The 72,089-nt window shown below is 38.7% G+C and overlaps 2 protein-coding genes across 2 annotated transcripts; one reads left to right on the forward strand and one right to left on the reverse strand.

Annotated features, from left to right (window-relative positions):
- Positions 1 to 9,968: 9,968 nt before the first annotated feature.
- On the forward strand, positions 9,969 to 28,944 carry si:dkey-183c6.7 (urea transporter 2). The gene is made up of 8 exons (XM_063469025.1): positions 9,969 to 10,095; positions 10,504 to 10,693; positions 11,189 to 11,317; positions 12,350 to 12,539; positions 18,167 to 18,314; positions 26,451 to 26,582; positions 28,309 to 28,358; positions 28,762 to 28,944. The coding sequence occupies exons 1-8, from the start codon at positions 9,969 to 9,971 to the stop codon at positions 28,942 to 28,944; spliced, it is 1,149 nt and encodes a 382-aa protein (XP_063325095.1).
- A 414-nt stretch (positions 28,945 to 29,358) lies between these two features.
- si:dkey-183c6.8 (protein O-GlcNAcase) lies at positions 29,359 to 49,801 on the reverse strand. Its single transcript, XM_063470181.1, has 17 exons — positions 49,635 to 49,801; positions 46,743 to 46,794; positions 43,097 to 43,194; positions 42,486 to 42,616; positions 42,234 to 42,405; positions 42,015 to 42,113; positions 40,525 to 40,794; positions 39,540 to 39,626; positions 38,949 to 39,424; positions 38,665 to 38,839; positions 37,226 to 37,282; positions 36,805 to 36,890; positions 36,561 to 36,665; positions 36,202 to 36,293; positions 35,911 to 36,100; positions 34,126 to 34,285; positions 29,359 to 33,723 (listed from the first exon to the last, which is right to left on the reverse strand). Exons 1-17 carry the CDS (start codon positions 49,672 to 49,674, stop codon positions 33,587 to 33,589), a joined length of 2,427 nt encoding a protein of 808 aa, XP_063326251.1. The 5' UTR covers positions 49,675 to 49,801; the 3' UTR covers positions 29,359 to 33,586.
- Positions 49,802 to 72,089: the final 22,288 nt, after the last annotated feature.

Consider the following 72,089-nt stretch of genomic DNA (forward strand, 5'->3'; position numbering starts at 1 on the left):
GCCACGTTATATTGTAGGGTAAAGACCCTACAATAACAACTGGTTAAATAAAGATTGGTTGATAGATATAACAATAACTTTAAAAAAAGAATTCTGTTTGACATTAAAGTTTTGAAGGGAAAGAGTGGAGTGAAATCAGACATATTTTTCTTTAGCCGGCTAAAAGAATATGAAATATTTCAGAATGTGTGCCATCAACCAAATCCCTTGCAAATAGACAGAAAATAGGTTTAATATTTGGGGCAAGCTGATCCCGCAGAGAAACAGTTTCTAATTATTGTATGACTCAGTTATATTATTCTTAATATTAATGATTAAATCCCCGATTTAAATCCCCCATTCTGTGTATTCTATTGATGCTCATGAATTAAATAATTTGACTAAATTGTGCCTAGCCTTTAAGATTAAGAAACAGACATTGCTATTTTTGTATAATGCAACTTATTAAACAACCCAATGTGTCAATTAAATGCTCAGAGAAGTGTTAAATGGGATCACAACCTGGTAGAGTTGTGGTTTTCACCAATCATCAAGCACCAGTTGGGTTTTTCCTGCTCTTTAACATCAGGGAGCTATAATGAACTCAGTTTGATTCTGTGCAACTCAATGAGGCAAACATATTTGTAGATGCAACACAAATAGTGAGATTGGAGTTGTTCAGTAGTGTTTTCAGACAATATTTGACAGTTTTGCCATAGAACAGACTTTGGTTTTGTTGGTGTGGGTTGGATCTTAATGCTGCAAGAGTTTTTGTGCTTTTCAGCATCGCTTTGGCTCTGGGTTGAAAAGTGATTGTGGTCTGACATCCCTTCTTCCACTGGCAGAACATTTCAGTCATGAAAATATCTCCAGCTTTTGTTTATTTCCCAGATGGATTTTGGAAGAAATAAAAGAAGCAGTTTTCAAGTCAGGAGCATTCAACTCAGTTCACCTCTCAGGATTTGATATGCTTGCAAGATGAACAAAGAGGTTTAAGATGAGGAATATGTGAAGTCAAAAACAGAATTAGACTTGATAGTTTACTCTCCATCCAGGCTTCAAAATATTTATGTATTTCCATTCATCTTTATTTGCAGCAGTAGCTCTGAGAAAAGAAGATAAAATGCTGATCTAACACGTGGCCTTTGGGAAAAGGCATCCCAAAAGCCCCTGTCAAGCTTTCACTGAAAGCTGCTGTTTTCACAGCCAGAGATCAAAAAGCTGACGCAAACTCAATACAAACTATTTTAAGATCAAGGACTTTATATGAAGGCTTTGAGTTTTAACAGGGTAACTAAAATTGCTTAATATTTTAACAGAGCATGGCCAGTTTACACTGAGCAAAAATCTAACAGCTCACAGAACACATTTTAAATAAACACTTAAATTAAAATTGCATTCATCTCACAAACTAGTACTTTTATGAGACATAAAAGTGAAAGAAAATATCTGCATTACCACCAGTCAAAACAACAGTATGACTATCGGATTATCCCCAAGTTGACCTGCCTGCAGAAGCAGAATTGAATAAGTAATCTAAGACAGAGGTTTTAAAAGCTGAGGTCTCTTACTGCTGTACCAACAAATGAAATGATCTAGTCAATTCTACAGAGCATTGAACATTCATGACTTTCAAAGGGGAGGTCAGAGTTCCTTTCATTGGTTTTGTGTTCAAGGGCATGTTATGTGAGATGGAAACTGAATCCACCATTGGGATTCCAAAATAAAAGACCACAGTAAGAACCACCAGGAAATGCTACTTACTGACCTTTAAATGCCAGTATGTCTCTGTTAGCCAGTTTGGAGTGCAAACTTCAGACTATCTCATTGAAATTATTGTTGAAGCTTTTGAGGCGAGTCTGGTTTATTTTAGTTGCTTTATTTTAATCTTATGATGTGTACTGGATCAGAATTTTTCTGTATACACTGAATTTTACTGCTGGGTAAAACCCAAGAAGGTTCGATTTCTTTTAAGGACAACAGTAGTTTTGTGTTTGGCACGATTCTCTAATGAAACTAAAGCACTTAAACCTTGCAGTGTTAACCTTGTAAACATCAAGTGTATCATATTTGATGCATATGGTTTGGGGAGTTTTTGAGATTTCTGCATTATCAGTGTGAAAAACCAAAATATATTGCACAAAACATATTTTTAAAAGAAAGAAAAGGAAAATTTTGATGTAGAATATATATATAGATACAAATTAAAACTTAAATATGCAAATTACAATAGATTTTTTTGGTTTTTCAGTTATCAGAAGGTTCAATAAAGACCAATTTCAGGCCTTATCGCTGTTGGTTTGTATTTCATGTTTATTGTGGTGGCACATTTCTTTTCTGATGTATTAATCACATATTTTAATCCTATCACATTAGTAGTAGTAATATCACTTTCTCACTTTAGTATAGCAAGATCACTCTTGTCACCAGCTGTATGTATGAATGTAGAATGTTTTCATAAATGGGCTCCAAGTTTTATTGCACCTTCACAGTGGACTCATTCACCAGACATCTCCAGACATCCTGCTCAAGGAAGGTGACGGGTGGTCGTAACTTTCCTTAGAGTGGGAGGGGGTCAAGGATGAGCTGGACAGAAGCAATAGGGATAAGTGATGTGCTGTGGAATGTTCTTTGTTTGAGAGTGTTTGTGTGTGTATAAAGATGAGCAACCCCACTCAAATTTCAGATATGATCCTAGTGTTTGGCTGGGATGTTTCTCTCCACATTGCAATTTATTTATTAAACCCACTTCAAATCAAACTCACCGGGTGTGTTGCAAGTTACTGTTAAAATTTTCATAACATTACCTGTGCAAACCTCCTTTTTCTGTTTTTTCTTTCTACTTTTCATCATTTGTTTTGTTAATCTTTTTCTGTTTCTAGTCTAGTTTTATGCTGTATGATCCTCTGGAAAGTTCCCTGGGATTTGGCCTTCATCTGTCTCTCATCTGAGCTGCTTATCTAGCTACTCATCTAATCTAGCTACCCTCCAAGCTGTAAATTAAAGATTTGGGTTTTGCATTGTCTTCTAATGTTGTGTATTTATTTCCTGTGAAGTCACTACATAAATGACAAATCCTAAAAATGTGACTTAATTCCATCATCCATGAAGACGCTGGGTTAACCTTTTTGCTGGATGTCGGGCAGTTCTCCGGACGCCTACAGACCTGGGCCACTGTTGGCTCATGCTGGGAAGGCAGGCCTCTTGAGCTCTTGCTCTTCGGCTGTGGATGCTCTGTCTGGGGCTCTTTCTTCCTTCTACTGGAGTGGGAACGTGGTTGTCATTGGAACATTTGGGTCTTCAGTACTCTTGAGGGGCTCTTGGAGGATAGCTCAAGTCTCTTGGAGTGTTCTCTGCCTAGTTAATTTGGTTTTTGTCATTCTCCTGTAGCTCAGGAGGTAGAGCAAGTCATTTATTAATCAAACATTCATACTTAGCAACCCCAAGTTGCCAAGTATGAATGTGTGTGAATGTTAGATAGCAACCACATAAGCATGGAAAACGTGCAAATAGGCGAATGAGACATGTTGTACAAAGAGCTTTGAGTGCTCTGGGAGAATAGAAAAGCGCTACATAAGAATCAGTCCATTTACCTCTGGCATTGTCACACAATATACATATTAATGTGAACAATAAAAGAAAATAAATAAAAGTAAATACATTGACTAGCAAGAAGAACCTTGAAAGAAAATGTTTTGGCACCACAGGGCAGTCACATCATGATTCTGCTTGCTAAAACTACTGGAAAAGATACGTTAATAAATAAAGGAGAAATAAAAAAAAAAAATTATGTTCATGTGGACATAAATCGCCCAGCCAGTCCATGCAGTCATTTGGATAACACACAGCCGGTGTACTTCATTCTGCTGAGGAACTCGTAGTTTTAAGGCAGTGAGTCAGAAAAACTCAGCAGTCACTCTTCGCCCGCATGATCTCTTTTGTTTGTGTATTTATTTGATTGGATTTATTTTAGCTGTCCTCATTCCTGTGGGAGCCGAGCAAAGTAGCAGGCATGACGATAGGAACACAAAGAGAAGGCTATATTTAAAATCCTACTCATAGCTTCCAAACTGGAGTATATTTAGAGCAGCTGCACAATCAGTGACCATTTACCAGCCTGTTTCTGCGCTTACACACATCAACTGCACCCAGCCAAAGGGTTATGCATTAATTAGGGTTAGCATTTATTTTGAGAATGAAATGTATGTGTATTTTAAGTATATAAACAAAGACAGTAACCACAGGTCTTAGTTTACTGGCTTCCAGCTCTTAGGTGTTACATATGAACATTTTCCTAATGTTATTATGTTTGTCCAAACAGGCTGCAAATGATTTCTTCTTTCCAAAATGCAGCACATTTTGTTCACATACATTGCACAAATAACTTCTGTTAAACCAGCTATGATAAAAATACAAGTAAGAAAAAAGGCATCAGAGTTATGACATTACCGACAATTGTTCTGTGAATCCAATCTCTGAATCCAACTATGTAGCAGCTGCTCAGCACCAAGATTAAAATGTGAGAGCATAGTGGAGAGCATACGCTTTAGCCAATCACCTTCATCACAAGTAATATTAAGATCCACTTAGAAAAGGGAAAGAAAAAAGGAGCTCCACTCATCATCGAGGACTCTCTACTGGATCGGTCCATCATTCATTCACCAACCTTTTCCAATGTTTTACTCTTCAGTGCTTTTCTTAATAGAATGCAAGGAGGACGAGTATATTGCAATGATACTCAAGCCCGAGAAGTCAGTGTAATTAAAATGCTGATGTGCATGTGTACTCTGATAAAGCTAAATAGGAAAAACCTTCACCTGATTGATTCAATTCAATTTTATTTTATTTACATAGCGCCAAATCACAACAACAGTCGCCTCAAGGTGCTTTATATTGTACAGTAGATCCTACAATAATAGCTACTTTAGGGTGATAAGCAAAGAAAATACCATTAGTACATTCTCAGATCTGCTTATTTGTAGTGTCAGGATTATAAGCCTGGAGTTTAGGGCAGTGTGTGACAGTGCAAGCACTGTAAAGAGCTGGCCTGGTTTTCACGCTGTTACAATATAAAATATGTATTTGTTTTTGAAATAAGTATAAGGTGACAATTGGATTTCAGATCAATAAAATCTGATCAGCTAAATTTTAACTGTTTTGTATTTTTAAATTTGTAGACTTAATCATTAGTTCCACCAACAAGCAGCAATGTTTCCTTTGTTGTGGCTTTAAAGATACAGTTAAATCTTTAAAGCCACATTTAAAACCTTCAAATACATTGGATTTAAAGTTTGAAACATTATATTATATTATAGTTTTAGTATAGTATAGTTTCTAGAGTGCACTATTGCAATAATATTTTTAGTAGTGTAAGACTTTGAGTGCTGAATTCATAAACAGGAACAGTGTTTATCTGATGAGTAAGGGGACACATGTAAGCCATAAATGTTCACTTCCTGATTCATGGCATGCTTCTCTCTGCAGGGCTTGTATTGGAGCCATCTTCACTTTGCACTTGAATCTTTGCCTTTTTTAGTCTTTAGAGAATGAGGCTGAGTTAGAGTTGGATGTCTCGAGACCGGCTTCTTGAGACCACTTTTACGTGGTCTTGATCTTGTCTTGGTCTCGATGGACTTTGGTCTTGTCTTGGTCTCGCTGTCTCGGTCTTGCTGTCTCAGATCGACATAGTGATCGGGAGATTTGGAGTCAACAGTATCCTGACACACAACGTAACGTTCGATAATGTGTCATGCGCAAAAGCATCAGCTCTAAGAGCCGTGCTTAGAGAGTGCTTTGTAGTGAATCAGAAGAATCGACTCCCATTGAGCGAGAGCCGGCTCCTCACTTAATTTCCTTTCGCTGCCCAGCTCTCACACAGTGGCTCAGCTATGCTCCAATCCCTCCATATTGTGGCCAATCACATGCGAGGATATAGGATAATATCATTATGTGAAAAACAGAGAGGGTGAGAGACGCGACAGTTAAGTGGAGCGTGCGTCTGTCCTCTTAGTAAGTGAATGAGACAGTAGACAGCGGTGAGGAGGGCTGTGCGAGTGCATCGCAAAAACACATAAATATGCCTGACACCGGTAAATGAAGCAGCATCTGGCTGCAGTTAAAATACTTTTTTGTCTTGGTCTCGGTCTTGGTCTCGTCTCGACTTTGTCTTGGTCTTGACTCAGTCTGTCTTGGTCTTGGTCTCGATACCCTCTGGTCTTGGTATTGTCTTGGTCTTGGTTTAGGCCGTCTCGACTGCAAGTCTAGGCTGAGTGAGTGAATAGTCAGCATGTTCACCTTCCTTCTATACAACCATAATTTAAATGTTCTGCCTTTCATTCAAAATGAATTGTGAAATTGTTTTTAGGTCCCCATGGTGGCTCACACAGTGGTTTTATAGTCCAGTCTTTGCCATTTCAGTGTTTTACAGTCAAGTCAGGATGTTTTTCAGCGGCTCACCTTGACTCTGATGCATTCTGGGAAGTCGATTAAATTATCTAGAATCAGTTTAAGCTAAAGTGGCAAAACAAAGTCTGTGTATGTCAGTGTGAGTTTCACACGCATCCAAGAACATCGAAAGAGAAGATGATAAAGAACGATGAGGGAAAAAGACAATCACCATGGTAACAAGGAGAAAAAAAAACGTCCATTTTCCTCTGCTCTCCTCTCTAATCTTCCAGATAACACAATCGCCCCATGTCCTTCCTTTTATCAGTGTGTTTCATGTGTGTCCTTCCCTCACACCCCAACTGTCTTATGTGGACATTTAGTAATTCATTGTTTACACACCTAGGAAATGTTAGACTATTCTAAGACAATTAGCCCTTCAGTGAGAGCTTCTGGGAAAACTTTGAGGCTAAGCACCATGATGAACAGTATGAACGCTGCATCTTGAAGTCCAGATGGGCTGTTATTTCTGCACCTCATTTGTGATGTTATCAGGGCCTCATGCTCCATTTGCTTTGAAGATTGGATTCTTTCAGCCACTTCAGTAATTAGATACTTTAGTGGCTGTAGGGCATTTCTGGAAACTGATTCAAACACTTTAGTTCTGATTGGTAGCTTTCTTTATCTGAAACCTCAGATTAATACCCTAATACTTGCAAAACATAATGTGTCCATTCGATGTGTATAGCAGTTGCTGGTACTTCTGTTTTGCTCTGTTCTTGGTGGATGTTGACGTGACATTAATGGTGTGTAGTTGAAAAAATGTACTGAGACCATCCAGTTTATCACTTTTGGTCTAAGACATTAAACTGTGGAGATGTATTGGGTTAGCCCATATGTTGTTATGAGTGAGGACACTGCTGAAGATAGCTCTCATTAACTGTAAATAAAAGATGGGCAATAGTTTGTAGCCTCAGTTTTAGCTTTTTGATTTAGTAATATGTTGATGTTGTTTGTTTGTTTGTGTGTTTGTTCTTATCTAGAAATGATCATAACTAGTGTAGTGCAATTATCTACTCACCATGGCTACATTACAACAATAAGGAAGTTATTAAAGTCAGCTATGTATAACTACCATGAAAGGTGAAATTAGCTCTGGACCAAAACTGTTGTTTTTTTTTTTGTCCAAAGCTAAAAAATTCTTTATTTCTACTGTAAAAGTATGCATTTTAACAGAGAAGTGTATGGGGGCTGAATACTCCTGTAGTCAAGGAACTACAGTTTTTAACACTTTTTTCTCTCCTTCTCAATCATAAAAAATGGTAGTGCAAATCCAGCTGTATTCATGTAGAATGTAGGGCACAGACTCTGGGATAGATATTACGGATTATGGTGAGAATATTTTTATAATTTTGTATTTTAAACTGTTACATTTCAGTATACTCAAATAGAGTCCGGCAGGATACGTACTTACTGACAGCCAGAATAGCTACAAAAAACCCATACAATACAAACCCAAGACACAAAATAATACAAAGAAGTAAGCAGAGTACAAAGAACCTCAGGAACATAGGAGGAGGATAAGAAACAGAGTAACAGGAGGGTGAACAGATGATCTGAAAGAAGACAGAAGGACATGAGAATAGCTAACTGGTAAAAAAGTTAGTTGGAGACCTAGGTGGAAACAATTAAGGAAAACGGAATAAAAACAAAGGCAGGAAGTAAATATAACAGTAAGGCACATGAGAAACGTAAGCGTCAAAGTCAAACCTGAAGTAACCAAACTATAAAACTAACTAACACAAGAAAACATGCAGGGTGGCAGGGAAAGTAAAACCACAGAAACACAAAGGAGTACAACAAAACCGACACAATATTGTTATGTGCAGATTTTCTGTCTGTCACACACATTGTACAGTGTATTTCTACAGACTTCACACACTTCTCTGTGTCACTGTACAAGTTACTTAACAAAACCATTCTGGTGGAACTGTCTGTTTCTTCAGAGCAAAGGTCTTTTGGTTGACTCCTCCCACATTTGATCAATTTTCTGTTACTAGACAACACACAAGTAACACATTAATGCAGATAAGTCCATACTTCATACTTCACTGTAAGGCTCCACCCTCTGAGTGTGATGTGTTTATGCTCTCAGTGACCTTCAGCCTCTGTTAAATTGAGTCTGTAGTAAAGTAAACACAAAAACCCAACTAGAAGAATAAGAATATGCATATCAGTGCACGAGTGGCTTGTCCTCATGTGCTGTAGACCTGTGGCTACGTGTGTCTTTATAAAACCACCACATTTGCAGGTCCAGCATTTTCCTTCCTCTTATTACAGTCCACTCGGCTGTGTATCCATCTGTAGCTCTCTTCCATCGTCTGTGATTGATGAAATGAGCCAAGGAGCAGCGACAAGCAGAGGGAAGTGGATGTATTTATTGAAGCAAATAAAAGATGGATAGAGCGTGGGAGATAGAGGAAGCAAGAAAGAGAGAGAGAGAGAGATGAGCTGTCAGGGGTTCTTGAATGGCACAGAAATTCCCACCTGCAAACACACGGCTTTTGAATCCCTGCTTTTCTGCTTCAGATGAAGTGAAAAGATTCACTTTTGGAGATGATGTGTGCCATTCTGCTATTGCTTTCACCTGCTCCACTTTGGGCCTGCTAATGGATGTGCAACAACTGCCGTGCATGCACACACACAAGCGCACAACTTGTTATGCAGTCTCCACAGAGTCGCGTTCTTTTGTTTCTCAAGCTTAGATGTCAAATCAAAGCATTTTTCTGATATTTAGGTCATTCTGTGAGTTGTAAGCCACTACAAACCTGGAAGATTTACAGGTATACACACACTTAAAACAGCAATACACACCTTTCTCTTAACTCAGAGTGCTCTAAAATTGGAGTGGGGGGAAAAGACTTTTCAAGGCAGCAGTAGTGTCTTGTTATGGCTCTGGTATGGATCTTCTTTAAAATGACGTCAACAGGAAGTCAAAAGCAAAGCAAGTGCTGCTCAGAACTTCCAGAACTTGGTGTCAACAACATTTCCTCTCCTATATCTTTCTCAGAGAGGACACAGCAGCACAGAGATCTGGATTATATGTTACACCTTTTGGAAAAGCATCAGATAACATGAGGTCCACAAATGGCTTTACAAATAAGGAAAGGCAAACATTCACACACATGCTGCAATAAAAAGTGGATGAGTAGCTTAAATGAACAAACAATAGGTAATGAGATGTCAGAGTGGGGCTGGCTGAAGAGAGGAGAAAGAGAGGACAATGGAGCAAGAGACGGACCAGTCTTCTTCCTCTGATTTTGTTGGACTTTGTTCGTCTCTGGCACTGTGCTCGAAAGCTGTGTGAATACGTTACCCCCCGGTTTATAAGTTACCCCCTTAAACCGCACTGGAAAGGGAAGGGGGAGAGCAAGGGAGGCGAAGGAGAGTGGAGATGAACCAGAGGGAGCGGAAGGAAAGAACCAACAGAGGAACAAACACAGATGAGAACAGAACAAAAAGAGTCGCAAATAAGAAGAAGTATTGCAGCATAATTATTATCCATTTGCCACGTTTTGTATTGGTGTGGCCCAGCAGCTGCAGGGATGTGGATAGAAACCAAAACAGAGATGGAGGAGGCCAGCAGGACCCGTGCCAGCTTCAGTCGGCGTGTGTTGAATGGCCTGCTATTGTGCAGTGGAGACATGGAGCACTTGGATAAGTACATGAAGGGTAGGAAAACACTCACAATACATGTCATCCGGAAGCCTTTTCTTTTAATACTAATCTTAATGTAATTAATCGCAAAACTTTGCCTCTAGAGGAAGTGCTAAATTACCATAATTATGACTAAATGATTCAGAAATGCTTACATCACCATTAAAACACGCAGATGTAATCATCATGCGACTCCCACAGAGAATACTGTCACACTTTTTCTCCAACTTGGAACAAAATTATCATTAAAATCCTATTTTGATTCTGCTATAAAACCCTGACTTAGCAACAAGAAATCCAACTGCGGTTGAAATTTTGTGAAAGCTGCACTCGCCTCTTTCAGTCCACTTTTACATCTGCAAGCATCTTGCTGTGAAGTGCTGTTTATTTATAGGGACCTTTTTTTTCCTCATGTGTCCTCAGACAAGTCATTTGTGCTACAGCTGGTAGTCTGTGGCCTGAGAGGGGTGACCAGGGTAATTCTGGCCAACAACCCGCTGAGTGGTGGTCTCATCCTGGCTGCCCTGTACTGGGATTCCCTCTGGCAGGGCCTGCTGGGAACTCTGGGAGTATTGGCCTCCACGCTAACAGCTGTCATCACAGGACAAGACAGGTGGGATGATATAGAAATGCACAAACACAAGCAGCACTACAGAAGCTGAAAGCAGTGCACATTTATGTGTCCATATTTAATGCTTTGGTCATTCTAAAAGCACATAAATAAAACATATCCTCTTTAACCTTTGACCTTGTAATCTACTCAGGTTCGCTATTGATCGGGGCTTCTACTTAAAATTCATGAGAATAGTTCAGCTCCACAACTATAAGCCCTGCATACACACCACCTCGCATTTATTTTTATTTTTAACTTTGACATGCAAAGAAAATTTAATGTCACCCATGGACCTCAGCTCATTAACTGAACTGAACATTTTATTTTTCTTGAGAACCCATTAAAATCTATTTAAAGCTTTGTTAATTTGTATTGCTTTACAGAAAAACAGTACAGATTTATTACCTTTCAGGTTTTTAAATTTTTTTTTAATTTTCCACATGCAAAATGTAATCGTCATATGTGAATATTCCTGTTCTGTGTCTGCGTGTATAGTGTTGAGGTGGCGGGAGGTCATCATGGTTTTAATGGCATGTTGGTGTCTCTGCTGATGGGAGTGTTTAGCTCAGCTGGAGACTGGTACTGGTGGCTCCTGCTGCCTGTCTTCCTGGGGTCAGCAACATGGTAAGAAACACATACACGGACTCATTGTTTCATATTGCCTTCTTGTGTGTCCATTTTTAGCATAGTATAGTATAGTAGTAGTATTTCCTCAGAGTGCTTTCTCAACTCTCAAAGTTTCTCAAGGTTAATGGTTCAGGTAAGGGAATGGCTGTCATTCATGATGTCCTTTCAGTCAGATTCTCCAAATTCAAAAGAAGATTTTTCCTTCTGTCTGCAGTCGTTCATATCTTTTATATCTGACTCTGTTTGCGAACTTCCCCATCTTTCTATATGTACTGTACATGTGAAAATCGCGGTCAACAAATATGACACTGATTAATCCAAATATAGCATGAAAGGAGGAGCTGACGTGGAGATGGGTTGCAAAGCAGCCTGCACATGCAAAGCAACTGTAGGCAAGCTAAAGCATATTGGCTAAATAGCATGCTGTAAATGTGAGGTGCCGGTTGAATGAATAAAAAGTGTATCAGCTGAGCCAGCAGTGATGCAGGCTGGCACTTAGATCAGCTGATCTACAGAGATTATATATTCTTTAAAAGACATCTTGTTATTTATTGATACATTAGCTAGTTGATTCTTTTTAGGGAGTAATTTTCACATACCCACCACCTCAGGCATTTTCCAGACTTTAACAAATGTTAAGGTTGGTGTCATTCAGAAAAAAGTAGTTCATCATTATCATTATCATTATTTTCTTATCAAAAATGAACAAAGATGAAGTAGTTAAATTTCTCAGTGCAGTAATGCATATTTTAAACAAAGCACATTGGATTAAAGCTTCCCCATCATGAGTTGTCTGTGCTGAGATCTAGAGTAGTCAGTCAACAGGATATTCAAGAAAAAGAAGTGACTGCATCAGTGACAAAATGTGTCTCCCACTGAAAAGTCCAGATGAACATAATAAACTTTCTGGGTTTTTCTTACCTGGATGATAGAGCATACATCAATAAGTTACCAGTGTAATTTTGTCTATTTCAATAAGAAATTATTTCTATTTCTAATTATTTCTTCCTTTCTCTTTTCCTTTTTCAGTGTTTTTCTGTTTAGCGGACTCTCATCGTTTTTAGACCGCTGGGACTTGCCTGCTGCCGTGTTTCCCTTCAACATTATTATCATCCTCTACCTCCTGTGTACTGGCCCAGAACACCCCTATTTTCCACACCACTCAGTAAAACCACCAGGGGCCCTGGAGCCCAATGCTACAGAGCTCATAGCATTACAGGTAAAGAATATGTAAAACCTCTGAACTGGTATTCTGTCTGATAGAAGTAATTACGTGAAGGCACAGAGATGCAACTATCAGTCTGGAATTGACCACTAAAACCTTGAGATATGGAATAAGAATTACCAAAATATTGAAGGCTACACTGTAACACATTTTTATACCTGTCACCCTTTTGATGTTTGAGTTACTTTCATACTGGGACAGAAAGTCTGGCACAATTCATGAAAATGAATTATTCATTTGCTCGCTGCTGTCAGTCTTATATCATCTAGCCATGTCCAGGTGCATTATTTGCCTCAGGCTTTAGATGTTTGAGTTCATGTAAGAGTTGACATCTTGGTTTTCAGTCTGACTGTGTTGACTCAGTCCCACTGGCACAATCACCCATTATACCCCATCTACTCACTCAGGTGCCATTTCCTAGAGTATGTGGTACTGTTTATTGGTATTTCATTACAAAAAGAGGCATTTGTGTTTTTCTGGCTGTTCTCACTGATATAATTAGTGCCAAATGCGACTAGTACATTTATTTCAGACTAATAAAAAAAGTATTAAGTGTCATATAAACTATGTAACAGTACATAAACAAAAAATCAAACTCTCTAACATCTACCATAACAACAACTGTCTTTCGTGCCAGCCATATTTCACTGGCGCTAGTGATACTGTTAACTTCAGTGATGATTGTCACACGGGAGAGTCAGATTTACAGTAACATTATTTTGAGAAGAGGATCATTTAATGATCCAGAACACAGGTGGGCTGTGCTCAATGCATTGGGAGAACTTTATTACAGCACTACATCTCATTGATGCCATTAGGAGTAGGATCCCACACAGATAAAGGCAAGTCACAGTTTCTTAAAATGTGGCTCTCTGCTGAGCGTTAATGGTGCTGTGAGACTAGTAGAGAGGAAACTAATATTCTTATCCAGGATGTGCCAGAGGTGTAAATATTAAATAGTGAAAATATGCTGGCAAAGACATTTTTTAAAAAGATTTGGAGTTCAGCAGTGAATGCATTCGAAGTGCACCATGGGAAAAGTTTTAATTAATTTTAGTATGATCCCATTTTCTTCTAGATAGACAAACCCACATATATGAAAAAATGATAAGTGCAATTACAGGACAAGGTTGTACAGTTTGTACAATTTTAACCCACACTTGGAAACAACATGAATGCAGGATGGAGCCATGCCTTCATTTTTTTCCCACCAAATGTTGATCTTACCATCCAAATGTTGCAGCATTAATCAAGGCTCATCAAAACAGGCAATGTTTTTCCACTTTTCTCTTGTCTTTCTACATGGTTCAGGTTTTCAGAGTTACTTTGACAGTAAAGAGTGGACACTGTTACTGTTTCCTTCCTATCAGTTTGCAGCTATGTGGCCATTTTCCCTACAGTGATCTAATAGGTAAAGTCGCTTTCTTGGACCATTCTCTGTAAACCCTAAAGGTGGTTTTCCAGGAAAATCCCAGCAGATCAGCATTTTCTGAGATCCTAAGACCAGTGTATCTGGTGCAAACAATGATGAAACATTCAAAGTCACTTAAATCAGCTTTCTTCTCTCTGATATTTCTTCTTTCTTCTCTCTCATGCCTAAATATACTGAGAGCTTTTAATGAGATTGGCTAATTAGATATTTCTTTTACTAAGCAGCAGAACAGGTGTACCTAACAAAGTAGCCAGGGAGTGCCTAATCGCTCCACTTTTAGTCCCACTGGCACATTAGCCACTTGATTGGTTTTATGAAATTCTACCTGAGAAGTATCAAAATACGTTATTGATTAACTGGATTTCTGTTACTGATGAGCTGACATCATAAGGATTTCCAGTAAAATATCTTAAAAAGGCAGCTCATCAAGTCATTTAAAAAGAAGAGGTGCTGATCATTTGCAGTCACAAAGGGAAATATTAGAAGTTGGTAGGATATATAATGAAGAAAAAAAGAGAGAAACCAAGCTTAACTAAGGCCAGGGTTATCCTAAGAGTGCGCATCATGTTGCAGCCTGGTCTCCAGAGTGAACAAGTAACTGGGAGCACTATATGCATAAGAGCAGCCAGCTATGACTCACCAGTTACTTAGCAACAGTCAGTGGTGGTGCTCCTGTTTGGAAATTATAATGAGTCAAAACTGTTTCAACTAATGATTTTTGCTGGGAGAATGTGATTGCACAGGTTAAGCTCTTTATGAACGTTAAGGTTTTAATTGTATTCTTTTCCGTTTCTATGGAGAGAAAGGGCTTGGACTTGTGATGAATGGTTTAAATATCAGGAGTGCTAATCAGGTTCCCAGTAAGTTTGGGAGTAGGTGGGTGGCCTGAGGTGGGGGTTCGTGGGGATTTGGGAACTTGGGGCTCAGCAGTCAGGGACAAAAAGACAAAACATCGAAGTGAGAACTTACTCCTGAATTTGAAGCTGAAAGTATAGTAGACTGTCTACAAGTTGCTGAACAGTGTACCTTTGTAAGGAATTTATTTCCTTTCATCTAGTGAATTCAAATGAAATGCATTTCCCTTGAGCTGCTTCTCACAAGACAGGAATCCAGACTCTTACCAGCTGCTGTACTCGGCTTTTGATCTCATTGAGCCAGCTGGCATCTCAGCACTTACACAGCGACTGAATTTAAATTTCCATTCAATCTTTGGCAGACCCAATTAAGTGACCCAAATCAGAAAAGCTTTGTGATTATGAGGATATTATAATGTCTTAACAACTAGGTTTATGCTATATTTACAATCTGGTAGTTTAAAAATATACTAAAACATGTTTTTGTATAGACTCACACAGAGAAACACCAAACACGCTGGCATGACATCAGGTCACTGACTTGGTCATGGAAGAATATCCAATTTCTTTGTGATGAGAAACTCCTGTGTTGTCATTGCAGTATGCTTTGTGCAATTATCATTGCGCTGTGAAACTCTGTCAGATTAATTTTGCAGCATTTGGCTGAAACTGAGCAGAAAGTAAAGCCCTGCACACTTCAGATCTCATCCTGTTATTTCTGTCATCATCAGTAAACACATCATTTCCACTTGCAGCCATTCATGAGGGCATTTCATGATTGTGGATTCTGACACTGATGTGACTGCTTTCTCAAGAGTGTCCTTGACTGGTGGAAGGGGGGTTTATATCAAAGGAAATAATTTACAAACATCAAGGTTGAGGGCCAAATTATCAGCTAACTTGCATTATTTTTAATTTTTACTTTTCATTTTACCAAAGCACACTCGGAGTCAGCACAGACTGCTTTCTCAATGAAACTGGCGCTCCAGATTCTTTCCTGGGCCGTTAGTACAATTAACCTCACAGCAATTCATGCTGTTTGTCAGACAACCAGCACCACAAACATGGTCAAAAGGTGCAGGTTAGTGACTCCAATTAGCTGAGGTTATGTCTAGAAGATAACCAAGAGCATAGTTTGAACCCATCTGTCAAACAAAGAGGACAAAGAGGAGTTATGCATTAACAAGCCCAATAACCCATGCATGACCTCAAGCCTTAATTCGGTTTATATGAATATTTTATTCCCTGTTGGGCAACATGCTGGCGTGGTGGCACTCTTGCCTCGCAGAAAGAAATTTCTGGAATTGAATCCACAGTCAGGCCGAGGGTCTTTCTGTGTGGAGTTTGCATCTTCTCCCCATGTCTGCATGGGTTCTCTTTGGGTACTCTGGCTTCTCCCCACAGGCCTAAGACATGTAGTTAGGTTAATTGGTGACTCTAAATTATCCATAGGTGAGTATGTGAATGCAAATGGTTGTCTGTCTCTCACCTTATGGCAAATGGGATAGGCCACCATGACCCAGATAATCAGAAGAAAAGGGATTGATTTTATCCCATGTGTTGTTGCCACAAAAGAGAAAATGACATATAGATACCAAATGCATTAGTCAGTGCAGTAGTCAGGTGAGGCGCAGCTGCAGGAGAAGCCAACGCACCGGAGCTGCATCGGCTGCATCGCCCTACGTAAATAGCACTGGGTCCTGAGTGTGTGTTGTGGTTGGTGATGTGTTTGGTGGTGATCTGGAAAGCTGCACCCGAGTATTGTTAAAACAGCAACCGTGAATAAAGTATGCTGGAAAGCATGAACGTATGGTCGGGTGTGCCGTGGATTTATTACACCAGCTTAATGCATATGCAAATTTGAGCATTTTAACATGGGAGTCAGCTGGAATTGAATAGCCTTTGGAATCAGCCTCAAGTGTCCATTTAGGGAACTTCAGTCTTTGGCTCCTGTGCTTTGACTTCAGCTTTCATCCACTGGAGCCGAGAGACATTCTTTCAGTTTTTGTGCATGACTTTGCTTCATTATTTCTTTAAGAAAATAACAATCCCCTGCTAACAAAACACTGAAGGCAGGGACATGACCTTAGAAGACCTGTAAGCAGGCTTCCTGGTATGAAGCTATCTGACAGAGACTACAGACTGAAGCTGTTTCTTCTTTTTTTTAGCACATTGCCTAAAGTGCATTTCTGTACACGACGATATGCAAAGTAACTGCAAAGTTGTATAAACTAGATTAGCCATGCTGCCTTAAAGCCTTCAGCACTGTAAGGTGTCCTGAATATGGAGTCAAGATTTACACACGATTCCATTAACAAGCATCACACCCTGTGGCACACTTTGTCCCTCACACTAAATAATTACTTTCCACAACTTTCAGCTCCATCACCTCAGATTCTTTTTTTCTGTTTTTTCCCCACATATCAAAGTTTCTCCAGCTTTCCCTCCTTCAGACATATTTCATTATTTCCTTTCTGATTCACTCCATCTGTCTGTCTTTCATCGCATAAAAAGCTGTTCTTTTAATTTAATAGATTCCCTTTTTGTTTGTTACTTATGAGATTTAAAACCTCTAAATCTTTCTTTTCATCTCTGTGCCTCTCTTCCTTCCAGTCTGTTTCCCTGCTCTGCTGTGCAAATCTCCTTCCTCCTTTCTTCCTTCTTTATCTCTCTCCTTCCCTTTAGTTTACAATGAACAAGGTCACTGTGATCCAGTCCCATTCTCATATTCCTTGCTACTTCTTCTTTCCTCTTCCTAATTTTCCCATTTTTTATCCAGTATTTATTTTCTGTTGCTCTCTGTTTTACTTTTCTTCCATCAGTCTCCAATTCCTCCTCCATGCTTTCTTTCACTCATGTTTCCTCTGGTTCTCTCCAGAGATGGTGATGACGTCGATCCTATTTATATTTGATGTCTTCGGCTTCAGTCACTCTGCTGAGGATGGTGCTCTGGCTGCACTTCACTGACAGTGTATTTAATCTTGCACAAACACACGCATACACAGGCACGCATGCAAGAGTTACAGCAATATAATGAAAGACCGTTTATGACTTGTAAATATCCGCGACAGGCAGGTGCACCAGCACATCACCATGGAAACTCTTCATTTAACTGGTTTGGATGCAGCATGGGTGTGTGTGAATGTTGGTAAAAAAAAAAAGAATGCTGATTTAAGCTGCAAGAAAGTCACTGAGGTTATTTCAACCATTGTGTTATTATGTTTTTGTGAGAGTGTTTCTGCTCTTGCAACTTATATAAATTCTGTGTAATGCTCTTCAGTATGCTAGGTAATAAAATCAAAGCAAATAATCCCCTAAGTCCTCTCTTTGTCCAGGTAATACGTGGCATCCCTCTTGGAGTGGGTCAGATCTTTGCCTGTGGGGACCTGGGACCGTCCCTTCTCATCTTGGGAGCTGTTTTCCTCTACTCCCCCTTGCTCGCCGTCCATGCTCTGCTGGGATCCGCAGTAGGAACGCTGACCGGTTGGTTTCAATCTGTGTGCTCATGTGGCTGCGTGGGAGGAGTGGGAGAGAGAAAAGTGTTATTGCATTTGTTTGTGCATCATACAAATGCACCACTCACAATAAATCCCAATTTAACACAGTCTTCAGTGATACTGGGATCAACTTGTCAGCATTTCATTGTATGATACATCACCTTAGAGCTCACCACTTACAGGGAACTCCTAAACTTCACAGGAAAATGTGAGGAGGCGAGTATTACTGTGTGAAAATAGTTGTGTAACAATGTCCTCAGTGGCTCTGGGGTACCATTTCCAAGCATGAGACAATATTTATGACAGAAAGCCAGCAGTACAAACTATAAGAAAGACATTTATGCTTACTGAGGGGAGAAGTAAACATCACAAGGTAGTTTTGATTGTGTTATGGGAGGGTAGAAGGATCCAATTTACCTTCACAAAGGACTTAAAGTCTGCCTTTTTTGAGCCTATTAGGCCTTTCTTGAAGACACTGTAAATATAAGACACAAAGCTCAAAGAGAAATAAGGCCTCAGTCAGACTGAAATTTGGAGTAGCTCATGGTTCCCTACAGAGCTGCTCTAGGTCTGTTTCATGCTCTGCTCTCTGTGATTTTACAAATTGTGAATCCATTGTTTATCCATCTGAGCCTGCCTTAGTTTACTTTAGGAAAAATGCACACATTGGACAGGTTGCAAATCAATTACAAGGCTGGAAGATACAGATTATTCATATTCTTATTCACACAATTATCCTACAGTAACTTACATGCCTTGAGATTGATACCCAGGTGGAAGCATGATTATAATCCCAACTCAGTCATTAACATTTACACATAATATACTGGAAAACTCTGTTACTCTATTGTTATATTAACAGATTTGGCCTAAAAGCTATGCTTTATCATGCTTTACTGGTTTGTGAAACAATGTGTCAAAGTTGGTGTTACGCATGTAGTCACACTTGTGCCCAAAAGCAAAATGCCTCTGCCAGGACCTGAAGACGTAAATGTCTGCATGCGAAGTGCCACATGAATGTGTGTTTTAATGAGGTCAGTTTCAGGTTAGGTTCATGCATCGCTCTGAAAATAAGACATGTCAGCAGCAGATGTATAAAAAAAAAACTGTTAGCACCAGCAGCTTGTGCGCACTAAGCTAAATAAAACACAAAGCAATTAGCCATGCAGAGCACTAATACTGCTGGCTTATATACAAACCCACAGGGCTGTGGCACTGTGTTCTTCTTATATCTGCTTCACTCTGACTCTGTTAGCACAAAAGAATGAGAAATGCTGGACGTTCAGCACTGATTCCAGCCACATGTAACTTTAGTACAGTGTCCTAAAATACTGTGTGTGTGTGTGTGTGTGTGTGTGTGTGTGTGTGTGTGTGTGTGTGTGTGTGTACATCATGTGTGTTTGTAGCTATGAGTCATACAGAATAAAAAAAGAAGAGTGGGAGTGAGCTGGTACAGCTACACACTCACACAAACTTGTGGACACATGCTAACAGTGGCAGGGACATACACACAGGCGTGCAGAAACACACACATACACACACAAACACAAACAACCACACAGACTGCTGCAATAAAAACAACTGTGTGATGGGAAAGTAATCAAAGGGATGTGACTATAATGAGATTGTGTAGGAGACAGAGCCAAGAGTAAGCAGCCTGAGGTAGCGTAGCAGCTAAACGCAGACAGACAAAATGCCAAAGTCTCTCTCACTGCTATTTGTGCATTCTCTCTTTTTTCTGTGATCCATTCTTCTTTCCTTCATTTTTTTGTCATGCGGCTTTTGCTCTTGGTGATTTTAGAATTTTAGTCATATTTTAACCATATTAAGCTATTTGAAGTATTTTGTTAACATGAAAGTCACTCACTTTTTTGGACACCTGTAGTTTAGGGCTCCATCAGAAACATTTCAGCTGCTGCAAAATCCAAAATTTAGCTGCTAGCCTAAAATATGCTCTTATCCAGCAAACAATCCTGTTCCTAATTTTAAATGCTGTTGTTACTGCAATTGGCTTACTATACATCTGCCAGGCAACACATTTCTCAAAAAGAATAAAACTAAATTTCATTTATTGTTTTTGTACTTTTTGTCTACAAAAGTCTGATGTCTCAGATTCCTCTGCGTCACAGATCTCCACAGTTGTTCTTAACTATTAAATAAATGGCATGTTGCGCTATACTGTATATACAGTCATGTGAAAAGTTCATAACATTTACTGTGTAATTATAAGCAGCAATTAACCTCTTGGTATTGTTTGGTGAACCAGAAGCTCTGAATAAATGTAAAATGAACACCCACACACCGAAAGAAAAGAAGTCACAGCGGCAACAATTGAGACAGTTAAGAGTGTGAATAAGTGCTACAAGGTTAAACTTACAACTGAATCCTGTTCAGCAGAGAATCAGAACAAGAATAGAAGAATCAGTGTCAGGAGACAAAACAAATGGAGATAGAGAACTGAGAAAGGGTATTATAAGTTTTGAAGGGAAAGTAAGGATAAGGCCTGACCTGAGTAAATGAAATAAAAAAGTGACAGGGAGAGAAACAACAAAAGATAAACATGCTTGAAAATGCAGCACAGAAGAGCAATGTGCATATCTCTCTCTCTCGCTGTGTATTGCACAATATTTTACTGGTAGGGAGTAAGTAAAGTAAAGTAGTAATTGACAACACACTTTCCTTCATTTGAGGACTGAATTATTATAATTCATGACACATGTGATAAAAAAAAGAAGAAGCTGGTATTTACTTTAAGAAGAGAACAAGCTTGTAAACTATTGGGAACCTTGGATTGACCTTGTATCTTTATTTGGACAAGATAATTAAACCGATAATCTTTTGTGATATTTCACCCACTAGCTGGTAAGATACACAATGATCAGTAAGCACTGTTTTAATTAAGTTCATTAACTAGGTGTAAACATTTTTATTTTAGATTTCCTATACAAAACCCAGACAAAACAAAACAAACAAACAAAAAACAAAACAAACAAACAAAATCAAATATAAAATTGGAATGTAAAGGTGGATTGTAAGTTTAGATTTCTGGTTAAAATAAAACAGTAAATAACAAAACAAAAACAAACTAAAAAAAAAAAAAAAGAAGAAAGTGAACAAAAACAAAGAAACTAAAACAACCAAACAAAAAACCCAAAGTGTTTTGAAAAGAAAACATTTTATTATTTTTGTTAAAATACTAAGGCTTACTACCTAAACCCTGAAATCATGTGCTTTTTAAAAAAATATACAGTATCTCACAAATGTGAGTACACCCCTCACATTTTTTGTAAATATGTTTTGTTGCCAACGTTTAGACATTAATTTTGAAGTGACAGCAAATTCACACTGTTATACAAGCTGTACACTTCTTTACATTGTATCAAACTTTCATATCTTCAGTGTTGTCCCATGAAAAGTATTTACAAAAATGTGAGAGGTGTACTCAATTTTGTGGCATACTGTATGAATGCAAGTAAAAGTATGAATTAAAAACTGTATAATTCATCTATGGACTAAATGTCACCAATTAATTTCTTTGTTTGTTTGTTTGGGTTTTGTTTTTTACTTACAAAGTATGAAATCAGTGACAAAAACATAAATAAAAACAGAAAAAAATTACTGTAGTGCTAAATGTGTGGAGATCAAAAGGCAGTCAGGTGGCAGATGTGACAGAAATGTGTATTTTATTGGCAGGCTGATGAAATCATTGAGGCTGTCTCAGCTTAACAACTTCTTCGCCTTTTAATGTCTTCAGAAGGAGGCAGAAAGATACAGAAGCATGGGTCAGACTTGGAGAGGAGAGAGTGTGAGGCCATTTTTAGAGCTGTCATTCAAAGGATTGTGCTGTAAACTAGTCCCATGAGGGATTTCAGGAGGAGGAGATCAGGGGCTCTATGTAGGCCATAGCCTGTCTACCTTCTGCTGCATTCATATTGTGTATCAGGTACAGGAGGAAAGAAAAGGTGAGGCATCAGAGAAGTCAACTAGGGTTCACTCTTAACTCTGGTTTCTTTAATAAATGTATCATCAAATGTGAAACCACACAATGGGAGCCTATTTTAGAGTAAACATCTCACATCTGCATTTGTGATTTTGCATAACGTAGAATGAGAAGAACAAAAGAAAGGAGGAAGAAGAAGGAGAAGGATGTTTATTTGTGACATGTAGTATAATTGTATTGTAATGCATAGGGATGTTTAAAATATATCAAATTAGAGTGTAACGTAAACGCCAACACCTGCTATTGTGATTTTATTTAGGCTCTTGGCAGAATTATGGTCAAACTGTACACCAGTGGTCCCAGACCTTTGGGTATTACATAAGAAGCTTAATGACATAAATGAAGTATTTTCTGTGAATGGCTGAGCTGAACAGTCTGAAATTTCTGTTTATAAAGTCAGAGCATGTTTCTATTAAAGTTCATAGTAATAATAGCATAATGGAAATTTCCAAAGGTATAATGATTTCCAGCAAATAACTATAGCAATAACCATGAATCAGACAAGCAAAAAGAAAAACTGCCCATTTCTACTATATTTCATAGTAATATTGTCTCCACATTATTATTCCATTATTACCATGTTATTACCAAGCTGTAATATAAAGTACTACTAAAGCTAAGATAAACAGTTCCATCTGAAGCTTAGACTGTTGAACCCTGGAGAGCGTTATGATTTGAGTCCACATTCAGTCAATTTATGTTCATCCCAAACAGTTTCCCCCTTAAAAACATCAAAGGATGAGTCACTAGTTGCATGAAGCCCAGAGGATCAGCGCCTCCAGAATTACTTTCATGGGTATGGCCACTAAAAATATTGGGGTGGCACACCTGAAACAGAATTTCCAGCTTTATAGCTTTATTATGCTGTTGCTGCCTCTTACCTTATGGTACCTAGGATAGCACCCATTTCCCCCCCCCCCCCCCCCCCCCCCCCCCCCCCCTTGTTAATTTCCTGCTATTAAAGTTAACAAGTTAATGTTTCAGCTTATTGTACGGTGTCTTCCTCTATCTTGTGCTCAAGTTTATTAGAATTATTACCAACATAGGACGGTCTTGTCAGGAGGGTCCACTGGGTGGGAAAGGAAATTTAGGAGGCAAATGCCAAAATACCAAGTTAGACATTATGCAAAGTTCGTATGAGTTCATTGCAATTCACTTCTCCACCATTTACTCTTTTTGCAAGTCACTGTTAATGGAGGAATGTGGAAAAGAAAAGGGAGGAGAGGAGAAAAAAGGAGAGAGGACATACTGGATTTAATATGATATGAATACTCATTCAGACTCATTCTGATAGCACAGATGACATCAGAAAGAGAGTTTCACAGCCAGAAACACACAAGAATAAAGAAGTAAAAACAGTAAAAAAAAAAATTTAGTATCCTCCAGGGACTTTCTCCATCAAAGCTATTAGTCTTTAATGGTGTAGAAAGAGACCAAGTGGGAAAAGGAGGAGTGATGAAGGAAACAATGAAGGGAACAAGAAAAGTACTGCATGTGAGAAACAAAAGAAAATGGTTGGAATAAAAGATGGAGAGTGTGAAAGGAAGCAGAGACAAGATGAGCGCAGAGGGAAGTGAAGCGTTTAATGAGCAGCTGCTGAAGGAGGTGGCCGTAAAAAGAGAAAAAGCAAACGGGAGTGGAAGCCAGTAGTCTAGCAGACACAGAGTAAGGAAGCACCACAGGGGTGTGGTCAGTCTGCTTCGGGTCCAGACTGCTAAACTGCTGCTGCCAATGCCTGGTAATAAGGAAATCAATCACAGCACTGCCTGAGGGTCATTAATCTACAGATGAGCCACCAAAATTGATAGTTCCATGGAAAATACAGTCTGTGAAACCAGCATCAGAGCGACCACGCACAGTCACCATGCATTTACACTGTGTATTATCTTTAATTTTCAGGCATTAAAGAGTTTCTACTGGGTCTGAAAGATAAAAAAAATTGGAGTGGAGCTCATCCAGCTTAGTGCACATGTGTGTAAATGATTTATAAGAAGAGCAAATGGAGGATTAAAGGGTCACTCCTCACAACCAGACCGTGTTCAGTTATTTATTTTATAATATTCGACATATCCAGACAGTTAAAAATCCATCACTCCTACTACAGGGCTCGTGCTGAATCTTACGAGCTACGTGGTGCCCATTTACTAATAACTTTGCAATATGCACTCTTTTTATCCAGCTTATATAGTCACTTGCATTAGATCTGAGGGGAGGCACTGGAGATTAGACACAATATTGGGGCGGCTCTTGGAATGGAAATATTTCAGAAGCTAGATGGATTATCACACTATTTTTCACATTGATGAACATAATGTGGGCATAATGTGTTCTAATGACTTACAGGTTAAAGCTTGTTGTTAACAAGTACATGATAGATTGCCATGAAAGCTGATATTGGTATGTCCTTGAAATGAATATTAATTATTTCGATTGTGTCCTAACTATTAATCTGCAATCTACAACAGGTCAACATTTGAATATGTCCAATACTGTAATTAGAATATCTCCTGACATACTAATTAGCAATCGCTGGCATTCTGCTGATGGATTGGGATGCATTACATTAAAAGGTGTTTACCTACATGAGGGAAGTGAATATGCAGCCATTGCAAATTAGGTGTATGACAATGGAGCAAAGTTTAAATAATCAATCAGGAAACAATCTAACACAAAAACTTTTCCAAAAGGTCAGATCTGCTCCAAATGTAAGGTTGAAGATGCATCCATCCAGCTCCATCTGTTGCCTTCCTCTTATCTGATTCAGGGTTACAGGTGGGCTGAGGTTATCCCAGGGCAAGAGGTGGGGTACACCGTGTACAGGTGACCAAGCTATTGCAGAACTAACACAAACAGACAACTATTCACACTCATATTCTGGGGTACACGAAGAGAACCCACATAGACAGAGAGGGAACAATTAAACTCCACATAGAAAAGCCTCAACCAGTCAGTGGATTGTGCGCCACAACACTGTGTTGCAATACTTTTTTCTTTTTCTTTTACATTTCAACAAAGGTTAAATATTTCAGAGAAATGTTAACTGTCATGCTCACTGATTCTGGAAAAAAAACTTTTTGGCCTTTGCAGATGAACTCAGTGGCTCTACGTGTTCTTACTTCATTGCATTGAAATTGTTATTCTCCCTTGTGAAGGTTGAGAGACATTGTGCAGCTGGTGCCGGAGGCCAGGGAGAAAAAATGTCAGTGCTTTTGGCCCTGCAGAGATTTATCTGGGTCAGCATGCCCCCTGTGCAGTTTGCTTTTAGTTTCAGCGTCACACTGTTGTGGATATCTCGTGTGCACATGAGTCAGAGGCAAGGCATTGACCATGTCTTAATCCACCTGCCTCTTTGACATCAAACTCAAAATGACTTCATCTCTTGTGATGAAGATGTGAATATTATTCTCTGTTTCAAATCTAAAACTGCATGTTACTGATATGTTAAGTGTTAAGAAAATGTAATAGGCAGATTCCCTTTGGTGTGGCCCCAGTCGACATACAGTGGCTCAATTCAACCTGCAATATTCTGGAATACAATAGACAAAGCAGGCAAATTGGCAGCGGTTACCTTAGTGATGCATCATATTCTGTAAACCCAGTTACACAAGACTTTAAAATACTAACTGCTCTTCTGCGAGCTTCAGTGAAATGTTGATATTTAGTGACATTTGTTCTCTAATCTGTGCTTTTCTCTTATTTTTGTATCTTGATTGTATATATATTCTCCTGTTTGCTATTTATTCTTGCTGCCCACTATTTATATTTTATTGCTGTGGAGCACCCACAATTTCATTGTACATGTACAATGACAATAAAGGCCAATTCTATTCTATTCTACTCTGGACCAGTTTTTGTCTCTTTCTGTGTGTTGATTTGAAGTAGCAGCCAGGAAACATTAAAATGTCCTTATTAGGTTACACGCAAATTACACGTTGCACTGAGAGCAGCCACACAATAGTGTGCATATAGCACCACCACATGGACAGTTATTTAGTACTTCAGTTTGTCAGTGATGGATACAGTAATTAATTGTTATTTGTGTATTTCCACTTGTGTTATTACCATATCTGTGAACAAGTGTGACTCATTCATTGACTCTTATTGTGTGTATGTGTGTGGCAGGTTTGTCCATGGCAGTGCGTCATGAATCTCTGTACTCAGGTCTGTCAGGGTTTAATGGAGCTCTGGGCTGCATGGCTGTTGGAGGATTCTTTATCTTCAGCTTGTGGACGCACCTCTTTGCTATCGCCAGTGGTAACACAAACACACAGACACACACAGGCACAGTTATTATCTGTTGTCTCAAGTATCTAATGGCAGTTAAATGACGCTGTAGTTACATAACAAATGATGTAAGATGGCATTTAAGTACAAATTTATTCTGGGGGATGCTCTTCTCTAGCCATTGTGTATAATCTAATATGCACAATAGCTTTCGCCTTAGAAAAAGCGCCCTACCAAACAAGTACCTTGGGTATCAGGAATATGGTGCAAGAAATTTGACAAATGGAATATGTGGAGTTACCTGCTGTGGTGACGCCTTTTAAATAAGAGAACAGCTTAAAATGGCTTTCAACAACAATACAACCATATTGTTTCCCATTTTTAAAATAATATGTGCTTGAAATGAAGTCACCTTCCTTGTATTTGTCTTACAGGAATAATAAAACAGCAAAACAATCTTTTTGCTTGTGTAATTGTGAGTCTCAGTACTTAAATATGCCACTGGAGAGCAACAAAAGTATTATTACTGGTCCAAATGTAAGCTTCCCGTTGCCTCTGTCCATGGTGCTGAAGCATTAAAGCGGGCTGTCACTTAGCTTTAACCCTTTAAACCAGGGGTGGGCAACTCCAGGCCTCAAGGGCCGGTGTCCTGTAGGTTTTAGATGTATCCTTGACCCAACACAGCTGATTTAAATGGCTAAATGACCTCCTCAACATGTCGTGAAGTTCTCCAGAGGCCTGGTAATGAAATAATCATTTGATTCTGGTGTGTTGACCCAGGGTGAGATCTAAAACCTACAGGACACCGGCCCTTGAGGCCTGGAATTGCCCACCCCTGGGCTTAAGCAGTCAAATTTATTTATTTTTTTATTCATCTTGATAAGACGTTTTCATGTGTCGAAAACCTGATAGTAATATGTAATACTCACAGCAGCCAACTTACTTTGAGAGGAAATTGAGGTTTAAACAAACAAGACAGATTTTTTTCATGCCCAACACAATAAAACCATTTATGTGGGTCTCTGAGATATTCACCCGTTTGAATGAAAGGCCTCTTTTTTGTGCATTTATGTAATTTGCTCAATTTGCTGATATCCTTTGACTCATCAAAATGTCACTTACTCCATCACAGCTCTTCTCAGTGAATCATCACTAAATGAATTCTTTTGTTGATCATTCTGATGTTGAATCATCCCTCCTTAAGAAGAATATGGCATGTCTCCATTAATGACCACATACATATGAAATAAACAGCTTATTTAACCCGCAGTCACACCATTTATGTACATACACTACTTCCACTTTCCTGTCATTAATTCAGTTTATTTCCCCCTTTTCTACATTATCCCTCTACTTATTACTGCTCTTCTCCTTTTTTCCTCTCCTTCATGCTGAATAGCTGTAATTACACTGAACAATTATTTCTAATTGTGTCAGTTATAAACTGGAAAGGCATTCTGAATAGACAGATTATCTTTCTATTCAGAATGTGTTTCCTTTTCAAATCTTTAACATATAAATACAGAATCAAATTGCATCTCAGGCAAAAAGGGGTACTGACCCCTCTGAAAAGGGACCTAATCTGCTCACATTAGGTAAATTGGCCTTACGTGGAGCTGGTAATGTGTCTACTGTCAGGAGAAAGTGCAACTAAATACCACAGAGCAGTATGTGAGACAGAAACCTGGAGAGTGATAGGGAGTGAATATGTGGAGGATATATTTGACCTAATCTTTTTTTTTTCTCCCCTCCGCAGCCTTCTTCTCTGCATATGCTGACATTGCTTTGAGCAATTTGATGGGAACTGTGAGTACACACAGAGGCCTTTCACAACCCTTTTCACATTTCTGATCCCAAGGGTGATTCCCTGCAAGCTTGGCTTCTCATGTTTTATAGTCTGTAGAACCTCCTATTCTTCCAAAGTAGGATATAGCTTTCAAATTGATTGGAACTAATTTAAATCACTTTCTTTAGCCTTAGATGTGTTTACAGGAGTCACCAAATGTAACTAAAATAACTATAACTTTCAAATAAGTAGTTACAATAGATACACGATCCTTGTACTTTGAATCTAAAAACAATTATGGATTCAGTGTCCTAAAAGCTTGCATATTGCAGAAGGAGAATTTCCAAAAGCAGTGGACATGAAATTTTGTCTCACTTCAGTCTTATTCATTATTAAAGATCCTCTCTCTTTTTTTCTGCCAAGGTTGGTCTCCCAGCATGCAGCTGGGCAGCTACTCTGGTGGCCACACTGATGTTGCTGTTGACCGGCAGTTTAGCAGCGTACCGCATCCCGATTGGTCAAGTGAGAGCTCCGGAATGCAACCTGCAGTTGCGAAGCCAATGGGAAGCTGGAAACACCGAAGAAAGGGAGAGCACAGATGTGTAGCGTGAGGATAGACATGCACCTGTGTACGCAGTACTGTATCTGGACTCTCATGTTGTTAGCTGGATGGACTAGACCATAAAAGTTTTAGGTAAACATTCTCATGTCAGCATAGGCTTGTTAAAGATGGTGAACACTTTACTGAACACTTTAAGGAGGACTTCATTCTATATTTTGCCCACAGTGTGGCAATTAAGGCACAGTAGTGAAATGTTCAGTAGTCTTTACATAAATGTATGTGTTCAAACCTGACCATTTCTATTAAATATGTCAAATATTCCACTCTGATTACCCCCCTGTATTATTTTCCTCAAATGACACACAAAGCCGACAGAAACAGGCACTTTAAAGGGAAAGAAAACCTCTTTTAATAAGCATGAAAATCAACAAGTCAATAAATCAACAAGTCAAGTCAATAAAAGGTTTTTTTTTTTAATGACAGTTTTACTGTTATTGTCAATAAAAACACAGACTGAATTCTAGTTTGTTTTTTTTGGTTGTTTTTTTTTTTCAACTCGTTCATTGCCCTGCATAGACATACAACAGCACTCCACTGGAACTCACTGTAAACACAGACCATACATGTTGCTCAATGCAGGCAGGAAACTAGATAATGAGATGCTGAATTTAACTGTGGTCAGCTGCTTAGTAGGGGTGCAACGATACACAAAATTCACGGTTCGGTTCGATACTTTGGTGTCACGGTTCGATATAAAATAATGTTCATGCCTTTTTAATTTGTCATTTATTAAAATTATAAATATATGTTTTAACTCAAAAGTACAGTTTATAAATTTAATGTTGCTGAAACAACAAAATAATTAAAAAAAAATAAATCTATCTGATCGAGAAATCACTCATCTTTGGAAAAGAGAGTTTATTACAGAGAAATGGCTCTTTCCAAAATAAAAGCTATACTATACGCTTCTTCTGGGGTATACTCTCAGCAGCATATTAAACATATCAGGTCCCCATAAGGAGAATCATGTGCTAACGGCTGTCTAAATGACTCAGGTAAAGTCTGTAGCATGCATGCTTGTTGTTTTTGTCTGCTTCCACTTGTCTTTGCACTAGGATGATGTCGGAGTAAATGTGCAGTCATATTCGTTGTGTTCCCACTAGTGCTGTCAGCGTTAATCTCGTTAAAATGACATTAATGCCATAACGCGGCAAATCTCCGTTAACGAGTTACCGCGGATCGCCCCGTGCGTGGGGCTGGACAGCGTAAACACGTTAACAAGCTAACTGTGCTAACGCACTAGTTCCCACTAATTGAGCGTTGCGTGGCACATCCGACATACTGTTTTACTTTTGTCCATGACGCGCTTACCTTCAGGGCCATGTTTCACATGAAAACCAAGAAAGTACCAAGTGGACAGCATCGTCAGAAGAAGAGTTGATAAAATAAATAAAAAAATTTGTATTGTTCGATACATATGCGTACTGAACCCAAAGCACTATATGAACGGTTCAATATCGATACGAGTATTGTTGCACCCCTACTGCTTAGGCCTGGAATTTAAAGGCAACTGCTTTTATTATTACTTTTATCATTATTATTATTACTATTATTCTTATGACACTTGTTAAAAATTCTCCCAAATCAAAAACATTGTGGTTTACTACGCTTTCTTTTTTCACAGTGCTCCATGTTGCCTGTGTAGATTGTTCACGTACATATATTTCCCATCATCACCCCAAACACGCACGCCTACATTCACACACGGACTTTTAAATTAGAAAAAAATAATAATAACACTGAATTTCCATAAAGGTGAAACAACAGCTTTCTGCAACAAACAATGTGACATCTTCTCTAAAGATTTCCCCTACGTCATGCATATTTTGCTGCCTTTTTTTCTCTTCTACACAATTATCAGATCTGGGACTACATGAAGTACTTTACAGACAATGCTGATGAAGCTGGTAAGAAGAAGAAACTTACAAAAGTGCCTTTCAGTCTGTGATTGATCGAGCATAAGAGTTAAAAAAAAGTAGAAATATAAATACCTGCACAAACAGTAGTTGCATCTTCTTAAGCTGCATTACAAAAAAAGAACATTCATAGTTCTACATACTTTAAGTTGAAGATTTGATTGTGAGTGTCGTTGTGCTTTTTTAGAATGAGTGTGTGTGTTTGTATGTGCACACGGGCGCAAGTGTGTGTGTGTGTTAATCGCACAGCTGGAAATCACCAACTGTACTTGGAACATTATACATGACGATGCTTCAGGCCCACCACTGCTGACCAATCACAATCTTGTGGTGTCATGAAGTGACACCTTCAGGGCTTTTTGAAAAGCTTTCCAACATCTGGTTAATGTTTTGATAACTCCAAAATTTTCTCAAACTGTTTTATTGCATAATTCTAACTTAACTTTAAAAAATGAAGAGGGTGGGCCGCTTAGTCAAACAATGATGATTTATCAATGGCTTTTGGTTTCATGTGCAACATAAACCCCAGAGTCCTGGGTGAAAGTCCTGTGGTTAACACAGTGAAGCACCATAACGTGCCCTTTATCTTTCTCCTTTTTCTGGGTCTTCATGCGCTTTTGTCTGACTTCCTAACTGCCTTTTCATAAGTCTTTAAGCTATGACATCACAACAACATGATTGGCCAGTTGCAGTAACAGTCCTGGAAAAGCAATAATTGTATTTTACTAATAGTCACAGAAAGTTGTAGAAACAACATCTATGTAATGATGAGACAGACCTGTGTTCACTGCTGTTTAGAATAGAGGCAGAACCACAAAGCTGTCTTGGTTTGTATTTTTTTTGGCACTCACTCACACATGCATACATCTCATACAAAATACACACGCGTACCACCACCTAGGCCAGTGTGTAGCAGTTTTTACACACTGACAATGCCTGTAAGATCTGACAGCTGTATAAATTTTGTCAAATGAGGGAGAGGTATCAGTTATATCTAACTCAAATATGTGTAAACTTTAGATTGTGTATGTGTCTGAGTGTGTGTTACTGTGTTTCTAATGAATTTTAGCACGCATGCGTTTGCATTTTCTTGTTTTGTTCCTACGTCATAACAGCTACAATGGCTGTCCACAAAAAATCATGTATGTTCAAGCATGCCAGTACAATGGTATTTGTTTGTGTCCCTATTCTCTGAACAGCCACACAGTTTTTTGTTCTTCATGCACGTAAACATTCATCTAAACTAAGCGAGTGTAAACAGTGATGCCAGCCTAGTTCTGATTTGATGTTAGCATACTTTTTAAACCAGCAGGACAGGCACTGGAAAACATCCTAAATTTAAATAGGAAAAAAAACGACCATTTATAAACAAAGCGAAGAGAGGAGGACGCTAGGTTAGCCACAGAAGCTTTTCCCTGGGCAGGTTTTGTAAAGGATTATTTCATCTTGACTTAGAAGTAGTTTGAAGATTGACAACACGCTCCATGAGTGGTTAATATGAAGCTACGGCTAGTTTAGCACACTGGAAGCAGGGAGACAGGCACGTCTAGCTCAGTCCAAAGCTGACAACATCTGCCTACCAGCACCAAGCTCGGTCATTACATTAAATATCACCTCAGTCGGGACCACTTTATACAAAAGAACACAGTTATTTCCATCCGCAGTAACTTACGTTGGGCAGCATGGTTTGTTTCTGGGACTTTCTTGCCTTTTTCGGGTGTACACATGGAACATTTAAGGCAGGAAAAGCATCAACAAGACCACAGATATGGTACTAATTATGCCAGACACAAGCTGAAAGGAGGAGCTAGGGTGGAGGTAGTGTGCAAAGTGTTTTGTATGCACAGCGACTCTGGGCAAGCTATAGAAGCTTAAATAGGATCCTCTGTAGCTAATTAGATGTGTAGAAGAGTCTGGCAATGAAATCAGCACTCCTAAGCCCAAGACTCCCAAAAAATTACTATGGCTATATTTAAGAAATAATTGGACGCATTAGTCTTTGGACAGAGAGCAGGTAGAGTACAAAGAGGTTTCTCTTTTTGTCAACAATGCCTGGCTGCAATTTCGGAAAATTAACCTGATGAAAGCGGTGCAAATAAATCAAACTAGTAGTGTTGTCAGCTTAAAACTCCGCAAAAATAAGCAAATAAGAAAAAGTACTAAAAAACTCAATAACACTGATTATTCCAGCTTTAAAAAAAAAAGATGCATACATGTATGATGAAAAGACCTACGGCCCACAGAGCTGCTTGGATCGAGCACTCCGCTACAATCTCAAACTATTCTGTTGCTCACTTTCTTTGAGAAATCTTCTAATCCTCAGTCGTGGATGGAATCTGAGAAAGATTAGCACAGCCCTGCTAAAGGTTTAAACTTTAAGCTTATTTTATATTTTGTAAATCCCTCCAAAAGCTCTGGGTTGATCCCCATTACTGTCACACAGACTCAAAGGAATCCAGAATTGTCACTCAAAATAAGGTTTCCTCTCTTGATGGAGAAAAATATGGACCTCACTTCTTTGCAAAGCACAGTTGTTCATGTCTGTGCCGTGCACACTGCATTTCTAACACCTCTCTGTGCATAAGTGCCTTTGTGTATCTACCACATCAGTGCAAATGTCTTTGTTGTTTGTCGTGGTGTGTGTGTGTTTGTGTGCCTGTGTGTGTGAGATCATGTGAATGCTTATGTGAGTGTTTTGTGTGTTCTATGTTCACAGCAGCCGTCCCAGCACCACCCCCTCTCTGCTTCTGGCTTCTCCCCTGAGGATCTCCAGGAAGCCCAGTTTAGTCAAGAACTCCAGCCTCTGACGGTCTGTAGGCTGCACCTCACAGAACACACCCTGAGAACCTAGACACACGCACCGTGCAAAAATCGCAAAGCAAAGAGGCAGTCATTGACAGATCAGTTTTTCTCCAAGAATAAATCATACAAATATACAAGCAACATATAAATAACAGAATTACATAACAAAATCCCTTTACACAGTCTAAAGAAGCAACATAATCAGCAATTACAACTAATAACTTATATTTAATGGTGTGAGAACAACTACAGGTAGCTTTTCCCTTAAACCCTTCTTGCATTACTGGAGTATTCTTCCACCCTCCACATGTCTTTTCTGCTCTTTTCTCATCCTCTAATCCTTTTACTTATCCTTGAGGGTATAAGCGCATACGGATTTATGCTAATATATGCAGCAGAATTTTATTTAACAAAAGACACACTCACAAACACACACGTGGAGCTTACCATTGGCCTTTAGCGCAGTGAGGAGGGCGGTGAGCAGGGTGCGGCTGATGCTGATGTCCACCAGCTCGGGAAGGGCGTCCAGTCGCAACTGCGAGGGAAAGTGGTAGAGCAGCGAGTCTGGGTACTCGCCCTGATCCTCCTCCATCAGCTGAATCAGGTCCTGCACAAAGGAGAGCAGAGACACAGATGCACTTTCACATGTTGCAGAAGATTGTTCTTCCTCCAGCTGCCACTAGATGTTACCAATTAGGCACGTTTGGTACCAGACTCGTTTCCAGTTACCCAGCAACCTTAAAACCTTAAAATGAATACAAACACACAGTAAAACACTAATCATCATTACAAATTAAGATTTGCTGACGCTACATTTTAAGTGTACAAGTACTGCCTGGTGACCCCAGCAGACACTCCTTGATCAGCAGCTTTTATATTTATATGCAAAGACTTCTGGGATGAGTCTAATGTACTTCCTGTCTCAGAAGCTGATAAGCATTTTTCTTGGAACTGAGTTAGCTAACAGCAACTAGATTTCAAGTGAGGTAATGTAATAAGCAGCTATTTGTATAAACATACCAGTAATATGTAACTATGTGACACAAAACGGGAAAAATAATTAAATGTTCTCTATAAACAGATAAATGCTTATGAATATGTAGCATCAGTCGATGAGGGAGACCATTTTTGGTAGATTCTTTAACCCATTTGTAACCCACTTGTACTCCTGACCAATCAAATTTGAGCATACTATGGCTGCATGTTAGTAAACAGTCCCTGTGGAGAGAAAAAGATGGATTGCATTTGCAGAAATGCAAGCTTAAAACCAAGATTTTGACAATCTTTTTTCTTTGTTTTCATTTTGCTGCATTTGTAAACGCTGACCAGTAGATGGAACTGGAGGCGCTGGCGTGGATATCTACTGGCTACACTGGAAGCCTCTTAAGGTGCCAGCCCTCCCAATTGAGTGGACTAACCGATGGATTCCTAGATCGAACACTCTTGTTCCCTAGCCAGTTTGCATGTGACGAAAGCTTTCAGCTGGTAAACTTTTAATTTTTCTGCACCTGTGGCTGCCTGCTGAAGTGTGAGTGATCCACAGCATAGCTGTCAGTTTGCTCTGTGACGCACAGAGTGGCTAAATGAATCCTCCACACATGTCAGAGTTTGACTTTGTCTGCTGCTCACCACCAGTTATGCTTGGCTCTTTGCCAGAGATCACTGAACAGTTTGTGATGATGGGCAAAAACAACATCAGCACTGTGCGCTACTGTACTTCAGTTCTCAATAACCATTCTGTATTTTAAAGCACTTAAATCCTTACCTTCCCCATATTTGCCATATTTCTGCATTTCTCTTTTTATTAACAATTAGTCCCATTCACATGGCAGCAGCCGGTAAATCTGAATGCACCGTTCGCAAGTTTACACACTAACCTGCTGATACAGAAAACAGGCCCACTAAAGGCAGAAAGAATAGTGCAGGTGGCCCTTAGACACATACTAAATTAAATCATTAAATCCGGTCTGTGTGTGTGTGTGTTATTCTCTTTGACTACCTATGTGTTCCACCTAACTCCCAGCGAGTTTTTATCCTTCACAGAGGAATCCAGATGGTGTGACAGCAGGTACTCATAAGTCTTAAGTTAAGTGTGCGTAATGTAAAACTGGTCAGTCGGGTATGTTTATTAGCTTTGTGTACTCTGTGAGCATTTATGTTTCAGCATAGGGTGTCAATCAAAAAGAGAGGTTTAACTGACTTCTTGTGAGAGGGTAAAACCCACGTATTCACCTGGGTGTTTGGATGTGTGCCGTTCATTTTTGGTGGGTATTTGTCCCTCATGGCGGGTATCCAGCTGGCCTGGCACCGCTTGGCAAAGGAGCGAACATCCAAGATGCCTAACACACAGCCGCAAACGCCCAGCTCATCCTCCAAGATGAAGCTGTACTCGGGGCACAAAGCTAGGCATGGTCCAAGACATCTAAGAGAGTGAAATCAAGTGTTACTGATTTGATACAGTATTTGACAAATCGTTGCACACTTCCTGATTGAGTTTCTTTTCTCTCTCACACGCAGACACACCTGTCTCCTATGACATCTGGATGAGCAGCACTAGACTCTGGCCCACCCTGTGTCCTCAGGTGAAGTTGGCGGACCATTCGATACAGCTCCACCTAAGTACACAACCATTAAACCATGTGTCTTCCCACACCAGTGTTTAAATGTTGAACTAAAAATCTACTGAACAGTCAGACCTCTTTTAACAATTTAAATTTCCACCTGACAGTTCCATAAATGTTGCACCTACAGGATCTACTGGTTTGCTCCCTGGTTGTTTAATGCAACTGTAAAAGCTAACACATGACTTTCCAATTCCCCTTTTGTTTAACCTCTTTGCCAGTTGTGCTATGTCAAGAGTTTCTTTGTGTGGGTGAGACTACCTTGTCTTTGCTGTGGTAGGGCCTGATGTTGTAGAGGCGAGTGGTAGGGAAGAGAGGAGGAGGATGAGTAAAAAGTTCACTGCTGCTCCCTACTGGGAGAAGCATCTGCACACCACATGGGGAAAAAAACATGCACACACATTAGGCAGTTTTAGGGGGCTCAACTTGATAGAGCAGAGTAAAATATTATCAAGAATTTAAGAAGAGACACATCACGAATGGCATCTGAAATATAACACACTACCTGCACCTCCCCTGACACACCCCCCTTGAAGGCCCACGGCTCAGACTCTACTCCCAATAGGTCCGCTCCCGTGGTCTTCCCACACCCTAACACAGAAAAAACAATCATATGTGACAGGCTACATCACATGTTCAGGGCCAGTGAAATACCAGAAAAGTTACCAGTGCACATGGAGAATGATCGCGCAGCTTGAAATTTTTATGTCGAGCATAAAACTGTAGAGCTTTACAGCATTACAGCACCACAAGAGACGCTCGCTGAAATAAACTCTTTTTTTTCCCGTGTCATAAAAAATTCAGTCCTCCCTATCAGCTGGGCTCCACTGAGCTCGAGCTGAGAAGTAATGACTGAATTTTGTAGTAATTTATTTCAGGCGCAGATACAAAAAGTTTAAAGACCATCAGAGATCAGGCTTACTCACATTGGAAGCAGTTCCTCCAGGAGCCGAGGGCAGAGCTGTCACTCAACACTCGTCCATCTGAGTGAGTGAGTAAGTGAGTAGAGTTAGAGCGTAAGAGAAAAATGAGCCACAGACAATGACTGGCAATAATCTACAAAACCACTGATTCCACCAGTGTCCTCTCTTGACATAAGTACTGAATACAGTACAGTATATAATATGTGCTACATTATATAATGCTATAAATAATAGAGCAGAGACTATAGGGCATACTACTAAAATAGTAATCATACAACTGGACAGTAGATAAATTATTATTGGATACACAAAACAATAGTAATCTGTTACATGCAATATTATACAATACTATAGTATACTATTATTGTATTCTACAGCAGAATATTATGTTGAGCTCTTACACTATAGCACTATAATACTACACAGTTTCCTATATACTGCAGCGTGCTTCTAGTATACTAGGACCAAGTGGTATACTTCTACTATGCTATTATGCTCTGTTCTGCTACTGTAGGGTAGCACTGTAATATTTATTTATCTAGTATTCTTTAACTAAATTAACCCAATTATCACATCCAGACAAAGCACTTTGCAAGCAGTTAAGTGGACACGTCTGTACTTTCTCAAGTTCAAATGAAATACATTGTGCAACAACTGACACGTGGCACAATTGCTGTGGGATAGCTGTAACAGCACAGAATTTCAGTGGAAACTTGTTTGAATGTGAGCGACAAATAACTTCCTCCTTTAATACCTTAAAGCAAGAAACAGGAGTGAACATTCTGTCATTCTACATCTATATCTATCTATAGCTATATATTTATCTGTCTATATATAGATAACTCCCTGTCCACTTCCTTCAGCTAAGCTTGTCTCAGTTCATTAACACAAATATCTGATCAACTTACAAATTTAAGTTTAAGTGATTTTAAGTGATTTACGTGCCATACCTTGAAGCACGTGACACTCCTGTCTGCTTAGAACAGGAAAGTACAGCTACAGTTCAAACTTGGACAAATAAAAGATTGTTAAACTATTGCCTGGTCTGATGAGTTGATTTCTCCTACAATATTCCAATGTTACAGTCAGAATTTTGTGTAAACAAAATGAAAGGAAGGATCCATCCTACCTTGTATTAACATTATCTGGTAGCCTTAGTGTAAGAGTGTGGGGAAGTTTTTCCTATTTAAATGGCACAGCCTGGCTGAGTATTGTTACTAACCATGTCCATCCATTTATGGCCACAGTGATACGTCTTCTGACAGCTGCTTCCAGCAGGATAACACACCATTTTGGTGTTTCTTGAATGTGATAATATGAGTTCAATGTACTTAAATGGCCTCATTCTCATGGCACATTCTCGTACAGCAGGGAAGATCAAACCAGTGCAGAGTCCAATGCATCACACTGATAGTATACCAGTATATTGCTTCTGTCCTTACCAAGCCAGCATATAAATGCCTTTGCCACCAGAGCTGTGTTCCTCAAGTCCCACACATAAGGGTAAAGGTCATAGAGCACAGCCCTGTTGTTCCCACCCACGACACTGCAGTGGAGCTGCGCTATGTCTTCACACAGAGAAAGAAACCTGGAGGCCCGCCCACGCCATTCATCAACCTGAGGACATAATAAAAAAAAAAAAACATTATGTTGTTCTTTCTCACGTGTAATGTACACAACCAATCCAAGTACCTCAACAAAAACTCCTCTCAAAATCCTCACCGACCTTTTGAGGTGCTGCCTTCTTGCTGTTAGTGCTGACCAACTGGCAGTTTGTTTTCAGCCAGGTCAGATCCTGCAGTAGCTTCTGGGCTGATGGGCCGTGCTCGTGAGGGAGATAATGAAGACCAACCAGCAGTCGCACCTGCGACTCACTTAGCAGACCTTTCCCACCGCAGAGCCCACGACCCTGGGCTTTCTGTCCCCGACCTCCAGCCGCAGGTGCTCCAGGCTTAGTTCCTGGAGGTTGCTGGATCGGTTGGCAAGACTGGTATGACTTCCTTTTCTCCCCCTCTCGTCCTTCCCTCTCCCCACTGACTTTAGTGGGTGAGGACGGAGGGGAGCCGGAATTCAGGGGGAAGACTGGGAGTTTGGCCACAGTAGAGGTTCCTCTGAAGGTGGAAGGACAGTCAGATCTGTCAGGAGTTTTACAGTGAGATGTTGGGACAGAAGCACGCTGGTCTGTCCTTGTGTTCTGCCGGCCTGCAATCATCATGAAAAAAAAAAAAACACAGGTTGTGTGTTTTAGTAACAACACTACACTAAACATAAACTGCAATAATTAATCAATGTTTATCTGTATAAATATATATTTTACCAGCTTGTAAAGGCTGGTTGAGTTCTTCCATCCAGTCTTTCAGTGCAGCAGACAGAGCTCTATCAGGACAGTACTCACACTCCTCATCTGGGGGACACACAGCAATGCATTCAAAACCAAAAACAGCCACACCTTGCATACTCGTTCTGCAATGGTTATTGGCTTACATGACACATTAAGGAAACTATTACAGGTCTGCACAACACAACCTCCCGTAACAATTAAAATTTTTTTCATCTCCTCTTCTGAAAGCCTCTTTGTCCTCCAGCCTACCGCCCAGTTCTTCCTCCACAGAGGGACCGGGCTCGCTCCTCATTTCCTCCTTCATCGCACCGTGCAATTATTCCTCAATCGTCACCTCTCCCCTACCCAGTCTTCAGAACATCACACGCTACACTGCTTCTCTGTTTCGACAATTTTCCATCCAATTCCCTGCCCTTCCCCCAACGACAAAAAAAACAAAAACCCTGTGTGCCTGTGCTCTAATGCATTTTACTGTCACGGTAAATGAGATGCAATGAATATGAACAACATATCAAATTCATGTGATGCTGCACCCCACTTTTGCAGATGCGTGACAGGAATTCTTACATTACACTTCGAACACATAACTTATTATAGACTGTGTGAAAAAGACTAATGAAATGACTTAAAGTCACAATGTTTTAACAGCTTTTACAATAAAGGCAGATTGAGGCTGGTGAAACTGTGTAGGCTGAAAGCTTACCAAGTGACTTTAGAACAACAGATGGAGCTTTAACTTTGCTTATTTGGTAGGTAATATCAGAGACAATGTCTGTCTGGTGGTCAAAATGGTGCTAGTTGCCAAGCAACACAGGCTTATTAAACATTTCTCCTGAAGCGATGGGACTAACTGTACATGGATGTGGTCTGGCAGAGACAATATTAGTTTATTAACTCAGGACATCTCCTGTCTCATCATACTCCCTCACTCCATCTGCCTTCCCTCTGTTGGATCCCTCACCTTTCGTATCCTCTTTCCCAGCTTTGTGCCAACTTCCCAGCGTGTGCAGCGGGATGTAGTTGGCTTCAAACTCGCAGTTGGGGTTAAGCAGCAGGCCCCTGAGATGGTTCCTAAGCTGAGGCTCTCGACCCTTAAAGGGCCCCAAAAACAGGCGTCTGGAGTCATAGTCATTTGCGTGCAGATTGTCCCAGATAAGTGGGGGGCGTTGGAGGACTGACTCCACCTCAGCCAGGGATTCCAGTGACAGTTTCCTGGAAATGACCTTACTGCCTGTGGAAAGAGAAAGCCCAATGCTCAAAAATCTGTTAACCATTTTCCTTTTAAGAGGTCTACCTTAGGACAGCTAAATAAATAAACCTACAGTAAGATAACAATGTTACTGTGAAAAACTGGAGTTACAAGGTGCTTACAATACGTTACACCTAAAATATTTCTACAAGCTTTGATGCACATTTGGCATGCAGAGTAATGTCCCCGTTCAGCTGGTCCTCCTGGAGGGACTTGTCATTTCTCATTCAAAATAGAAGGGCTGTTGGCTCTGCTCCAAATCACATTAAATCATTGGCATACAAATTTGTTTCTGTTCCATTTAACGTTATGGTCTTTGTAATGAGCTACAGATTCTATTATAAATCTTAAATTTTTCGGTGCTTTTGTGTTTTTGAAGGTTTTTCCCTGCGTTCCTTCTGTTCCTTCTGCTTCAGACCCCCTTTTTTGGTGAGGTCTGAGTTCATTCTGTCTTTCTTTCGATTTACTCCCTCCTTCACTTTGAAGGTTAGTTTCTCATGTGAGTTTTTGCATCTTTTCTTTCCCATTTTTCTTCTCCCACCTTCCTAAATGCATGACTTCACCTAGATGTTACAGGCCTTCCCTCTCTAGTGTCAATCTATCAGGCTCTTGCTGCAACTCCCTTGTGTTTCTAATCACTTATGTTTTGAGCCTTTCATCTGAGTTTGGTTTCTTTGTGCCCTATTTGGTCTTTTGATTTTCATTTTTGAACTACAGTACGGATTTCCTGCCCCATATTTCCAGCACCGCCTGTTTAGAAGGATTTTGTAGTAGTAAATTGTGACAGTTTTCAGCAACTAGAAAGCAGAATCAAGTCCAATAACAGATAAGCAATTAAGGAAATGCGTAGATAAAAACAGGTACACTACATGCATATATTGTCCATATAAAACAATGTCAGAGCACCATATAAGTTAGCTAACCAGCGAATTCTATTCTTTTAAACTGGACAAGGGCCATTGCCAACATGAACTAAGGCCTATAGACCTGCTGCAGGTCTCACTAGTGAAACAAAAGCCACTGTTCTGAGCAATGAAAATTATATCTGCAATATGCAAGTGGCACAGATTGAGTAAAACTTGTCATGGCTGAACACAGACAGTGCTTCAAGTACTATAAATATAAAATAATATGAAATCAGCAATAAAATTGTAGTTCACAGGTTCACAATAAAAAATATATATAAGAAATATACATCTTACCTGTCCATATTACTGTTATGTTAGGCAGCAGGTCCTCTCCCACAGTTTGCAGGTAGGGAGACTTGGATACACTGGGAGAACAGAGAGAACCACAGTACTCTGTACAGAGAGGGAGAAAAGCAGTGATATTTCATGAAGAGGCAAATATAAAAAGTGCTCATGTTACATTTTTTTGTAGAATTTTGAGTCCTGTAACAAGTCCTTAATCTACAAGCCTACCTGTAGGGCAGAACAGGAAGACAGGCGGTTCCCCCAAGAACCGATAAATCTCATTGGTTACTGTGACCTGAGCGTGGGCAAATGAAGTGAAGGCCTCGCTGTCGGCTTGACACATGGAGTGATCAATGTCATCGAACAGAATGGCAAATGCCTGGCAACCCAGGTCTGATACCTGGACAGAGTGACGAGGTTGAGTTTAAAGAATACAGAAATCAATGAAACTTCTGTAGTAGGTGACCTTGTGTAGCCTACCTGTCTTAGCTTGCGTTTAAGTAGAGTCAAGTCGCAGGAAGAGGAGAAGACTATGTCCTGACCAGGAGACAGCGCATAAACAAACCTGAGGCCTCTCTTCTGGGCCTCTACAATGAGAGTACGCAGCTGACCTGAGAGGACGAGAAAAGTGAAAAATACTAAATATGAATTTTAAAACAGGACAAAAATGTTTTTTAAACACTGATTAAAGATGTCTGAATATTTTGTTTTCACTTTTTTTTTATATGACAAGATTACATGCTAAATCCTGAGCTGTGGTATAATGTGTACTGACATTTCCCTTCCCGTCTTTTTATGTATCCTTGTGGAAATCAGCTTGACTTTAGCAGTAAAAGGTGCAACAAAAAATATAATGGACATCATAAAACCTGTAGACGCCTTTATGATCACAATAAAACATACATTTAATGCCAAAAGGGAAATTTCAGAATGTGTCAGAGTTCTGCTATACTAGTGTACAATGAATCAATAGTCTGATTGTACTTGTACCCTTGTGGTTCCCCTTTAAATAGATTAAATTGGTTTTACAGCTTTCAGGAAACCATGGATGCCAATATGAGTGAAAATTTGCTATGGTTAGAGGTCCTTACCCTCCTCTTCAGGAGAATAGACTTCTCTCCACAACAGTCTATGTTTCAGGTCATCTTTCGGACCGTACAGGTAGGTGTTCAACCCCCAGTGCTGCATCCTGATGGAGAAAGACATGACCAAATGGGTCACATGTTGTCACAATGCTCACACTCAGAGTTTTGCAGAGCCAGGAAACAAAAAAGCTGCTGAAAAATCACAGCTGCTGTGACTCACCACAGGATGGTAATGTAATGTACTTGCATTTATCTAGTGTTTTCCCACTCAAGTCACTTTTTTAACCACACACTTATATAGACTCAAAGCACTTTATGGTCAGTGTAGAATAACCAGTTAATCTAACATGCATGTGTCTGGACTATAGGAGGAAACTGGAATACTCAAAGGAAACCTGCATAGTTATTCAATTGGTTAAATAGCTTTCAGTTTCAGGAAGCCATAGAGTGAAAAAAAAGCTTAACAAATTAACAGATGGCTCGAGTGACAATTAGAGCAAAGTCCAAAAAGGCCAGAGGTGGGGCTCATATCAGGAACCTTCTTGCTGTGAGGTGCCAGTTTTAACCAGTGCAGCATCATGCTGCCCGGTGGGCCGCAATTTTTGGATTTTTGGTTGTTTTTTTGGTTCTAAATGACTGAATACGGATAAAACCACCATAAATATTTTGTATATTTAACTGTTAGTCACTTTACTCATCTTATATATTTTGAAGCTAGAGGTTGAGCTCAGGCAGAAGTTTTAGGGGTGAGGCAGGACTTGGGTTTCTGTGCATGATTTTAGGTATTGCATACAATTTAAATAATTCCAGAAAACTAGCAGCAATCTAGTAATTTTTGACTTGAATGTTTGCACTGGGCACAGAAAAGACAACCTCAAACAAAAACATCCTAGTAAAGTTTATGACAAGTTACAGGATAAATGGTTCTGAATATATCAATGGCCCAAACTAATAATAGTGAAATAATCTGAATCAAGGCCCCAACAAAGACATGCTAGAGGACAAAGAAAGAAGTGATGGTGTCATGTAGACAAAAGAAAAGGAAGCTGGAGGACAATAACAAAATAATGAGGCAAGAACAGACCAAGAATTTGTAGCTATCTTCACAAATTGTGCAGATTACCATAGGCAGGTGTGTCTGCCATCAGAAAAGAATGGATGACGTCATTAGGAAATCACACTCTGCAAAATCAGCTGCTTTGGTTTATTTCCGGATTATTTCTTCACTTCAACATATCGTGCTGGACTTGCTCTGTGTAAGCATATATATCATTCAACATACAACCCATGGAGCGAGACAGAGTGATGGAGACAGAATTGGAGCTAAGAGCGAAGAAAGGAGGGGAAAAAAAACAAACAAAAAAAGTGGATCTGGCTGCAAGAAAATAGATCCACAATATCGATCGAGAGTCTCCAAGGCTGTCTCAGTTACAGGAAATGACCTCCTGAATTATAAATAGAGCATAGTACTAAGAGTGAAACAATACCAACATCATTCATGCACGCACAAATATACAAACATGAACACTGCTTTGTCTCTGTACATGGACCGGCTCTTGTCTTTCTTGTCATTTTGTGGGTGTGCTGTGCTCTCGATCTCTCTCTCTCTGCTTCACTTCCTGCACAGATGGTAAGTCGCCTCCACAAAGCTGCATCCTACCTCCCTCAAACACACAGTCACACACACAGTCACACACACAATTACATACTGTACACGCATCCACGGCCAATCTTACGCAACATTCAGCGTATGATTTTTGCCTGCACCCCACACTGGAGTCTAAAAAAGCTTGTCTATAAATAAACCTGGAGCCCACACACTCAGCTGCAGCTACGCAAAAGTTTTGGAAAATAAATTAATTCTCTTTATAAAGCATCCACTGCCTCGTTACCCAGTTTTCTGCACCCTCCCAATGCAGTGCAAGTTTACAGATAGATTTGAGCAACTTACAAAACTGCTGATCATGTCTTTTTTTTCTTTGTCACAATCCAAAACCTATTAAATCACAATAACAAGCACAAACAATGAGCCTTAAAAAAAACTGGAAATATATCATGCGCATATATCATTCAATGGCAGTGGAAAGAAGAGAAGCAGGGGGACCTACCCTCTCTGGGGTTTGCAGACGGCTGTGACTATTGGCTGCTGAGCAACACAACTGTGTCACAGCTCCCAACAGGGATTTATGCTGCTCCGCTTGTACTTAACATCAAGATCTAATCAGTCTTATGAGGTGGGCAAATGTAACATACATAAAAAGGAATTGCCTCATTGTTAATTAGTGCAGTCGTTTGTATTTAACTCACTGTTGTTGCTTTATTGTTGTGTTCCTGATGGTTACTTCCTGAATGGACAAGAAAATGCCGCTTTGAGTGTGTGCTGAAAAATAGTCTATTAGTATTCTGCCTCTGCTGTCATGAAAATCACTGGGAGGTGATTCATGCTGAAAGAGCTTGTCTCTCTTTGTGAGCTGATCAAACTGTTAATGAAAAGTGCTGTGGCCCACTCAATAAGGAGCTATTTTTGCCTTCGTTTAGTCAAGATTTGAACCCCAACAGTGTTGCCTTTAAATTAGATTCCTGCCTCTGATAGCAGCCTTACTCTTAAGAACATCTGATTACCCAGAACGTTGATTTTATCTGGCTTAAACAGCATTTGTCTTCCGTCTTTAAGTTTTTGTCATGCTGGGACTGCACTGTATCACTCCAGCCTCCAACCACCTGAAGAGTGTGATAGTCCTTGAAAGCTTCTTCACTGCAGAGCTTCATGCTCAGCAGATAATAGTTTATGTGCGGACACTTAAAGGGGAGCTAACCTGCTCATTTCAAGCTTGAATTTCTAATTCTTAGACTAAATTTAACCTTTATTTAACTTATGCTGGGCCTTGGTGCAGCCCGTCAGCTCATCCATTTTCTGAAAATAAATACATTTTAAAAAAGCTCTTTTAGCTCATCTTGTAATAATATCCGTCCCCTCTCTCAGCAAACTTTCTTCTGATTGGCTGCCCCTTTCCAAGAAAAGGTTTGAATAAAAGGTAGGTGGGGCTTCTGTGCTTCTGTGGATTACTAGACATACACTGATGTGTATGACAGGAAATAAAGAGGAGCATAAAAGGTCTCCCTTGAATAATGGGGCACTTTAATTATATGATATTATCATTTTAATAACTTGACCTTTGATAAATTTCCCACTGCAGCGTTGGAAATGCATTGCACCCGAGTATAAACTTCGCAAAATAAGTTTTAACATCAAAGAAGATCTTTTGAACCTCTTTCTTCATCCTTTCACTATAACAAGATGTAGTGTCTGCCTCTCCTTTCCCCTCCTGTCACCCATAGCTGAGCCCTAGCACTGAGGATGAAGCTGTCCTTTGCTATGGAATCATTCTGCCTCAGTAATTTCTCTCTGAAGCTGTGCTTGGCACTGAAATAGAGGTTTGGATCTGGTTTCAGCCTAAAGGCATCAAGTCAGCAGCTCCTGAGCCCACACTGTTTTAGGGAAAAGAAGATCAGCGACACAGAAACATCCCGTCTGACCAGGGTTAGAAGACATATGCATGCTCACCTGTGCTCACAGACTGTGCATACAAAAGAGTGAAAGCAGGGATGCAGAAAAAGCACAAATATCTTGAGGAAGTGTTGGGAGACTTACCACTGGAAGAGTACTTTCCTCTGATCCATAGACCAAGGCCTCCCATAAAAACCTGATGAGGAAAAATACGGAACTGAGTGCACGCAGATAACTGAATCACTTGGATGAAAAGATGATTGTGTTGATGCACACTCAAATGAGATCTTCAATGACTTCCTCACTTGCTATCAACAGTAAACATGCAATTTACACTGCAGTCTCACATTTATACACAAAAGGAAATATACTGTGGAACCTCCATAAGTGTCTTTGACTATAACCCTTCAGCGCATGCAATTGCAATTTAAAATAATGTGCTTGTTGGTTAACAATATTGTTTGATACACATATATGTATGCCATTTAACTCCTAATTAATGCAGCGTTTATTCACAAATCAGAGAATTACTGGACACCGTTAGCAGCTGCATTTCTGTAAAGTACAGCTACACAAAATGTTTCAAGATCTTCCCATGCTTATGTGGTCACATGCCTGCTGCGTTTGGCACAGCCATAATTCATTTCCAGCTACACTCTCCATCACAGTTTCTATTCTTAGAAATGGGAGCATCTCCAGTGTCCCTCTTCCTCCTTTGTGTTTTGAATAAGTCTGCAATGTGTGTGTATGTGCGAGTGTCTGTGTACAGTAAATGGGTCAGAGTAAAAATTAAATCAGATACACTTACAATTTCGACTGCTTTCTTCTGCTAAATACCTTTGGGGAATTGGTTTTATATTGGTGTGCATGGGTATGGCATGTCTGCATATGTGTGTGTGTCCTGTGTAAAGCTGCCCACCAAGCCAAACCCAATTACTACCTCTGCTGGATGCCACCACAGGATTGAGCATGTACAGGAATAAGTAATGTGTGTGCAGCACCACTTTGGTAGAAACTCATGGAGCTATAAAGCTGAGACAGTGGACAGACCAACAAGTACAGACACAATAAATTGACTCACATAAAATGAATCTGCAACAATTTAAAATTTTAATCAGTGACCATTTCAAAAATTTTCACTAAGCAAAAACATGAAAGCAGTTCAGCTCCCTGTTTTACATTCCTGTGAACTGTATATTTTTGGAGTTTGGATTTGTGGATGAATATATAACAAAACAAAACACCACACAACCAACTCTAGGGATTAGAGAGAATGGTCTGAAAAAGAGAAAATATCCAGCTGTAATTCAGCAGTTCTCTGGGAGTAAATACCTTTTCGATATCAGAGGTTAGAGGAGAATGGCCTGATGAATGGCTGATATTGGCTGAGTCTACAGTTTCCACAGGGTCACCCAATTTTTTTCAAAAGAAAATTGGAAAAATGTTTCCTGGTCTGATGAGTCTTGATTTCTGCTGTGATATTCTGCTGGTAGAGTAAGAATTTGGTATAGAAAACATGAGCACATGGATCCACAGTTCAGGCTACTTGTGGGCTGTAATGGAGTGGGGAATATTTTTCTGGCACATTTTGGGCCACCTCTTACCAATTGAGCATCATATAAATATCACAGATTGTCTGAGTTTTGTTTATGACCATGCCCATCCCTTTATGACCACAGTGTACCCATCTTCTGATGACTGCTTCCAGCAGGATAACACGCCATGTCACAAAGTTTAAATCATCTCTAACTGGCTTCTTGGAAACAACAATGAGTTCATTGTACTCAAACGGCCTCCACGGCCATCAGATCTCAATCTGCCAACAAATCCACAACAACCGTGTGATTCTGTCACGTCAATATGAACCAAAATCTCTGGTGATTAAATCCATGACATGACGAATTAAGTCAGTTCTGAAGGAAAAATGGAAATCAACCCGATACTAGCAAGCTTTAGCTAATAAAGTGACTGGTGAGTGGTGATACTATGAAAGACAAAAAAAACTGTTGTAGTGTGACATCAAAGCTACTTCATGAAAAGTTATACAGAGAAGTGTATTTCGCGCAAACACTGAGTCCCAAAAACCTAAATAAGTTAATGCCGTTTTGCAGGGAATAATTAAAAAGAAACACTTGAGACAACTTTTTCTTATAGGTTGTCAATTTCTTCTCAGTAATTACACCCTGACGATTAAAAATAATCACATAAATGTTTGTCAGTACACATAGTTTGCCATTGGCTTCTATGTTGAACACCTCTTCACACAATGCTGTAGAAAAAATATACTTGGTATCATTTAGAAATGGTCTCTGCATTGTCTGCACATGTACTAGAGGAGCATTACCGTACAGATAATGCATGTAGTCAAGTAGTATCTTCAAAGTAAGCTGCTAACCAGGTTTTTGAAATATTTGATGTCATGTACCAGTGACCCTATAATGTTGAACGTCTGCTTCTCTACCAGCAGACTGGGAGTTTTGGGCAGTCTCTTTGCTGTTTGTGAGGACTGCCCTCTTATTCTTAATGTGACTGGAACCACAGCTGTTCTTCTTTCTGGCTTCGGTTCTACTCATTTCATACCATGTCATATTTTTGCTGGCTCTGTGTGAGTGTGGTGTTTATAATGATGGGACAGGTGTGTCACCATTCCCACTGTCCTTTTGCAGTATCCTTGTAGCTTGTGTTATTCCAGTTCTTCTCTTCTTTGTTGATTTCTTTCATTGTCCTGTCATCATCAACACTACCATCATACATACATATATATATATATATATATATATATGCAATCGTTTTTCATTGCTTGCTTTTTCATCCCCACTTCAAGCCTGACTGATCACCACTAGATCTTTTTATAAACCCTTTTCATCCCACCTAGGCTCGTTTTCTTAAACATACGCCCCTCACACACGTCTCGAGTAGGTAAATAAAAACGTTCGGTTGTGAATATAGGTCAAATGGTGGTCTGTTTAAAAGCAGCACCCCGAGGAAAAAAATCACATGATCTGACAGGTCGATCTGGAAGTCGGGCGCTCTTACCTTCCACCACCCCACAAAGGAACTGCTTCTTCTCCTCCATTCTGGCCTCCCTCCGCTTCCAGTCGGCCCCTAAGGAGCGAGGGCAGACAAGATGCTCTGCCTATCTGTCAGCTTAGATCCTGGGGATAGTCTTCATGGCTCTCCTCGATCTGCTTCCACCTCCTCCTCTTTTCCTTTTCTACACAGCGCTGATGCTCCCGTGCTGCGTTCAGGCGCTCAAGCGAACCTCGTACTTTTTTACCAGCAAAGTGCCGAGTAATTTCAGGAAAATGTTATCATTTCAATAGGTTCAAGCTACCGCACAAAACACAACATACAGCCCACTAACAATTTAAATGACCCTGTTAGAGAGGTGGGTATAGGTAAAAACAAAACAAACAAAAAACAAAAAAAGAAAACAAAAAAACCCCCAATATTTTACTGACAGTGCAAGAGAATGAAGAGGATGGAAATCAGCCAGGACAAGTCATTAAATATCTGTTAAATGTAGGTGTGTAAATCCACAAAGAACAGTGAACCTCAGCAGCTGTAGTAGCACAGGTTATCTGCTCACAGCCTGCACACTAAGAAAATTTACTGGAGCGCTCAAATGAAATTATTGTGAGATGCGATTCTTTTGCCCACACTCCCGCCTGATGAATTCAGCTTTAACTTCTTCATTACTTACCCGGTTCAAGCTGAGTGCATTCACTGAAATCAAAAATTCAGATAAACATAAAGTTTGTATTTTCAATCTACTAATATTATTTTATTATTTATTATGTAATATTTATTGCATTAATGTAGCACAAGGTTCAGTTAACTTTGCATAAAAAAGATGGCACAAATTTTCTTCAAGGAGCTACCTTTACTTTCTTACTTTGAGTGCATTTCAGATGTACTTTCAGTACATTTTACTTGAGTAAAGAAGTTTAATCAGTACTTCCAATTTTACCGGAGTATTTTTTAACACAAGTACCTGTACTTCTACTTGAGTGCAGGTTTTCTGTTTGTTTAGTTGTTGTTTTTTTGTTTTGTGTTTTTTGGCACCTCTATATAGATAGATGTACAGATTTCCCGAAACACTGAAGGCAGCATCTCCCAGTCGTCTCTTCCAGTCTCCCGGCGCACAGGCGCAATTGCCCTTTGATAGGAAAGGGGAAAGGGGTGCGTGCATATTTGTGGGTAACGTAATGACCAACCTAACAGTCATCCACAGTTACATTCGTCACAGCCGGTATTTTTCTCATGCACAATACTTCCTGGATTACTGACTTACTAAGCTTGTGGGTGTGGTGGCATATTCGATGTTTATCTGCTCTACAGATGCTTGAAAAGTGTACCGTGGAAAGTATGTTACTTTCCGGGAAATTGTTGTGAAAACTATCGTGATGCTGGTACTACAGCATGTTTCTAAATTGTTTTGTATGATGCTTATAACTTTTATTAATGTGAATAAATGGGCTAATATATAAATTTGAGTTAGAGCACCTCTTGCTGGAATTACATTTAATTACACCAGTGCTGCACCCATATAGGGGTAAGAATAGATAAGTACTATGGAGTTACTGCATATGCAAAGCTAATGACTTTTTCTCAGTGTTGTTATTATTTCTTATTTGTATTGCAGCTGCACATCAATCTAAATTAGTAAAACAGAGCCAAATGTTTCTGTCTAATGTAAGTATCTATTTATGCATGTGCACTGAAGTGTCTCAGAGGACAACCAGCAGGCAATCACTGTTACCTAATTCTGTTTACTACTTGGCAGTTTGAACATCTTCATTGCATTCTTTGCTAAATAGATGAAGCATATTCCCCTTTACCAGGTTAATTTTGCATGCATCTTAAGGAAATTACTTCTGTTTGGCTTGAAACCATCTGCGTCATTGCAAACCTTGCACTGTACCAGTAAGCATAATGTTAGCATCTGATAAAAAAAAAAAACTGTCAAGGTATGAATTCACTAAGATAACCATAATTTGTCAGGACAGCTACTTTTAATATGTAAAGAATGTTGTTTGCCAAGATAGTTCACTTTAAGCTGCGGCAGCGTTAACAAAACAAGTACATGCATGCCAGACAAGATAAAGATATCCATTTTTAAAGTGGCTGTGGACAGAAGAGCAACTTTAAAGTAGATGTAAACGTTACTATGCTGTCTATATTATCTATATTATGATTTCTGCAATATTTTTCAGTAACATTTTAGAAACAATGGGTAAGTTTGTTTATTTAAGATATATCAGTATATATCCTGTTTTTGTAATTTTCCATATAAAAGACAACATTTCTTTTAGCCAAGAGGTCAGCAGCCTTCACTATCAAAAGAAACCTTTTTAAGCAATTAAAAATATGGAGTGAGTAAAATATTCTTGCTGTTTTATTGGTTATGTGTTCACTGCAATTATGTCATCAATCTCTAGCCACTATGACAAAAGATTTAATAGGTTGTCCTGGCTGTTGGATCTAGTTTGTTCTTTGAGGAAAAGATGGTTTACAGTAGCCAGGCTTACAAGATCAAGACTATAAATACCGTAGTATACTTTTAGTTGAATAATTTACCTCCAACTTCCCACTTAACAAGGAGTAAGAATCTAAGAAAGTCTTCTAGTTACACTCTGATAGGAGCAGATGCCCTCTAACACTGTTTGCAGGCAAAAAGTCAAGTTTTTAGTTTTCATTCAGTCACTTTCATCAATATGGTGTCCAGAACAGAAGATATATAACATGAGGGTTTGTTCCTAGTAACTTACAACGTTAGACACGTTTATCGCATCGCATCAGATTATAAACTATAAACACAAAAATACGTACATCAAAGCGATATGAATATTGTGATTGGGCCAAATTGTGTTGTTTTAATTAACAAATATGTCTAGCTGGCAAAGTAAAAGAAAGTGAGGAGTTATGCAACTAGCATTAAGCATTTGCTAGGGAAAACCCCAGCAAATGCTTAATTTCCTTAAAGAATAGCAGTCAAAACAGTAAAATGAGCAGGTGACAAGGTGAAAGGTTGGCAGGTTGACATTTAATTATTGCTAATTACAGATTAAATATTTTTCTGAGCCAAGATCTTGAGTTTAGGTAATCAGGATTGACTATAAGACTGTCCTTGGTTTAAAAATGGTCAATGCAATATTTAATAAGAGATTAAAAGCTATGCAGTGCTTTTCTCCCACATAAGCTGTAATCTCTGTTTAAGCAGTTCCTTCTAGTTCTTTCCACTGAAGATACTGCCAGATCTTCAGTGGAAGTAAATATTACCAGAACGCCTATGAAAAATCACAGAGACATGACTTGACAGTACTCTCACTGCAGCATTTTGGGGTCACCCAAAGACATTTCAGGAAGTTTTGAGAACAACTGGATAATAATAGGTAACAATAGTCCATTCTAGAAATAATAAATAACCAATGAATTCATTTTTCAGCACCAGAATGAAACAACACGTTTCAAATTTTTGACATATTCTGCAAATACAAAAAAGCAGCCCTACCTATTTGTTTAATATGCACACTGAATGATATATCCTGGTCAAAAATGACCCCAACATTCCTCACAGTGTTACTGGAGGCCAAGGTAATGCCATTCAGAGTAAGCATCCGGTTAAACACCATGTTTCTAAGGTTTTTAGGGCCAAGCTCCTTTTTAGTCCAGAGAATGTGGAGTCTATGTTTTTACATTTTTATTTGTCTGACCACAGAACAGTTTTCCACTTTGCCTCAATTTTAAATGAAGCTCACAGAAGAGTGTTTGTGCATCATGTTCACATATGGCTTTTTCTCAGAATGATAAAGCTTTAACCTGCATTTGTGGATGGCATGGTGAACTATTAGTGACCCTCTGTCCATCTTTGCTTCTCTACATTCCTAATATGCTGTCTTTATACCCAGTCATGTTTCTGACCTCTTGCCAATTATCTTGCTTAGTTGCAAAATGTTCCTCCTGCTTTTTTTTTGTATCACCTAATTTTTCAACCTTTTGTTGCTCACATGTCAACTTTGTTGAGACATGTTGCTGCTATCAGATTCAAGTTAAGTTTAGATTTTACTTCCTGATAGTTTTGTACAATGATTTGTCACAGACGAATCTGTTTTACTTCCTTTAGTCTTAGCTACACCCACAAGGATGATCTTTAAACAGTCACAGCAGAAGTTAAGCACTAACAAACACTGACATTGTCATGCTCAATGAATCCTAAGGGGCACTTGGAGTATTTTTTTTCTAAGAATCGGTAAGAACTATTTGTATATGTAACATATTTTACTGGAATGTTTTCTAAGGATCTTTTTCCACATCTGCACATCCACATATATGTTATATTTATACTAGCAAAGATATATTCATTTTACATTAAACAGTTTAACATTGTGGCTTTTTTCATAGTTTGGACTTATGGATTGTAGACTGATCATCCTGGTGTTCACAGGTTGGTGCCTCTTTTTCTATTTAAAAAATCGTTACAGGTCAAAAGTCTTCCTTTAATCCTACCTACATACATGTGTTTCTAGATAACATGTAACTGCAAAAGAGTGGTCAGCTTGAAAAAAAAAGCTGTATCCATCAGTCGTAAATGTATTCTTGAGCAGCAGTCCCCAACCACTTGGCCACGGACCGGTCGTTTGGCACCGGGCCATGGCTTGGGTCGTGAGTTGAGGCTCGGGTGTGAAATGTATGGTTTTCAGGGTTTTTATCATTATTTTTTTTTATCGCTTCTATTGTTAACTTGCTTTCCCTGGGTCTTTTCCCATATGTTATGAGTAAATGTTCTTTTTTTGGTACTGGTACTGGTTTTATTTTGTTGTATTTAGACGCGACACCTTAAAGGTCGGTCCGTGAAAGTATTGTCGGACATAAATCGGTCCATGGTGCAAAAAAGGTTGGAGACCGCTGCTCTAGAGGACATCTGGATTTGTTGCTGTAGTATTAATTTTAGATTTTTCTTAAAAATATGACAAAAAGAATTAAATTAATTAAAATACAATACAGATTTCAATCAGTTATGAATGCTGTCTGAGGCGTACTTCCCCACAGTTATGTAAAACTGTTCAATGGTTTTCATGAGCCTGAAACTGTAGCTAGCTCGGGCTAAGCCTGCAGAGGACAAATTGTCTCAGTTTTAGATTGTAAATTCAGTGCTGTTTAGTCTAGGTTTAGTGCAGCATTCATTAATGTTAAATAACACGGGTATGTAAAAGTATATTAAAGTCAATGACATGGTATTGAAGGAGGTATTTTCTTGATGTAGATTTATGGTGAAATACAAAAATCATATCATCGATTAAGACACTTTGCGAAATCATTAAGTAATATTTCTAATAATATATCTGATTCATATTCCCTTTTATATTATTTTGTTAAATAACATATAAATTCTACATAATTTAATAATGCCTTATTTCAGGAGCACTGGTTAGTGTTGCCTTTTGTCAGACTCGTCAGTACTACTTTGTGAGCACCTCAAAGACATGGACAGATGCACAGAGTCACTGCAGAAATGTCTTCACTGACCTGGCAACCATAGAAAACACAGCTGATCTTTATGCTGTTGCAAGCATTGCACCAAACACAGGTGAGTTCTTGATATTGGAAATAAAAATATTACATAACAAACTGTAAAAATATATACATTCACAATAAGTTGACAACAACCAAATTCTTGAGAAACCTTAAAGGAATACAGAAAACAACAAACTACATCTTTTTAAACAGGGAAGGCATGGATAGGTCTCCATGATGACCTGCAGAACAGTTGGAGATGGTCCCTAAATGACAGCAGCTTCTATGGTGTGGGAGAGGCAGCATTTAGAAACTGGTACTCTGGTTCGCCCAACAATTTTAATGGACAGCAACAGTACTGTGTGGCACTTTTAAGTGGGGGTTCATACAATGGTGAATGGGATGACCGTTCTTGCGGTGATAACTACTTCTTTGTGTGCTATAATGGTGAGTTTACATGGAGTAAGAATTAATAATGTGTCAAATATTTCTCCTCAAACATTTTGAGCTGTTCAATCTAGATCATAAATCTACTATTAGGTCTCCCTTTTCATTTTTTCGTGAACTCCGCAAACATTTTATAGAAACTATTTCATCAGCTTGTCCAACCTGTCAGTCTACTGGTTCATTATTTCTGTATATTTGCAGGTACAGTAAATGGTGAAGCATCCTTTGTTAAGGTTAACAGTTCCGTAAATTGGACTGATGCTCAGAGCTTCTGCAGGAAGAATTATGTTGATCTAGCCAGGTATAGTATCCACTAAAGAAGACTTTTTTGTTTATTATGTCAGGGCCATTAGCTGATTAGGTGGTTACCTACGTTTGCTTTGGTCTTTTTTATTTTTTATTGTTTAAGGTAACAGAAAATAATAATAATAAAAAATATACTACCCAAAAAGGTGTTTGTTATATTTAAGACTGCTGTTCCTCTGTTGGTTGAAGGTTCACACCAAATCTTGAAACAGCCATTAGATGCACTTTATTTTAAAATTATTTAAATAAGTGGTAATAAGACACTGGAAAATTTGTTGCACGTTGAAGTATCAGTTGTTTTACTTCTTCTTTAAAAATCCAACTCTTCTTTTTGCAGTATACGAAATCAGACAGAAAATCAGAAGATCACGGTCTTAGCAAATGGAGCTTTTGTGTGGATCGGTCTGTATCGGCAAAAGGTGTGGTCTGATGGGACTGACTATCTATTTCAATACTGGGCCAGTGGGCAACCAGACTCTGGAAATGAGCAGTGTGTTGCTGCAGATTTCAGTGACTCTGGACGGTGGTCGGATGAATTGTGCTCTAACAACTTTCCATCCATCTGTTTTACTACAAGTAATGGATCTAATTTCTACTCTCATATACTGAATGGATATTCATTTTTGTGTTAGGGCAGTTTACCATGCACCTGTTTGTTACAGAATGCTCATAGTCAAAACAGTATTTTTGGTTTGGGAACAAACTGTAAGATGAAAGTGACAGTGAAAAAGATGTTTATATGTATATTTTGTACATGAAACAAAAGCAGAAGCAATCATTTTATTTGGTTAAACTATACCAGAATATGAAGCTCTTCACATCCCAGCTAAATATAGTGCAAATCTACTGATCTAATTTTAAAAACAGCATCTGTAAAGTGATTATCTGGCTTTGTTAAAATGGCACCAAACAAATAGCTAAGGTTTTGTCAAACACTGGCAAAACAGCTTTTATTATTCCTGTCATTTACAGTGATGTTCAGACTAACAGGACAAAATGAAACCAGCATCACTCTGCAGTGGAATCAGACCAGCAACAATGTCAGCTTTGTTCTCCAGTTTAATGGTACAGAGACAAACATCAGTGCACCAGCTGGAAATGCACCAGTAAATCACACAGTCTCATCTCTCACTGCTGGAACTGAATACACATTCACTCTCTACTCTGTGTTTGAGAACGTCAGAAGCAGTGGAGTCAGCATTACTGCAGTCACTGGTATGATACTACATTTCTTGCTCACTATATTCCCCCCATTATATTTTCTGCAGTGTAGAAATTATATATATCTATATATATAACAGTAGACAGTATGTGCAAATATTTACCTGAGATTACACAGATCAATGTCTCTTTTTTACCAGCAGTGATGATCACGCTTTACAACAAAACAGTTTGTGTTATAAAAGTGGTGGCTCGGGTTTAATTGACAGTGCAGGTAAAATGCATGTATCAACTTAGCACACTTCTTATCAAGAAAACAATAAAAACAACAGAAAGAAAACAGAAATTACATTTTACATTATTATGTTTATGTCCATATCCAAACAACTTCTGAATTGTTTTTATTTTGTCCTGCCAAGAACAAATCCACCAAAATATCATGTTCTTCTAGAGGTATTCTATCTTCGTACATTGCCTTACCCAATAAAATTGTGTCAGTGCATATCTTTATTAACTTGCTAGGAGTTATATTTGTTCAGATTAACCAATTATAGAGTGTTGATATGAAGTGAAGAGGTGTAGCTCAGACTGCTTTCTAATCCTTGTCTGTAATTTTAGATTCCAACTCTTCATTCCATGTATTCATTTTATATTGTGCACTCTCTGCTGAGCAGCATATATAGAGATGATAACATTTCTACTGGTGTTTGTGGGAGTTTAAATTACTGACTTAAATTAGTGAACTGTGTTATCTTAGTATGTTGTCTTATGAGGTGAGGCTATTTAAATAAATGGGGTTTTTTCAGTTCTCATTTTTCAAAGGACATGATGAAATCAGAGTTTAGAAGATACAATTTTTGAATCTTTTAAACCCTTTAAGAAACCCAAACTTAAAATGTAGCATCTACAGTCTGAAGCTGCAGCAGGGAAATTTCTGAAAAAGTAGTGTAACGACTTTATCTTTAAATAGCTGATTTGATATAATTGACTGGTAATAGGACGTTTTTCTGAGTCATGAGGCCAGCAACAATTTTGGTCTTAAAGATGCTGAACTGTTACTGACTGAGCTTACTATGAATTATTTTCTTTCTCAGTTCCTCTAAACACAGACAGCTTCATGCCAATTGCACAAACTGAAACCAGCATCACTCTGCAGTGGAATAAAGTCAACAACAATGTCAGCTTTGTTCTCCAGTTTAATGGTACAGAGACAAGCATCAGTGCACCAGCTGGAAATGGACCAGTAAATCACACAGTCTCATCTCTCACTGCTGGGACTAAATACACATTCACTCTCTACTCTGTGTTTGAGAACGTCAGAAGCAGTGGAGTCAACACTACTGCAGTCATTGGTGAGTTATTATATTCACAAAGGTGCCTCTGCTTTTGAGTATCAGTGTGAAATGAAGCTTTTGCTTCAGCTCGTATATTCCATATATTTTATGACAAACAAGAAAGGTAGTTTAGAAATAGCAGAATGCCTTATTTGTTGATATTACGTATTTTTAAGCAAACACTCCAGTCAAATTCAGACTAGAAGAAATTAAATATTTTTTAAATAACTTGATGTTAGGAGAGTTATTGTTAGGGGCATTTACACAAGTGAATGTCTAAAGCTGGAATTCAAAGCATAATATCAGGAGGATCAGTCATTAGCAGTCTAAAAATTAGAGTAAATTAATTAAATAGAACCTAAAATGAACACATAAGAAATGGCACAGTTTAATTATTTATTTCACAAAAAACTAATAAAAATACAAAAAGTGTGAAAAGCTTTTAGAACCAGTTTTAGCAGCAATAACATGGAATAATAATTTTATTCATAAATTTTAGGAAAATTAAGAAAATACATTTTATACTGGCAATTTGTTTTTTGTTTGTTTTTGTTTTTTACTTTAATTCAAACAGTTTTTTAATTTAAGATGCTTGGAACCGGAACTGAATATGCATTTTTAAAAAATGTAGTTTGTTTCCTAAATCAAACATCTCATTACTGACAAGGGTGCTGATCTGAACTTAACACTGTTCATAGCACCATCTAGTGGCAACACAAAATGAAATATTTTACACACATCCAATCAGGTTGACCAGAGCCATCTAAAATTTGATCAGTAAAGACTTAAGGAGTTGGTGTAACTGTATTGTAAAAACTATGAGTTTTTATGAAAAGGCATGACCCTGTCAACATGGTGAAGTTTTATGTGTCCCCATGAAGCATGAAATTCCTGTGAAGTATGTGTATTGTGTGCTCCAAACTCTCTGATAGCAGTCCCAGCTTGACCACATCTGTAAGCCAATAGTAAAGGATACTTAGAGCACCACATAGTGGGAACAGGAAATGTCATGTTTTATACTTTGCCATACTCTTCCTCACAGGCTGACCAAATCCACATGAAAAATGATCTGTACAAATTTTGGACTGCTTTTGTGTGAAAACTGTGAGGCTTCATTTCACAGTGAGCTGTTGCGGTGAGGGGCTTGCAAAGCTTAAAAAAAGTCCTGCAAATTAGACTCACCTCATTCATGATGAAAACATATGAAGCTCATGTGGAAATTTATAAAGAAAATCTCTAATCACTCTGTTAGGTCTGCGCTTGCAGGCCCCCGCATGTTCAGAGACTTATCACCGTGAACAAAGCAAGACAAACAGTGCTCGATCGGTTTTAACTTGCAAGGCAAGCCCAGTCGGAGTCTCAGAGCTGCAACTCTGCACCCAACCTCAGACGACTCCAACTCCGGCCTCCGCTTGCAGCCTTTTATTCTGTGAACACAAGCACCACCCATTGTAAAACCCATATGGTGTCATAAAGGTTAAAAGCACTGTGTGTGTGTGTGCATGCATGTACGAGCATGTAATACACTCATCTTCCTGCTTTCCTGGGTGTTTGGTTGCTTTTCTGTTCTTTACATGATAACCTATGCTGTCAGTCTCAACACTGACATCATTACTCTAGTCCAATCATCTTCTCGCCCACCTTCTTTGATCCAATCTGCGTCTGCTTCATGTCGTTTAAATCTGTGCTCGCCACCATTCACCCTTTTACACTCTCTTTCATGCAAGCCACGTCCTCCCCAACTTCACCTCAGACACCTCACCCAGAGCTCTATTCAAGCCTCCGTCTTCATCTTCACCACCAGCATCTGGAGGGGGGGTCTTGTCCTAAATCCTGTCATCGCTGTGATTCCGTTCTGCCATGATTGGTCATCAGAGCATAAAAGCCAAATACATTGATTTCTCTATCTCAATAAATGAAGTTCAGTTCTTCAGATTGATCTGTACTAATTAAAATATTTCATAGTTTTTGCTCATGCATGTGGCAAAACTCCTCTGTAGTCCCAACTGCAGTATTTAAATGAAGCAACCCAAGTGGTACGTTTCATCCACATTTATGAAAATTGGTCATCCACCTAAACCAATCTAAAGATTCATTGTTCAAGTCCTGCTAAAGGGACGCATGCTAAAGGGTTCTTGGGGAAGAACCCTTTAGCATGCGTCCAGTCCACCAGGATGTGAGTGTTTATGTGATATTTAGCAAAGTACCTCAAGCGTAGAATACAGTGCTGTATCGATAAAGATGATTTGGCTTGTAATACAAAGTGCTTGTTTGTTCTGCAGGTGTGGACTGCACAAATGTCCAATGCTTTGACCCCTGTCAGAACTATACTGCTCTGAATGATGATTGGCGGTCAACTAATAATACAAACATTCAGTACCTACACTGTGATCGTGATATTGACTGGCAAGGCTGGTATCGCCTGTTTCTGGGGCAATCCAGTGCTCGTATTCCAGAGAGGTGCATAGACTCATACAGGTGTGGGACCCATGCACCTTTGTGGATAACACAACCTCATCCCACACAGGCTGGTGAAATTGTGAATCGCACTGTGTGCAATACTTGGCTTGGCAGCTGCTGCTATTTTAGCTCACACACCATCCAAGTCGAACTCTGCTATGGAAACTACTATGTCTACAAACTTCAGAAGCCAGTCACGTGCTATCTTGCATACTGTGCAGGTATTGTTATACTTTTAACTATTACTACACTTGATCAAATTCTTATTTATCATGTTTTCCTTAAATTCACCTGTTCACAACAATGGCTCCAGCATGACTGCAGTACATGTATTTATTTTTAACTTTAAATAGAGGTGAATGGCCCTGGAATTCCTTCAACCACAACATCTCCAACCACTCAGGTCAACACCCCTGCTACAACAGCAGTGAGCAGCAGCACAACAGGTGAGGGAGAGATCCGTCTAGTTAATGGAGAAAATAGCTCCTGCTCTGATAGGGTGAAGATCTTCCACAGTGGACAGTGGGGGTGTTACGACCCGGCTCAAAAGCTGCAACATAAAAAAAGGAGACAAATACCAGATTGTAAATGAGAAGAGGTTTTAATCCTAAAATGAATAGCAGGTTGGCTAACATGGCTGGTACCACCAAGGCACGGCTAGTGATGCTTCCTGAAAGCCTGCCTCAGGTATGTTTTATCAACACCTGAATAGGTGTGGCCAATTAGCACCAGCTGAACAAACTGAGGAGATTAGAGGCTGCAGAGGGACGTAACAGGGGGACAGTGTGTGATTATTACTGGGATGTGATGGATGCTCAGGTGGTGTCTGGGTCCACTCAGCACTACAAAATGCACTATTTGGACAAGAAATAGCACCCATCTGGTTATCCAGTGTTGCATGCACAGGCAGTAAATCAACACTGTCTGAATGTTACCAATAAGCATATGGATCTCACAACTGCAGCCACCATGATGATGCTGGTGTCAAAAAAAGGTGGAAGACAAGAGTCATTTTAATTAGCTTGGGCCACTCTGTCATGATCACGATTTGATTGGATTTTAGTTTTTTATACTGTCTGTGGTCATCATTTATGAAATGTGAATATTCATTAGGCTAGATTAAACTGGAATTATAGATTTAAAAAAACAAATTTAAAATGACATATTCAGCAGTAACCTGAAAGATAGTAATCTTGAGAAACAGATAGCGCACAGTTTCATTATGGCCCTCTGCTACTAATTACACAGGAAGAAAGAGATGCGGGGTGGGTCCACCCTAATTTAAAAAGTGTTTTTCCACCACTTTAAGACCATTTAATTTTTCTATTAACTGTTCATTAAAACTGGATGTGTTATAAAAAGCTAAGGTTTATAACTAAATTAATTATTTCTGTCATGTTTTCAAAGACAAGCTCTGTGATAAAAGAGAAAGTCTGTCTCTGCAGTTCACTTTGCTAGAAAGTAACAAAAAGATTTTTCTCACACTGACTCTTAGAGATTGCTTGAGATATGCATATATATATAGCAGGTTAGACTAGGATAATGCTCTATTTGTAGGATCAAAAACGATCATTGTAAGCATGTTCAGTATGTAGTGCCAGAGATATTACACCTACATAGATGTTTGTGCTGGCTCTATTACTTAATTGGCTGCCAGATGAACAAATAATTACCTTAAAATCTTTCACTCAGTTCATAAAGCACTCAGTGGTGTGCCCACTGAATACCTCACCAATCTCTTCAACACAATAAGATATGTCAGAATTACAGCAATACTGGAGGTATTTTCCTGACTTACTCTTTTTAAAAATAGTAAGACTTTAAAAACATCACATTATACCTAAAAATTATGACATGATGCATCGGATTGAAGTAAAAAGATATGTTCTCATTCTAGACAGTAACTGAAATAACAGATGCAATGTGCTGATCAACTCACTTGCCTGCTCTCTTTCAGCTCTTCGAAATCCCGAAGACTTCAAATCAACGGGACAAAATGAAACCAGCATCACTCTGCAGTGGAATAAAGTCAACAACAATGTCAGCTTTGTTCTCCAGTTTAATGGTACAGAGACAGACATCAGTGCACCAGCTGGAAATGGACCAGTAAATCACACAGTCTCATCTCTCACTGCTGGAACTCAATACACATTCACTCTGTACTCTGTGTTTGAGAACGTCAGAAGCAGTGGAGTCAGCATTACAGCAGTCACTGGTGAGTTAGTCAATTTCTTTAACCTGTATTATAATGTTTTCACATATTAGTGATTAAGATCAACAATACAAACTTTAGTGTCGTTAAGTAGGGAGTAATTAATTTCTATGAATTTTTTATCTTCTTTTTTTTCTCATTTTCTCATTTAGCTCCTTCAAATGCAGAAAACCTCATGTCATCAGGACAAAATGAAACCAGCATCACTCTGCAGTGGAAACAAGTCAACAACAATGTCAGCTTTGTTCTCCAGTTTAATGGTACAGAGACAGACATCAGTGCACCAGCGGGAAATGGACCAGTAAATCACACAGTCTCATCTCTCACTGCTGGAACTGAATACACATTCACTCTGTACTCTGTGTTTGAGAGCGTCAGAAGCAGTGGAGTCAGCATTACTGCAGTCACTGGTGAGTTAATCCATTTATTTAAGCTGCTTTACAATGTTTTCACATATTAGTGATTAAAATCAACACTGTTATTGTTTAGTGTTGTTACGTAGGGAGATATCAATTCTAAAGCAATTTTGAACTTACTTAATTTTTCTCATTTTTTCGTTTAGCTCCTTCAAATGCAGAAAACCTCATGTCATCAGGACAAAATGAAACCAGCATCACTCTGCAGTGGAAACAAGTCAACAACAATGTCAGCTTTGTTCTCCAGTTTAATGGTACAGAGACAGACATCAGTGCACCAGCTGGAAATGGACCAGTAAATCACACAGTCTCATCTCTCACTGCTGGAACTCAATACACATTCACTCTGTACTCTGTGTTTGAGAACGTCAGAAGCAGTGGAGTCAGCATTACTGCAGTCACTGGTGAGTTAATCCATTTATTTAAGCTGCTTTACAATGTTTTCACATATTAGTGATTAAAATCAACACTGTTCTAAATAAATTTGAATTTGGCCCATTGTTTCGAAAATGGATTAAAATACTGTATTCCTCTCCAGTTGCGGCAGTGAGGACAAATAATGTAACCTCTGACATTTTTCAGCTTAGTAGAGGCTGCAGGCAAGGCTGTAGTTTATCTCCCTATCTTTTCAATTTAGTAATCGAACCTTTAGCTATCGCTCTTAGGGAGGACAGTCAGGTTGCCGGAATTTCTAGGGACGGGACAGTGCACAAAGTATCATTGTATGCAGATGATTTATTGCTGTATATATCTAACCCAATGGCATCAATTCCTAAATTGCTCAAGGTACTAGAACACTTCGGATGCATATCTGGATACAAATTGAACTATTCAAAAAGCTTACTGTTCCCTATTAATAACATAGAACAAGATTTCTCTGCCTTCCCTTTTAAATTAGAAAAAGAAACGTTTAAATATTTGGGAATAAGTATAACCCGCACAATGAACGTTGCGGATTCATAACTTTGACACTTTGTTAGAAAAAACATCACAAGATTTTAAAAAATGGGCAACACTTCCAATCTCATTAGCAGGCAGAATAAATATAGTTAAAATGGCAGTCTTACCAAAATTTCTCTATATTTTCCAAATGGTTCCTGTTTTTATAACCAAATCAAGTTTCAAAGATTTAGACAGATTAATAGCAATATTTATTTGGAAAAATTCAAATCCCAGAATAGAAAAAACATATTTGGAAGTACCAAAGGAGGCTGGTGGGCTAGGGTTGCCAAATTTTATCTTTTACTACTGGGCGGCTAATATCACCAAATTATTGCACTGGAAATATGTTTATGAAAATAGCGAGGGTGAGGCTTGGGTAAAAATGGAACTGATGTCTAATCCACTTCCCATCCTAACCTCATCCCTAGCTCTAAATCAAAAACAGAAAATAACAAATCCAGTTGTAAGAACTTCTATTAAAATATGGCTTCAATTCAGAAGGCACTTCTGTTTGCAACAGGTAAGTAATTTTTTCCCTGTTGCCTGTAACCCTTTTTTTTTGCCATCCATTTCAGATAAAGCATTCCAAATTTGGCACAATAATGGTTTGAAGTTTTTTTACAATTTATTTTCAGGAGAAACTTTTAACACCTTTGACGCTCTGATGAGAGATTACAATATACCAACCTCACATATGTTTAGATATTTGCAAATACAAAGTTTTGCAAAAACATTGTTTCCTTCTTTCCCCTACCTACCCCCTAAAAATCAAGTGGATACCATTTTGGAAATGGATCCTTTTGGCAAAAGGAGAATCTCCGTTATATACAAACTGATACAGAGCTTAAGGCCTATTACTTGGGAAAAGACTAAAAATAATTGGGAAAAAGACATTGGGGTGGATTTATCTGATGATGAGTGGAGATCTTGTTTGAATCGTATACATACTTCCTCCCTTTGCATTCGCCATGGTTTAATTCAGTTCAAAATTCTTCTTTATACAAGAGAAAAGCTTTCAAAACTTTTCCCGGAAGTCGATCCTGCCTGTCCCAGGTGTGGACATAATCCAGCAAATGAGGGTCATATGATGTGGTCTTGTCCGAACCTGGATAATTACTGGGGAAATATATTTAAAGCATTATCTCATATCAGTGCGCAGAATTTAGTGCTTGATTTCCGCATTGGCATTTTTGGAGTTATGCCATCTCAATACAAAATGAGTAAATCTCAGGAAAATGCCATAGCATTTGCTACATTGCTTGCCCGTAGACTTATTTTATTCCACTGGAAGTCTGATAAGGCCCCTTCATACATACAATGGTTAAAGGAGGTGCTTTTTTTTTACCACTGGAAAAACTTAGATACAGAGTTCTCTCATCACAACAAAAATTCTCTGCGACTTGGAACCCATTTATTGACTATATAAAAACGCATATTCCAGATGTGTGACATACATTTTTTTGTTTGTTTTGTTTTGTTTTTCTTTATATGAGCCTCGGGTGGGGAGGGAAGGGGTTTTTTTTTTTGTTTTATTTTCCCTTTTCTTTTTTCTTTTTTGTGTGTATAATCGCAACGTCTTCATTATGTATTGTGATCATGATTTGTGAAAAAGAAAAAAAAAATTAATAATGTATCTGTTAAAAAAAGATTAAAGACAAAATAAATCTTTAAAAAAAATAAAATCAACACTGTTATTGTTTAGTGTTGTTACGTAGGGAGATATCAATTCTAAAGCAATTTTGAACTTACTTTATTTTTCTCTAATTTTTTCATTTAGCCCCTTCAAATGCAGAAAACCTCATGTCATCAGGACAAAATGAAACCAGCATCACTCTGCAGTGGAAAAAAGTCAACAACAATGTCAGCTTTGTTCTGCAGTTTAATGGTACAGAGACAGACATCAGTGCACCAGCTGGAAATGGACCAGTAAATCACACAGTCTCATCTCTCACTGCTGGAACTGAATACACATTCACTCTGTACTCTGTGTTTGAGAACGTCAGAAGCAGTGGAGTCAGCATTACTGCAGTCACTGGTGAGTTAATCCATTTATTTAAGCTGCTTTACAATGTTTCACATGTTATTGATTAACATCGACAAAAAATTTTCAGTGTTGTTAAGTAGCGAGAAATCAATTTCTACAAATTTTTGAACTTCTCTTATTTTTTCTCATTTTTTCGTTTAGCTCCTTCAAATGCAGAAAACCTCATGTCATCAGGACAAAATGAAACCAGCATCACTCTGCAGTGGAAACAAGTCAACAACAATGTCAGCTTTGTTCTCCAGTTTAATGGTACAGAGACAGACATCAGTGCACCAGCTGGAAATGGACCAGTAAATCACACAGTCTCATCTCTCACTGCTGGAACTGAATACACATTCACTCTGTACTCTGTGTTTGAGAACGTCAGAAGCAGTGGAGTCAGCATTACAGCAGTCACTGGTGAGTTAATCCATTTATTTAAGCTGCTTTACAATGTTTCACATGTTATTGATTAACATCAATAAAAAACTTTCAGTGTTGTTAAGTAGCGAGAAATCATTTTCTACACATTTTTGAACTTCTCTTATTTTTTCTCATTTTTTCATTTAGCCCCGTCAAATGCAGAAAACCTCATGTCATCAGGACAAAATGAAACCAGCATCACTCTGCAGTGGAAACAAGTCAACAACAATGTCAGCTTTGTTCTCCAGTTTAATGGTACAGAGACAGACATCAGTGCACCAGCTGGAAATGGACCAGTAAATCACACAGTCTCATCTCTCACTGCTGGAACTCAATACACATTCACTCTGTACTCTGTGTTTGAGAACGTCAGAAGCAGTGGAGTCAGCATTACAGCAGTCACTGGTGAGTTAGTCAATTTCTTTAACCTGTATTATAATGTTTTCACATATTAGTGATTAAGATCAACAATACAAACTTTAGTGTCGTTAAGTAGGGAGTAATTAATTTCTATGAATTTTTTATCTTCTTTTTTTTCTCATTTTCTCATTTAGCTCCTTCAAATGCAGAAAACCTCATGTCATCAGGACAAAATGAAACCAGCATCACTCTGCAGTGGAAACAAGTCAACAACAATGTCAGCTTTGTTCTCCAGTTTAATGGTACAGAGACAGACATCAGTGCACCAGCGGGAAATGGACCAGTAAATCACACAGTCTCATCTCTCACTGCTGGAACTGAATACACATTCACTCTGTACTCTGTGTTTGAGAGCGTCAGAAGCAGTGGAGTCAGCATTACTGCAGTCACTGGTGAGTTAATCCATTTATTTAAGCTGCTTTACAATGTTTTCACATATTAGTGATTAAAATCAACACTGTTCTAAATAAATTTGAATTTGGCCCATTGTTTCGAAAATGGATTAAAATACTGTATTCCTCTCCAGTTGCGGCAGTGAGGACAAATAATGTAACCTCTGACATTTTTCAGCTTAGTAGAGGCTGCAGGCAAGGCTGTAGTTTATCTCCCTATCTTTTCAATTTAGTAATCGAACCTTTAGCTATCGCTCTTAGGGAGGACAGTCAGGTTGCCGGAATTTCTAGGGACGGGACAGTGCACAAAGTATCATTGTATGCAGATGATTTATTGCTGTATATATCTAACCCAATGGCATCAATTCCTAAATTGCTCAAGGTACTAGAACACTTCGGATGCATATCTGGATACAAATTGAACTATTCAAAAAGCTTACTGTTCCCTATTAATAACATAGAACAAGATTTCTCTGCCTTCCCTTTTAAATTAGAAAAAGAAACGTTTAAATATTTGGGAATAAGTATAACCCGCACAATGAACGTTGCGGATTCATAACTTTGACACTTTGTTAGAAAAAACATCACAAGATTTTAAAAAATGGGCAACACTTCCAATCTCATTAGCAGGCAGAATAAATATAGTTAAAATGGCAGTCTTACCAAAATTTCTCTATATTTTCCAAATGGTTCCTGTTTTTATAACCAAATCAAGTTTCAAAGATTTAGACAGATTAATAGCAATATTTATTTGGAAAAATTCAAATCCCAGAATAGAAAAAACATATTTGGAAGTACCAAAAGAGGCTGGTGGGCTAGGGTTGCCAAATTTTATCTTTTACTACTGGGCGGCTAATATCACCAAATTATTGCACTGGAAATATGTTTATGAAAATAGCGAGGGTGAGGCTTGGGTAAAAATGGAACTGATGTCTAATCCACTTCCCATCCTAACCTCATCCCTAGCTCTAAATCAAAAACAGAAAATAACAAATCCAGTTGTAAGAACTTCTATTAAAATATGGCTTCAATTCAGAAGGCACTTCTGTTTGCAACAGGTAAGTAATTTTTTCCCTGTTGCCTGTAACCCTTTTTTTTTGCCATCCATTTCAGATAAAGCATTCCAAATTTGGCACAATAATGGTTTGAAGTTTTTTTACAATTTATTTTCAGGAGAAACTTTTAACACCTTTGACGCTCTGATGAGAGATTACAATATACCAACTTCACATATGTTTAGATATTTGCAAATACAAAGTTTTGCAAAAACATTGTTTCCTTCTTTCCCCTACCTACCCCCTAAAAATCAAGTGGATACCATTTTGGAAATGGATCCTTTTGGCAAAAGGAGAATCTCCGTTATATACAAACTGATACAGAGCTTAAGGCCTATTACTTGGGAAAAGACTAAAAATAATTGGGAAAAAGACATTGGGGTGGATTTATCTGATGATGAGTGGAGATCTTGTTTGAATCGTATACATACTTCCTCCCTTTGCATTCGCCATGGTTTAATTCAGTTCAAAATTCTTCTTTATACAAGAGAAAAGCTTTCAAAACTTTTCCCGGAAGTCGATCCTGCCTGTCCCAGGTGTGGACATAATCCAGCAAATGAGGGTCATATGATGTGGTCTTGTCCGAACCTGGATAATTACTGGGGAAATATATTTAAAGCATTATCTCATATCAGTGCGCAGAATTTAGTGCTTGATTTCCGCATTGGCATTTTTGGAGTTATGCCATCTCAATACAAAATGAGTAAATCTCAGGAAAATGCCATAGCATTTGCTACATTGCTTGCCCGTAGACTTATTTTATTCCACTGGAAGTCTGATAAGGCCCCTTCATACATACAATGGTTAAAGGAGGTGCTTTTTTTTTACCACTGGAAAAACTTAGATACAGAGTTCTCTCATCACAACAAAAATTCTCTGCGACTTGGAACCCATTTATTGACTATATAAAAACGCATATTCCAGATGTGTGACATACATTTTTTTGTTTGTTTTGTTTTGTTTTTCTTTATATGAGCCTCGGGTGGGGAGGGAAGGGGTTTTTTTTTTTGTTTTATTTTCCCTTTTCTTTTTTCTTTTTTGTGTGTATAATCGCAACGTCTTCATTATGTATTGTGATCATGATTTGTGAAAAAGAAAAAAAAAATTAATAATGTATCTGTTAAAAAAAGATTAAAGACAAAATAAATCTTTAAAAAAAATAAAATCAACACTGTTATTGTTTAGTGTTGTTACGTAGGGAGATATCAATTCTAAAGCAATTTTGAACTTACTTAATTTTTCTCATTTTTTCATTTAGCCCCTTCAAATGCAGAAAACCTCATGTCATCAGGACAAAATGAAACCAGCATCACTCTGCAGTGGAAAAAAGTCAACAACAATGTCAGCTTTGTTCTCCAGTTTAATGGTACAGAGACAGACATCAGTGCACCAGCTGGAAATGGACCAGTAAATCACACAGTCTCATCTCTCACTGCTGGAACTGAATACACATTCACTCTGTACTCTGTGTTTGAGAACGTCAGAAGCAGTGGAGTCAGCATTACTGCAGTCACTGGTGAGTTAATCCATTTATTTAAGCTGCTTTACAATGTTTCACATGTTATTGATTAACATCGACAAAAAATTTTCAGTGTTGTTAAGTAGCGAGAAATCAATTTCTACAAATTTTTGAACTTCTCTTATTTTTTCTCATTTTTTCGTTTAGCTCCTTCAAATGCAGAAAACCTCATGTCATCAGGACAAAATGAAACCAGCATCACTCTGCAGTGGAAACAAGTCAACAACAATGTCAGCTTTGTTCTCCAGTTTAATGGTACAGAGACAGACATCAGTGCACCAGCTGGAAATGGACCAGTAAATCACACAGTCTCATCTCTCACTGCTGGAACTCAATACACATTCACTCTGTACTCTGTGTTTGAGAACGTCAGAAGCAGTGGAGTCAGCATTACAGCAGTCACTGGTGAGTTAATCCATTTATTTAAGCTGCTTTACAATGTTTCACATGTTATTGATTAACATCAATAAAAAACTTTCAGTGTTGTTAAGTAGCGAGAAATCATTTTCTACACATTTTTGAACTTACTTATTTTTCCTCATTTTTTCATTTAGCCCCGTCAAATGCAGAAAACCTCATGTCATCAGGACAAAATGAAACCAGCATCACTCTGCAGTGGAAACAAGTCAACAACAATGTCAGCTTTGTTCTCCAGTTTAATGGTACAGAGACAGACATCAGTGCACCAGCTGGAAATGGACCAGTGAATCAAACAGTCTCATCTCTCACTGCTGGATCTGAATACACATTCACTCTCTACTCTGTGTTTGAGAATGTCAGAAGCAGTGGAGTCAGCATTACTGCAGTCACTGGTGAGTTAATCCATTTATTTAAGCTGCTTTACAATGTTTTCACATATTAGTGATTAAAATCAACACTGTTATTGTTTAGTGTTGTTACGTAGGGAGATATCAATTCTAAAGCAATTTTGAACTTACTTAATTTTTCTCATTTTTTCGTTTAGCTCCTTCAAATGCAGAAAACCTCATGTCATCAGGACAAAATGAAACCAGCATCACTCTGCAGTGGAAACAAGTCAACAACAATGTCAGCTTTGTTCTCCAGTTTAATGGTACAGAGACAGACATTAGTGCACCAGCTGGAAATGGACCAGTAAATCACACAGTCTCATCTCTCACTGCTGGAACTGAATACACATTCACTCTGTACTCTGTGTTTAAGAACGTCAGAAGCAGTGGAGTCAGCATTACAGCAGTCACTGGTGAGTTAATCCATTTATTTAAGCTGCTTTACAATGTTTTCACATATTAGTGATTAAAATCAACACTGTTCTAAATAAATTTGAATTTGGCCCATTGTTTCGAAAATGGATTAAAATACTGTATTCCTCTCCAGTTGCGGCAGTGAGGACAAATAATGTAACCTCTGACATTTTTCAGTTTGTAGAGGCTGCAGGCAAGGCTGTAGTTTATCTCCCTATCTTTTCAATTTAGTAATCGAACCTTTAGCTATTGCTCTTAGGGAGGACAGTCAGGTTGCCGGAATTTCTAGGGACGGGACAGTGCACAAAGTATCATTGTATGCAGATGATTTATTGCTGTATATATCTAACCCAATGGCATCAATTCCTAAATTGCTCAAGGTACTAGACCACTTCGGATGCATATCTGGATACAAATTGAACTATTCAAAAAGCTTACTGTTCCCTATTAATAACATAGAACAAGATTTCTCTGCCTTCCCTTTTAAATTAGAAAAAGAAACGTTTAAATATTTGGGAATAAATATAACCCGCACAATGAACGAGTTGCGGATTCATAACTTTGACACTTTGTTAGAAAAAACATCACAAGATTTTAAAAAATGGGCAACACTTCCAATCTCATTAGCAGGCAGAATAAAT

The sequence above is a fragment of the Pelmatolapia mariae genome, linkage group LG3_W (assembly GCF_036321145.2).
Source record: "Pelmatolapia mariae isolate MD_Pm_ZW linkage group LG3_W, Pm_UMD_F_2, whole genome shotgun sequence".
Classification (NCBI taxonomy): Eukaryota; Metazoa; Chordata; class Actinopteri; order Cichliformes; family Cichlidae; genus Pelmatolapia; species Pelmatolapia mariae.

Excerpts from the sequence above, each read along its gene's own strand:
- si:dkey-183c6.7 (XM_063469025.1), top strand. The coding sequence starts at position 9,969 with ATGTGGATAGAAACCAAAACAGAGATGGAGGAGGCCAGCAGGACCCGT. Across the intron at positions 10,096-10,503 it reads CTTGGATAAGTACATGAAGG|ACAAGTCATTTGTGCTACAG; the intron begins GTAGGAAAACAC and ends ATGTGTCCTCAG. Across the intron at positions 26,583-28,308 it reads CCTCTTTGCTATCGCCAGTG|CCTTCTTCTCTGCATATGCT; the intron begins GTAACACAAACA and ends TCCCCTCCGCAG.
- si:dkey-183c6.8 (XM_063470181.1), bottom strand. The coding sequence starts at position 49,674 with ATGGAGGAGAAGAAGCAGTTCCTTTGTGGGGTGGTGGAAG. Across the intron at positions 42,406-42,485 it reads TTAAACGCAAGCTAAGACAG|GTATCAGACCTGGGTTGCCA; the intron begins GTAGGCTACACA and ends CACTCTGTCCAG. Across the intron at positions 42,114-42,233 it reads CTTCCTGTTCTGCCCTACAG|AGTACTGTGGTTCTCTCTGT; the intron begins GTAGGCTTGTAG and ends CTCTCTGTACAG.